Genomic DNA, 72,089 nt, shown 5'->3' on the forward strand with positions numbered 1-72,089 from the left:
AATTGCAAATTCTGGTTCTAAGAAAATTATAATATTGCATAAGACCAATGGGAAAATCCTCTTTATCACTGTGTTACAGCTCACTCATTAGACTGCTGACTTGACAGTTGTCTAGCTGACAGTTATTAACGCCCTCTACAAGACGTTTAAGCCACAAAAAGTCACTGGTAAATAAGCTGGCTTTTCACAGAGTGCTGTAAATAAGCATATCGATGGAAAATTGAGAGGAAGGAAAATCTGTGAAAGTAAAAGGTACACAAGAAACAGGGATAACTGCAGCCTGGAGGGGATTGTGAAGCAAAGCTTCAAAGAAATACATAAGAAGTGGACCGTGGCCAGAGTCAGAGCTTCGAGAGCCATCACACACAAATGTACCCAAGACATGGGATACAACTGAGGTACCAGAGATTTCAGATGTGTTTACCTGGGCTATGTATAAAAATAACTATTGCTAAGTGGTCCAAAGTTCTCTTTTTAAATTTAAGTAAATTTAAGAGTGGAAAGGCAATTTTAATTTCTTGAGCTCCAGTTTTCAAAGTAAGTGATGATTTGTGCCATGTCATCAGCTGGTGTTGGTCTAAAGTGTTTTATCAAGTAAGAAATCACCCCAGGTGTTTACCAGGAAATGTTGGGGCATTTCATGATTCCCTCTACTGACAAGCTTCATGGAGATACTGATTTTATTTTCCAGAAGGTCAAAAGTACCAATACCTAATTTGATGACTATATGGTATCACTGTCCTTGATTGGCAAACTCACCTGTCCTAAACCCCATAGAATCTGGGCAGTATTCTCAAGAGTCAGATGAGTGAACACCAAGCAACAACAATGCAGACAAGGTGAAGGCCACTAATGAAGCCACTTGGCCTTCCTTAACACCCAAGAAGAGCCACAGGCTGATTGGGTCCATGCCATACTGAAGTAATTCATGCAACTCCAAAGTAATAAGTGCATAAACTGTACAAAATCAATTCTGTATTTTGATTGGTTTTATAAAATAATTGTAAAACCTGCAATATTTATTATCTGAGCAACAAAACTTTGAGTTTTATTTTGCTGTAAGCCATAATCATCACAAATAAGACACTGACAGTTGGAATCTATCACTCTGCGTGTAAGTTATATAATATATGGGTTTCACTTTCTGGATTGAAAAACTGGATTAAATAATATTCTAATGTATCAAGACAATTGTGTGTTTTATATATCACATAATGATTGAGTTTTTCCTTCACACTTACTCAAAAGCCAGCAGCTCTCTTTTTTTTCCTGCCTTTCTCATTCACCTACATATTCAAGGACCTTAGTTTCTGCTATTCACTTTGATTCACAATTTTGGCACAATTTTTCTGCCTTTTGGAAAATTTGGACATCTTCTCAAACACAGGCTGACAGAACCAAACAGGAATCAGAGGGTTATGTTTTACCATGAAATAGAGAACTTGTCAGAACACAGCACTGTACAAATATATATAGGTCCTTTACAGAGGCACAAGTGACGACTCCTGTAAAACACAGGATGGAGTAGGCCTATAATGTACATATCACTGACTTCAGTTATCCAGAATAAAGAAGCTGGTCTTGCCATTAAAACTCATTTGATTCTTGACACACATGAAAAAATTGTTGTACTTTCTTGCAAAGTTTCCCAGAAATATACTACCGGTCAAAAGTTTTAAATTTCCTTTCTCATTTACTGGTTTTCTTTATGTTTATGACTAAAAACATTGTACGTGGATTCTCACTGAAGGCATCAAAACTGTGAATAAACACATATGTAATTATGTAGCAAACAAAAAATTGAAATAGAAATTGAAATAGGTTTTATATTTAAGATTCCTTAAAAGTAGCCGCCCATTGCTGTGATGACTGAAATATTAACCTCACCACCTCAGTTAATTCACATTTTTGGTCACTACATAATTCCATGTGTATTCATTCATAGTTGTGTTGCTTTGGAATCTACAATGCAAATAGTCATGAAAATAAAGAGACCCATTAAGAGAGAAAGTGTATCTAAAACCTTTGACCAATACATTTCCTATGTACAAAGTCAAGTTGTTTTGAAGAAGCAAAATTAGACTGTAAAAATGATTTCCTGTCCGTGATCATTAATCCAAGATGTTGAATTTGTGTTTATGAGTCAATGCTACCGCTTCCATGAAGATAGGAGCCAGAGAGGCGATAAAAGAATCCAACAGTAGCGAAAAGATACCACTTTGTTCCCCCATTCTGTTATATACAACCAAACTATTAAGCTGATGTGAATAAAATATACAACACTTGTCATCTCTGGGTGGTGGTTTCAGACTCTTTCAAATGAAAAGCTACAGGAAATTAAAGTTTTTCTCTGCTGTGTTTCCATCTTTTCTGAAGGTGATTTTATAGAGCGAAGATGGTTGTCAATCTAATCCTAAATCCTTGCCAGCCGATGCAGGGCAGTCCAGCTCCTGTATTTCTTTACTCTTTCCACAGTAGTCTATGTGATCCTACCAGTTGACTGGATCATTGATGAGTTAAACTGAAAAGCACAACCAGGAAATATTTGATTTCAACAAAAACAAATCTCTCAGACTTTTGCTCCATTGTAGGGTTAATAAGCTGCAGTTGCCTCATTTACCCAACCGTCAGAATTTTTTTAACTGGAGTCAATGCACTTTCCCTGAACTCTAAAAACCCCTTAAGAAACTGTTTGTTTTTCTGTCAGACTTTGCTCAGGTGTCTTTGCTCATGTGTCCATGAGTAGCAATTGCATCATTTTCATGCCCCCACAATTTAGAACGGGCCATAGTAGCAGTGCAATGGCAGCCCATTACTTTCTTTCCACTTGGGATGATAATGCTGCTCCATTACTTTTCAGATGCTTGTCTGCAGCTCGCCATTGAGCAAGGCAGAATTATGAGTCTCCAGGTTGGCGTTAATGAGCATGGCTTCGTTAACCATCCTGCTCCTGTCCGCCCTGCTGTCGCTGCGTTCTATCTCGTCGAGGCCTGTCACCTTTTTTAGACATAGAACATTCTGAAAGCTCTTCTTGAAGTTGTCTGAGAGGAAGGCGTACAGGATAGGGTTGGCGCAGCTGTTGCCGTAGGCGAGCGCCACCACGAAGTCGAACGAAGTCTTTACCGCCGAGGTGGGTATTATGGAGCTGGTGACGGAGGTGACGTTAAAAATGTAGAACGGCAGCCAGCAGAGGACAAACACAGCCACTACGATGGACACCATCCGTGTCACCTTACGTTCAGAACGCTTTCGCTTCGAGGAACACACACGCATTCCAGATGACTTCACCTGTTGAAGAGAATGGAAAGTTGCTTAAAATGTCCAAAATACAAAGCCAGTGTTTACACAAAAACATTAAAAGGTAGGAGGAGTTATAGGATCTCTAGACTGCCAACAGGCCAGTTTAGTACTCACATGAGATTTGGATAGTTTGGTATCAATTTACCTAAATAAACACGACCTTAAAAAGATGTCATCTGAATGATAGAATACAAATCCCTAAAACCTGTTTACATTATTTAGCATTACTTGTGACTTCAAGAGGCCATTACTATGGGCATTAATGTGCCCTCATACCATTACAAATTCGTTTATCTGATCTCTGCACTGATAACAAAGTAGGATGATCCATCTCCTGCTAAGCCTGAAGGATACAGGGCCAAATATTCTGAACTAAATGCTTTAAATTAGGACGATTAGAACACAGAAAAGGTTTCCATTTCTTCCTCATCCATCATTAAATGATACCTGGAAAAGGAAGCACAGTTTCTGGGGCTTGCTCACTTTTCCTCTTTGCTGTAGAGTTTAAAACTGCATACATTCATCTTAATTTTATTTTTGGTGTATCTCAGGGAAAGTTAAAATCCTGGAACATCCAGTCCAGTATGATCCACCTGAATTCTATCCAACCAGTTCATTTCTTTGAGTCCAATTATAATCCGATACTATATAGTCAGGCTCAGCTAAATTGTCAGTAAAAATCCCAGCTTGTGAGAATGTAATTTAAGAATGCAGCAAAAAAACGATGATAGGTTTTATAGGAATTTCCATGAATCCATTTCACTACATAGCAGTAATTATAGCTAAAGCAGTGTTGTTTAAGGTCCTAATGATCAAAGCTAGTCACGATTGATTTAAGAGTGATTCATGTTTGACCCTACAGGCGTCTATGAAAACTTGTATGTTGACTTGGATCATATAAAGATAACATATGATAAAACAGCCACGTTAGTTGTCGCAATTTTGTACTAAGAAACATAATTAGTAAATGATTAAATTTAATGCGAGTGCAGATTTTCAGAATGGTGAATGTTTAACATTTCAGACTATCATACTTTTAATATAGCATTATGGATAAAATAAACTAGAAAAGATTGATTGCAATGATTATTCTTACGGAAGTAACGGACTGCCCGTGGCTAAAGATTTGGCATGTAAAGCATATAAATAATTAAATATAGGGTGACGTTTTTCTATAAAACACCAGAAATAAACTTTGGGGCTGGTAATCTGCATGTTTGGTAACTACAGTTGAAACAAAGGAAACATTATGAAGGAGTAGTTTTAGCTGGGACTACTGTCCATTTTTTCAGCTTGAATTAAGAAATGAACAAGGAAAATAAGCAGCACATTAATCAGTGTTGCTGAACGCAAACTACATTACAAGCAGTTTAGCTGCCTGTCCAAATAAGGTGCAATAATATTGGTTATGATACAACGTTTTAATTAGTGAACCCTGAACACGTAACTACTGATCAGTAAAGGTCCCTCTTTGAGTGAACGAACAGATAAAAAAGGTCTCCTTACAAATCTCTTTGCAAGACTCAGGGGGCTAATAATTAAACATTGCTCAGAGGTACCAGTAGCAATGTTAAAATTGCTTTTTGACACCACTTAAGCAATAAGAGATTAAAAAAGACCGTATTTACTAACAGCTTTTAAAAAATGTAACGGTTTTTCTCTTTTTAGGACATCTGATACAGCTTTTTTACAATCTCAATCTTATTTCAAGGCTCTTTTGTACAATTACAACATGTATTAACAGAAAGAAACAGCAATATGAAAACAATAATTTCCTCTCTAGATAGATGCTTTTAAGCGAGTTCTCATTTCATTTCAAAGTTACACTTAAATCTGTTTTTTGCATCCAAGCTATTGTAGAGTGATGTTCTGTTCTATAAATAACGTATTTCTATTAGCACTATTAAGAAGCTACCGCTACATTGTGTGGCAGGGACAATAGGTTATACTACCTTCCTTATGTCAATGGACAAGTATCTTTAGATTTAATCTATTGTCTTAACTATGTCAGACTACCCTTCTGTAACTGGCAAAATGGCCCCTTTAGTTCATACCTGTTAGCAATGGACAATCTACCCGGTTTCATAGAAACTGGATGACTGTGCTAGTCTGGATTTCACCATATTTTAGAGACACATTTCGCATCAGGTAGCAGCAAGTTGGTTGTGTATGTGCTGGTTAACTGGATAATTTGGATTTAACCATGTCGTAGTAAGAAATATTCTGTTGGTGAAGTCTTTTTATTCGGTTCCTGGTCCTCTTTGGGCAGAATTGAACTCAAAACATGTAACAATTTAGCTTGCAGCATACAAATAACGGTTCATACAATAAAACTGACTCCCAACCATATAATGCCCCCATTGAGATTGGAATTAGTGAACTATTTCTGGTGATGCCCATAAACAATTCAGCTAACAGATCAGAACAGTTATTTTCATGCTAATGATACTCATGAAAGTTCAGTTTTTGTCTTGTTTGTAAACATTTTGCATTGTTGAAATCTTTTTGCACAGTTACTTGTCAATTTGCAATAGAAGTAAATGTAAAACAACTGACAATTTAGCTAGTAGCTAGTTGATCCGTAAGAACTAGTTCTAGAAATTACTTTTCCATTGTTGAAATCTTTTTGCATTGGTTTTTGTCTAGTTGAGCACAAATTACCTTAAAAACTGACAGTTTAGCTAGGAACTGGATGTATCCGAATAAACCCATGAACTGGGTAGTTTGAATAATCACAATGCTCTAGTTAGAAATTTGTCATTGTGGAAATCTTTTTGCTAGTCCAGTTTGAGTAAAAATGAACATTGTCCATGTATGCAGATAAAAAACAACTTTACTCCTAATTATATAATCCGAAGTGTACGAGTTAAAGTTTAATCAGGACAATTTTAGTCTGACTAAATAATTAAGGAATGGAAAATAAACTGCTGGAAAATACTAAACAGCCAAAACACTTTGTTTTAACAAGTTTTCTCATTTAGAAAACTCAATAGAAAGGACAAATTAAATGCTAAATGAAATGAACAGTTAAAAAGTTGCACACATCCATTGTCAGGTTCTGACCTTGATTATAATGAGCAGGTAGCACAGACATATCACCGCTAGTGGCATGAAAAATCCAATGGAGAAGGTGTAAAAAATGAAGATCTTGTAGTAGAGGTCCTGAGGTTCGGGCCACACTATCCCACACACCGGCACCTTGTTCAGGCCACTGAAGATCATAGTTGGTAGATTGACTATCAGTGACACGCCCCATACTGTGACGTTGATTAGTTTGGCAATACGGGGCTTCCGCCATTTTGTGGACCTAATGGGGTGGACCACGGCCAGGTAACGATCGATGCTCATCACCATGAGACAGAAGATGCTGGTGAACTGATTAAGAGAATCTGGTGGAGGTAAGAAAAGTGGTTCATCAGAGGAATGGAGTAGAAGAAGATACTCATTCTGGGACATATAACTGAAGTGTATTCAAAAATAATGTGTTTAAGATCAAAAATTATATCTATCTGAACAAACCACTACAGTGAAAAAGCAGTTGCTACGACAACGATCCTACATCATTCAAATCTACCCGAAAATGTTTTTCTTTTGTTGTTTTTTTACATGTTCTGATAGCTATAAGGTGTAATGAGATCTTGTGCCATGAAAGTTCAGGTACTGGGTAGAAAACTGAACTTGTGAAAGACAAGACTTGTAAACACTGTAAGAATATGACAACTGGCTTACTGTTAGCCGCTATAGTTAGCATCTGCCTCATAGCTTCCTATTGGTAGCAAACTAAAGGCTTCTTTGAAAATTTTTTTTTGGAAGGCACTTAATCATCTCCATCATACAGCTCCTAACAATTAAAAATCTAACTGGATAATTCTACACAAAACAGAAATTATCTTTGAGGTTTTTTAAACCTGTATTCTATTTGTGGAAAAGCTAAAAGGAAGCATTTTTTGTGTATTTTTTGTATTGGGACCTAAGATTTAGACAAGTAGAATCTAGTCTGCTCAAACCTGGACTAGACTATTGTGGATGTATAATTACACCCCTAATACAGGGGTTGGACAATGAAATTGAAACACCTGGTTTTAGACCACAATAATTTATTAGTATGGTGTAGGGCCTCCTTTTGCAGCCAACACAGCGTCAATTCGTCTTGGGAATGACATATACAAGTCCTGCACAGTGGTCAGAGGGATTTTAAGCCATTCCTCTTGCAGGATAGTGGCCAGGTCACTACGTGATACTGGTGGAAGAAAATGTTTCCTGACTCGCTCCTCCAAAACACCCCAAAGTGGCTCAATAATATTTAGATTTGGTGACTGTGCAGGCCATGGGAGATGTTCAACTTCACTTTCATGTTCATCAAACCAATCTTCACCAGTCTTGCTGTGTGTATTGGTGCATTGTCATCCTGATACACGGCACCGCCTTCAGGATACAATGTTTGAACCATTGGATGCACATGGTCCTCAAGAATGGTTTGGTAGTCCTTGGCAGTGACGCGCCCATCTAGCACAAGTATTGGGCCAAGGGAATGCCATGATATGGCAGCCCAAACCATCACTGATCCACTCCCATGCTTCACTCTGGGCATGCAACAGTCTGGGTGGTACGCTTCTTTGGGGCTTCTACACACCGTAACTCTCCCGGATGTGGGGAAAACAGTAAAGGTGGACTCATCAGAGAACAATACATGTTTCACATTGTCCACAGCCCAAGATTTGCGCTCCTTGCACCATTGATACCGACGTTTGGCATTGGCATGAGTGACCAAAGGTTTGGCTATAGCAGCCTGGCCATGTATATTGACCCTGTGCAGCTCCCAACGGACAGTTCTGGTGGAAACAGGAGAGTTGAGGTGCACATTTAATTCTGATTTGGGCAGCCGTGGTTTTATGTTTTTTGGATACAATCCGGGTTAGCACCCGAACATCCCTTTCAGACAACTTCCTCTTGCGTCCACAGTTAATCCTGTTGGATGTGGTTCGTCCTTCTTGGTGGTATGCTGACATTACCCTGGATACCGTGGCTCTTAATACATCACAAAGACTTGCTGTCTTGGTCACCCATAATTATGTCATCCATATTGTTGTGTGCATTTCAATATTTTGAGCAAACCTGTGCTCTTACCCTGCTAATTGAACTTTCACACTGCTCTTACTGGTGCAATGTGCAATCAATGAAGACTGGCTACCAGGCTGGTCCAATTTAGCCGTGAAACCACCCACACTAAAATGACAGGTGTTTCAGTTTCATTGTCCAACCCCTGTAGTTACTATGTGTTTAGCTGAGCCATTGTATTATCCTCTAAGCCTTTCTACAAATCTCTGAAAGTTCTCTCTTCTCTGTACCTTGCTCATCATAATTCTGTAGTGAATTCTTCATTTTCAATGTTCAGATTTCTAAGAAGAAATCATGAATAGATTTCTACAAATAATACCAAAAACTGAGTTTTCATCCAAATGTCCTCTAAACTTTCATTGACATTAACTCATCAGGAGCACCTTTATAAAATATTTTGCTTTGAAAATAATTAATTAGAAGATATTCAGTGAAAATCTTGTAGGAAAACTATTATTAATCAGGTTTTTTGGAGAAACAGCCAGAAGAACAGTATACAGGTCCTTCTCAAAATATTAGCATATTGTGATAAAGTTCATTATTTTCCATAATGTCATGATGAAAATTTAACATTCATATATTTTAGATACATTGCACACTAACTGAAATATTTCAGGTCTTTTATTGTCTTAATACGGATGATTTTGGCATACAGCTCATGAAAACCCAAAATTCCTTTCTCACAAAATTAGCATATTTCATCTGACCAATAAAAGAAAAGTATTTTTAATACAAAAAACGTCAACCTTCAAATGATCATGTACAGTTATGCACTCAATACTTGGTCAGGAATCCTTTGGCAGAAATGACTGCTTCAATGCGGCGTGGCATGGAGGCAATCAGCTTGTGGCACTGCTGAGGTCTTATGGAGGCCCAGGATGCTTCAATAGTGGCCTTTAGCTCATCCAGAGTGTTGGGTCTTGAGTCTCTCAACGTTCTCTTCACAATATCCCACAGATTCTCTATGGGGTTCAGGTCAGGAGAGTTGGCAGGCAAATTGAGCACAGTGATACCATGGTCAGTAAACCATTTACCAGTGGTTTTGGCACTGTGAGCAGGTGCCAGGTCGTGCTGAAAAATGAAATTTTCATCTCCATAAAGCTTTTCAGCAGATGGAAGCATGAAGTGCTCCAAAATCTCCTGACAGCTAGCTGCATTGACCCTGCCCTTGATAAAACACAGTGGACCAACACCAGCAGCTGACACCGCACCCCAGACCATCACTGACTGTGGGTACTTGACACTGGACTTCTGGCATTTTGGCATTTCCTTCTCCCCAGTCTTCCTCCAGACTCTGGCACCTTGATTTCCGAATGACATGCAGAATTTGCTTTCATCCGAAAAAAGTACTTTGGACCACTGAGCAACAGTCCAGTGCTGCTTCTCTGTAGCCCAAGTCAGGCGCTTCTGCCGCTGTTTCTGGTTCAAAAGTGGCTTGACCTGGGGAATACGGCACCTGTTGCCCATTTCCTGCACACGCCTGTACACGGTGGCTCTGGATGTTTCTACTCTAGACTCAGTCCACTGCTTCCGCAGGTCCCCCAAGGTCTGGAATCGGCCCTTCTCCACAATCTTCCTCAGGGTCCGGTCACCTCTTCTCATTGTGCAGCGTTTTCTGCCACACTTTTTCCTTCCCACAGACTTCCCACTGAGGTGCCTTGATACAGCACTCTGGGAACAGCCTATTCGTTCAGAAATGTCTTTCTGTGTCTTACCCTCTTGCTTGAGGGTGTCAATTGTGGCCTTCTGGACAGCAGTCAGGTCGGCAGTCTTACCCATGATTGGGGTTTTGAGTGATGAACCAGGCTGGGAGTTTTAAAGGTCTCAGGAATCTTTTGCAGGTGTTTAGAGTTAACTTGTTGATTCAGATGATTAGGTTCATAGCTCGTTTAGAGACCCTTTTAATGATATGCTAATTTTGTGAGATAGGAATTTTGGGTTTTCATGAGCTGTATGCCAAAATCATCCGTATTAAGACAATAAAAGACCTGAAATATTTCAGTTAGTGTGCAATGAATCTAAAATATATGAATGTTAAATTTTCATCATGACATTGTGGAAAATAATGAACTTTATCACATTATGCTAATATTTTGAGAAGGACCTGTATGTTGACTACACTGAAGTTGGCTTAGGAATTGCAGGTGTTGCATCAGCAATGAGGTAAGGGCTTTTTAATTGCTTAATTAACTGTAGATCAAAATCTGATAGTCTTATACTTGTTAAACCCAAAGGGGAATATTGAATACTAAATACGATGATATAAATTTTAGTTTGTGATTCATTAATCATGTTTTCTATTAGTGAAAACACACAAAAAACTCACTTTAATATTTGTTTAAGCATTTTTGATCATTTAAATTCAAGTACTGGTATAAATAGGACAGGAAAATTCTATACTGAAAACAGCAAGTTTAAAACACTGTGATCAGTCAAACCATATTTATTTATAAAAGCTCATTTTATGGCATTTGGATCATCTCAATTCACAGTACTTGGAATAATCATATTGCCAGTAAAAGGGTTTTAAGCATGTTCTGCTCTAAATTGTTTTAGACTGCAAAAAACAACAACGAGCCTGTATTCAGTTTAATGCAATCCAGATCAGGTTTGACCCGTATAAGTATTGTAGTTTTTAAGATGGAGGTGATCTAAGGAAGTCTAAATGGTAAAAGAAATGCCAGACAGGAGCTGGTCTATGTTAGTCTAGAAATAATGAAAGCCTTATAACCAGAAGCTGCAAATCAAATGCCAACACCAGTGTTGTCAAAAAAAGTTAACTTTTGCTAAACTAATAGGATACACTCCTACAGACTGCGCATTATAGAGACATCAAATTAACAATTCTTAGCCCTGCCTAAATGGATTGACAAATATTTTTTTTTATAGCAGGTATGCCAGATAATGACTCGAGGATAGTTTCCCAGTTGGGAAACCTAAAAGTCTTTCATTCATTAAAGCTATTGCTACTGTCTACAATGACTCATCAGTCTTCTGCTTACCACCCACCTACGGTCATGATCACCCTGCAGAGAGCCTCTCCAAAGGGCCAGCGGACCAGCGCCAGCTGCAAGGCGATGAATGGCAGGCTCATCATGCACAGAACATCGGCCACTGCCAGGTTCAGGATGTAGATGTTGGTAACCGTCTTCATTTTGGCGTAACGTAAGATTACATAGATCACCAGGGTATTGCCACATAATCCCACGGCACACACCATGAAGTTAATAAAGGTGAGGACAACTGAGCTGGTCTTGTCCTGATGAAGCTCTCTGGGGCCTGAGTAGTTGCCATTCAGGTCCGAATTATTCTCTTGGTTGTACGTGTCATACAGGAGGGGCTCAGGGATTGTGATGTTAGGGGACGTTGGGATAAAGGGCCACAGATCCAAGGCCATGACTTAAAGACTTTTTGATGATCAAAGGGTCTTATGGGTTAAGAAATAAAGATGGTATGAAATATATAATCATAAAAGGAGTATGGTTATGGGTCTTACTTCAGTCTCTCAAAGCAATGATTTTACTGAACAAGAATAAAGAGATAAAGATAATATAAAGAGATAAAGTGGTTAAAATGATTCATTAAGGTTTTAAACTAGTATAAAAACAACAGCCTAGGATAAAGGCAATTGGGAACTTTGAAGTCTAAGGGTCTGCGGATCTAGGGACTGGGATGAATGGAGACTTTTATGTTCACTGAGCCACATAAATCACATTCCAGTGGTAAAGAAGAATTTAAATAGAGCAAAGTGGATCTATGGAGAGAAAAGCAATAGAAAACAGTAAGTTCAGCTAAACAACAAATAATATTTCCTTTGACTAGTATTAATAAGAGTTCTGCAATATCCATGGCAACAGTTACAGGGTGAATTTACATGGCTTTACACCTTCAACCATAGTAACATTTAAAGTGTAATTTCTCAAGATTATGACTCAGTGCGTCGATTTTTTTCCTTCCATCATCCATAATCACAGATTTTGGCTACTTACAGCAAAGGTTTTGACAAACAGATGAGTAAACATAACGATGGGTTGTTTTCATAAGACGTGCAATAAAAATTACTTTTGGCCATTTTCTTCCTTGTTTGAGACACACAGTGGGGGAGTAAAAACACAAGTGGTGGTAACAGAACAGGCACAAGGACACAGAACCATTACTGAATAACTTCCTAAACAAGACCACAGGATTGTTTTTTAAGGCTCTGCAGTTGTACACGTACTCATTTCTGCTCAGTCCCATCGGGGTTTCTATCTTCTTCTCACTATCTAATGCAGACCTCAAATCCACCAAGGCTACCAGTAATCCACCTCATATGTATGTACGTGAGTGTGTGTGTGTTCGGCCTCCTGCATCGATGCATACATTCAAAGGGGTACACCTGAGCAAGAGAATTATGATGGCACTGCGCTGCCAGAGAAAAATGTTTATGCAATTGATCTCTGGGACAAACAGCTCTGACACTGTGGCAGGATCACTCACTCTTCCCCCCTGCGGTGACAGCAACTGTCTCAATGAGGACAGACTTCGTTTCCCATAATTGCATGAGAACAGCTCTCAAAGTTGATTTTGGGGTATTGCTTGTGGCTAAAACCATTTGATTAAAAACAAATTATGAGGATTTTCTTTTGTAAAACTTTTCATTTGAAAGCTCTTTGAAGTCTTAGAAGATACCATTAAGGAAAGTAATTTATCCATCAGTCAAAAATATCTAAGAAGTATAATGCAAAAACTGAAGTGTGTGCAGGAAAATTGTCTCTTTTTTTTCATTTCAGACCTATTAAGACATATAAAGCTAGTCAAGACATTAGAAATTAAACCACTTTCCTTCCAAATTGCTTTGCCCTACTTTGTAAAAGGTATGGCCGCTATAACTTCTGATGTCATCATAACGTAATGTAATTGCTTTAATTTTAAACCGGAAAGCAACATCACAGTCTTCGCTCCCAGGTATTTGCTACATTTTGTGTTCCATCAGTGCCCACTGAGCTTGGCAAAAAAGCAGTGTCTTTATCCATTACCTCCACCTGGAATACACTTGAGCAGGGTCTGAAGCTCTCCAATTTGGTTACAATTGGGGAGTTCAAATTTTGATAAAAGGATTGGGAAATTTTGGGAATTGAAAAAAACTTGCACTTGTTATCAGTAAAATTCCCTCTGCTGATGTTGTATGGTATTTATCTTAAAAGGTGTTTAGTGGATTGTTTTATTACTGTTTTTATATTTGGTGTTGATGTATGTAACAGCTCTCTCTTGTAAATGAGACCATGGGTCTCAAGACACTTTCCTGTATAAATAAATAACATAAAATAAAATAAAAACTAACAATTGTTCCTTCTGCTATTGAAAAATATCAAATGTATTGATTGTTACAATTATGGTAATCCTAACTGCAACATTTCCTTAGTGATATTTTTATTTTTACACTTAAATTTAGGAAAATGTAAAGAGAATAAAAATAAACACCAGCTAAATGTAGTAGTTTTTAGGTGCTTATAGTGAAGCATATTGGTCTTTTTTGCCATTCTGCTTTCATAGAATAATACTGAATGTAACAAGCTAAAATTAGCTTAGTAACTAGCCTGCAGTCGGCTGCTTTACGGATAAGCCGGTCATAGCTTGCCAACAATCGTTTTAAAATAGCCTTGCCTTAATAAGAAGGATGACTGATAATCCTTTATCCTTTTTTGCAAGGTAATTTTTTTTTCCAAATGGACAAATCTTTCTTTTGTGTAAGCTAGGGATAAATGTAGGACTCTTCTTTCAACCAGCTGATTAGCAGTGTGCAGCCACAGGTGAGAGAGGGAAAGTGCTGCACTACTGCAGCCAGTGAAACCTGTGGGTATTCAAATACTTTCTTTGACATTGCATTAGAACTTTTATTTAATTTGATCCTTTAAAAACATAACTTTCTAAACTCTTGGTATACCTTAGTAAAGCATGGGCCGGTAAACGCTGTCATGGTATTTAACAAAAATAAAGTTTCACAGTATTAAAAACAAAAATTTGAATTAAAAATCCATAAAATTACTTTAATTTAAAACAGTAAAGCAACAATTGTTCATACTGCGGCTAAAATAGTTCAACATATTGAATAATACAGTTGTAATAATGCTAACTGTAACATTTGTTTGATATTTTGAATTTCATATATATACTAAAGGACAAATATAGATTACACACATGCTAAATATAGTTTAACATGTTTAAGAAGTCATTATGAAGAACCTTTAGCCTCTTCATAAAATAACAAGTATAACAACCAGATATAGGCTGGTTAATTTGTTGGACTGTCTGCTTGGGTAGCTAACCTGCAGTAGGTTACTTGACAGACATGGTGCTCAGAGCTTGCAAATCATAGTCTTAAAATGTTGTTGTCCTATATAGGAGTGATGGGTGGACTTCTTCATTTTCAACAACATGACAGATTGTTTTTTTGCAACGTGGTTATCTTTTTTGTAAGCAAGGGAGAAGCATAGTAGCATTTTTTCAACTAACTGATCAAAATATCCATCAACAGGTGGGTGGGGCTCTGTGTTTCATACAGCACTAAGTGTGGCATCTCATTAAAAATGACTTTTATTTTTATAAGCTGTATGAAAGTACGGTTTAGCAGGTTTAAAACTAAATTCTTCAATCTTGATATGCTCGTGCATATTCTATACACACCGTTACTTCACATTCAAGCTTGCTGGTATTAGGTTTAGATTCGGCACAAGCCAAAGACTCAGTGCAGAATTTAAAATGGAATTATTAAACAATTGTTTTTATTTGAGGAAATTGTGCAATTTTCAAACAAAAAACAAAAAGGATGAAATTAATGTGAAATTTACTCCAAACATTTCTGTGCTGCTTGTGAATGCTGCTAAAACCCAGTCAGGTTCAGAAATTATTAAACACATCACAGTCGATAAAACAGCTTGAAAGGGGGAGTAGTGTTTTTGTAGTGTCTCTTTTGCTTGATGTCATGAACATCAGAAAGATTTTATTGTAAAGTTTCAAGGAGAAAATTGAATGCACAATGTCAATCAGTGTTTCCATATAGATACTAGAGAGCTCCATGACAGATAAATCTGAAAGGATAACTGAATGAGAATGACAGAGACTGGACACGTTTACATTTTCTGCTGACAACAAAGCAGCAGTAATTACTTGCCTAGGGTTACATTTATATGGCATAATTTTAGTTTCATTATAAATAATCATTTTGTTATTGCTGCAAATAGAAACTCTAATGAGTTCTTTCCAAAGTGCAGTGTCCTTGCAGTTTTCTGTATCTCAGCTCTGCACTCAGTGAAATGATGGAGAGGTGATGCCAAGGGATGCACCATGTACAGCTCAGCTTGTTACAGCACTACAGTTAACCTACAGACTGCATGAAGCAACTGTCCAGCTCAGCGGAATGCTTTCAATGATAATAAACGTGGAAATAAACAAAACGATCAGATCAAATCATGTTTGTCTTTCAATTAAGTAGACACTGACAACACTGCCTTTAATTCAGAAGTGGTATTTTGGTATAAAAAAATCTGCATCTGTTAGTTGTTTTTTTTTCCTTTTTGTGGGATTGCACTTGTTCCCCTTGTTTATGAGCGCAGAAGTCTTGCCCTCTCATTCTAAAAATGCTGAAACAAAACTTATAATAAAATGAACGCATGTAAAACACTTAATGAGTTCACTGTACAGACCAAATTCTACTAGAATCCAAACGGATGAAGAGAGCAACATTTTCGTTTTGTCATCACCAGCCCTATTGACTTACATTTAAACAGAGAGCTCCACCGTCACTGTATCGCGTCCAAGTTGTCCCGTGGTAGAGCACGTCGAGTCCCGCCGCCCCGAAGCGGCTCCGTCCCGCTGAAAAGCCGCATCCCACCAGCCTCTCCATCCACCTGCTGCCCGCACTGTTAACGCGCTGCGCCGAGCGTTCAGCAGCTTTTAATAGAGCTGCCGTTTATACTACATGTGTCAGGTCTTTTTTTTTTCCCATTTATTTTTAAGAAATAGTCCCAATCTTGGTGGCTGAAACTGTGAAAGAGTCCGGAACAACAGGGATTGTGGGGAAGAAAAGTCACCGTGCGCTCAGCGTGCGCGACGATAAGTCTTGGCACCGGAATCTCCGCGACGAGTGAGGCGAGCGACGGGACGTACGGTAGCAGATAAGAGATAGGAGGAGAGGAGGGCGGTTATGGTGGTCGGAGACAGATTAATAGAAACACCGAACGCGTCACGGTTTGTGCGTTGGTGTGCGGTAATTTGCTGATTTGAGTCATGAGTTGGCTTTTTTCCCCCCTTCTGTAAAACTAGAGGTCTTACATGTTTAAACTCGTTTCCTGCACCACTATCCTAAAGACAGATAAAAAGACTGATACAGTTGCATCTCAATAAAGAAGGATATCATCAAAAAGGGAATTTATTTAAGTAACTTTGTGAAAAAAATAGATGCATTACACAGTGATAAATTTAAAGCATTTATTTCGTTTATTTTGACGAATAAGTCACTCATGCTTAACTGAAATATATTGGATGAATAAAAAAAGAATTTTATCACAGAAATGTTAAACTATGGCCACATGGCTTACACCTTCACTAACAGCTGCCATTGACACGAAAGCCACAAAAGGTTAATGCTAAAGAAGTTGTCTGTTGAAAGAGTGATTTATCCAAGAATATTATTTCCCGATCTGAACTTCACAGAGAACATATGGGGTAATGTCAAAAAGAAGATCAGGGACACCAGAGCCAACAATGCAGAGGAGCTGCAATAGGCCATTACAGCTCAGCAGAGCCAAAAGCTGTTGTCTCCATGCAACGCTGCATTGATGTAGAAATAAATACTTAGACTTTACAGCAGGCCCGGATTTCTGTATTAAGACCTATTTTTTGTTGATCTTATGTAATATTCTAATTGTCTGTGCAAGTACATTTGGGTTTTTCATTAGTACTGAAGCCATAATAATCAAAATGAAAACTTTGAAATAAATCACTGTGTAATAAATTCACAATATGTATAAAAATGTCCCTTTCTGTCTGGAATTATTAGAATTAATTCACTTTTCAGTGGTATTCTAATTTATTGAGATATTTCTGTAAAAACATCTTCTGGAATATTTTTCTGTAAACATCTTCTGGAATATTTCATTTAATTCATACTGTACCTGGACTCTAGGGGCCCAAATATTTCTCCAGATTTTTTGAAGATATTTCAATTTGATGATTCTTGCCAAAACAAAAAAGAAAAAAAATCAACCACAGGATTCAGCAACAAAACGATGCTGCAAACAGACAGTATCTTCACATTTATCAGCTTCCCCTGAAATTATCCTAAAGTGCCATCCAGCTCTTGCAGGTGCAAATCGCGATGGTGCACACAGTTGTCAGCCAACAGTGATGGCACTCGGATCTGAAGGATAGAACGGTTTGGAAAGCCTCTTCTCCCCTGTCTTTATATGAAGGAGGCATTTTCAAGAAGAGTGCGGTTGATGGGTTTACATGACCTCTCTCAGAGGAGAACTTCATGGGAAAATGTCCCGCACTCATCTCAGCATAGCAATACAAAAGTGCAGCTATTATTACCACCAGCTGTTGTCTTATCAAAGATTTATAGCCCTATTTATGTCCAAAATGATATGGAGGATTGAAGATACTCAGAGATGGTAAAAGCTAATACAGAGTGGAATTCTGAAGCCCTTGTGTCTTTAGTTAGGTCAAGGATCACAGTCAGTGTGGATTCCACACTGTGGCATAAGTTGAGATCTCAAAGCACAAGGTAGTTCAGATGACTTTTTGTAAATTTAGATAATTCTCTTTGACAGTCTAATTACAGATCTGTGACAGCTGGCATATCCCTTAACAAACATGGCATTTTTACTTTGAGAAAATAGCAATACAAGTTTCTTTCTTTTTTATTTCACCCCTTCTCTACATTCTTGTTTGTTTCTCCTGATCTTCTCCAAGCTGACTGTCTGCCCACCTATTCCTCATCACCTTACTAAAGAATAGTTCATCCTCTTTTCCAGATTGTCCATTTGCAGTCGGTCACCTGAATTAGGTCATTGTTTCCTCATGCTAAGAATGTCAAGTCTTCATGTCTTGGTGGTACAAAATACCTACAGTACCTGAGTTTTCCCCACGGTTCTCCACTGAACTCAAGTCCCCTACCACCAGCTTCCCATTGTAATATACCTTCACCTGGAAATTATTCTTTTGGAAGACTGGTCTGACTGGTCTTCAGCCTTAACCTACAATCCAAGACTTGCCTTGTGATCTGGTATCTCAGTGCCTTTCAAGAGCATCTGAACGATTTCAAATTTAGCCATTTGAACACAACATGTTTCAGTTTATTCTACTGGGATTTTAAGCATACAGCTCGAAAGTAATACGTAATTCTGAAGTGGATGATACATGGCTGTAAAATTTTCCTGTAAATACACATGTCAACTGTGTGGTGTGCATTTTTATTCATCCTCCTTTTCTCTAATATCTCTAAATAAATTCTAGTGCATCTAAATGCTTTTACAAAGAGCCCACCTGTGTGTAGTTTATTCTTAGTGAATTATTCTCAGTATAAATCCAGCTATTATGTGAAGGCGTTTGTTAGAGAACATAGCTGAACAAACAATTCAGTCTGAGCCCAAAAGCTGTTCTTGTTCTTTTCCATTAGTACCTGCTCAGCTCAGATTGACTTGGCTCTACTTGACTCTAAACGGTCCGGGTCGCTTTCCATTACAAGGGAGCACCATCTCAATGTGAGTGGGTTCGTAATAGCAAGGTGGCCCGAAATGTAACATGAGGTGATTTGCATGCAATAAATCACTGTCTAGCTCACTCTCTATTTTCTCATCATACATTAAGCACAAAAATGTCTGCACCCTGTTGTTGGTCCACTGTGTTGAGCTCAGTGTTGCCATTTTTCTTAAGGCTCTGAATACACTCAGCTGCTGTTGCGAGTTTTTCAAAATGGTGGGTTTGGTTTTTGTAAGGGGGTTGCTAACGACATCCCCCAGCCAATCAGTGACAGGCATTGTTCTGACGTCATGTTTTGAGCTCAACTCGGCTTGCTTGATGCCTGGCTGAATGGATCCTAAAAAGGAGCTGGGACTAAGTACCAGTACTTAACTAATGAAAAACCGTAAAAGTTGACATGAGCCCAGTTGGCAATAGTGGAAAAGGGGCTTTTGTGGTTGCAGGACATCCCTACACTTCAGAATTATGCACTAGTTTGGTTAGTTTATCCCATAGAATCATAACATAGCACATTGAAGTTTTAAGTAACATTACAAAGAGTGATAAAGACAAATTGCTCTCTCAGAAGAAGTTAAACTAATCAAATAAGTTTATAAAAATAGCACGAATGTTAGTAAGAATCGTTAAGTATTTCACATTTCAAGTCTGAATTTTATCTGCACCTTCCAAACCCCTTCCTGCAAAGTCAGCTAATTTCTTCATTCACAGATCTCTCTTTTCAAATATGCTAAATTATGCGGAACATTACAAGGAAGAAGTCCACCTCAATGTGTTTTGAAGTTTATATTGAGTTTGGAGAGGAAATGAGACATTGCCTCAGGGTTTGTGATTTCGAGGACAGTCTGTGTCAGGCTGGCTCAGAATGCAGCAAAGCATCGCTCTAGCAGACTCACAGCTAAGTATAAATGTGTGTCTGGATAAACCTCATCCAATGTTCTGAATGAATTACTTCTCATTGCCAGTGTATAACTGAAATGAAGTGGTGTAGTGTAGGGAGCTAAGGTCACCATCTCACCTTCAATTTAGTCTCTTAAAAATGCTTGCATTATAGATGAGTTGCTGGTTTAGCTATGAGAAAAACAAAACACAAACATTTTCCAAAAGCATTCATTTTTTTATGATTTCACATTACACTTCCAAGCACATTTATAAAGCAAAGCATGTCCATAATGACAGCACAGCCAGAGAATTAGGACACATCCAAGATTTTTGCTGCCGAAAGACCTACACAGAGCATTGAGAATGCATTTCTGTCCATGGGGTCAGCTGGAAGCTTTATTCTTGCCATCTATTTCAAACAAGCAACTTAAACTATTGATATGAAGTAAAGTGTGTGCAATATTCTGGGTATTTTCACATCTTGCAGTCAGGTAAACCTTTTCCAGAAGGCAATGAAACAGCCCCCTCGCTTCACAGCATTGACGTAGGTGAAGAGGAACGTAGAACAAACCACAGTAAAAGTTTTCCTTTGACCTTAAATATCAAGCACTATCAGAGTTGGTTTAGAAACCTGTAAAGATGGACTGAACTCAACTTAAGCAATTTTTGATAAAGACACGTAGAACTTCTTTTTTATATTGTGTATGGCCTTGAAGTCTAATTTGTGGACCCTTGTGTGAACCTTGTTTTTTGTGCGACATTTCTGTTGTAGCAGCCAACAAAGACAGAAGCCCACGAATTGTTCTCAAATTTCTTTTGCATGAAATTAGTTTTATTTTTAAGGTTTTTCATGCAGGCCAGGTTTTCCCGCCTGCTGCTGCATTGCTTTAGCAACATACAGGTTTTCTTTACATGCATCCATGCGAGTGTGCTTCCCCTGCTGGTGGTGCACAGGGACGGACAGCGACGAGCGCCAAAAACATTACGTGGGGCAACAGGTTGGCTCCCATCACCCTGCACCTCCATGAATGTTTTACCCCTCATGGCGCAGAATTGACTTCGATTTTTATTTGCAAAACATTGTACTCTACCCAAAGAATTGTAGCACCAAACATGCATGGTGATATTAGTGCTCTTCATAACAAACACGTTATTTTCTCTTTTTGGTTCAATTTCCGACTCCCGTTTGACACGTGTTTCTTGCTTGATGTTTAAAAGAAAGTGAACAATCAAACCCAACGTTTTTTGTTTGCAACCTGATGGACATTAGTGTGACTCCACAGCAGGACAACCACACATGCATCCATACAAAGAATATGAACATATACACATGTCCGAAGCACTTTGCAGACAGGGTTAAGCATCTTCTCAACTGTGGCAGGAGAAAAAGCTTTAAACATTCACCATGGATCTCTAATTAAAATTCCAAAAGCAGCTTGGTCACAACCCTGATCTTATATGAAATGTATTATTTTGAAGTAGATACTTTTGAGCCTCTGAAAAAAATAAGTATTCTGTGCCTGTAATCACCGCAAAGGTACAACTTAAAAAAAAAAAAATCGATTTTACTGCTCATTAACTCAGCTAACGTAGCGCTTTGCAGGTAGAGGTGGTACGAAAGCAAATCTCTATAATAAAAGCTGTGATTTTGGTTTTTTTAAATGTGCCTCCTGGTCTGTGTGTGCTTCAGTGTGTAACCATGTCAGAGTTTTCTGTGTTTCCTTCACAACACAAACCCATCCACACAGCCTCTGGACTTTGATACGTCAACAAATGCCGACTTGGCCTTAAACTCTTACACACAAGTGAGTCAACATGATGCCTGGTTTGAAGTCCATCTATGATAAGACCAGAAGATCAAACGGCGAGATCAGACGCTCTCCCATTCATGCTCTCCTCTCTGACTTGCTACTATGCAGATGGGAGACTCCACCTGTCTCCTCCACACTGCTACAAACAATCTGAAAGGTCAAAGCTGAATTTATTATTTCTTGCACAAAGCCCGGATTGTGTACTTCCTTAAACTTTAAATTTTCTTTTTTCCCTGAGAACACAAGGTCCTCGAACTGCGATAGCTACAAGTACTACTGGTGTTACTTGGGTTGCTTTCAAGGAAATTTTAGTGTTAATTGTTTAGGAGGTAACTGTAAAGCAAATTACTTTTGTTGTAGAGTTTCTAAGCTCAAACAGTCACAAAGATGAGTTCTTCAAGCACTTTGCTTCAAACAGAAACTAACTAAAATTGAAGTATAGCGGGTGATATTTTGAGAACCCCCAGTTTAAACCAAAGAGGACAACATTCAACCAAAAACAAGTACCTTTTTACCTTTCAAATGTTAATTTGGGGTTGACATTAAATACAACTTTTAGTAATTAATGTTCTAATTCCAAGTCGGAAAAGCAGTGTTCTATGGAAGTTGCTGAGTTTAGTTAAATACTCAAATTGACAAAGGAAGCTACCAGCTATTTATTTCTTTGCATTTTATGTGTTCAGACACTAAAAAACCTGTTCACTAACAGCTTGTACTATATTACATCTGTAAAAGATGCATTAAAAATTCCCATGAGGAGCGTTTATTACTGCAGTAAGGTCACCACGTTGAATTTTGAGGTTGGGCCTGATGAAAATCCTCTGACTTTTCTCACTTGGAATTCCAACTTAAGTGGATCTTCTTGTTACTTTTACAAAGGGAAACTTTTGAGTAAAAATAGTGTAGTATAATAATTTTTGACCAAGCATGCAGTGCAGTTAGATACGTTTTTTTTCCTATGACAAAAAAAACGTCCTATTGTGTTTTAAACTAGGTCGGTATGATGGTACTCGGAAACCTCAGTATGAGGTGGTATTAGGTATGGTTTGGTTTTAAACTCTCTCAAAATAATAACCTTGAGTAAAAATAAGATGGTTTGCCATTATTTACAGAAAAATTAAAAACAAAAGGAGAACATGATCTAATTACTGTTTCTTAAAACAACAAAGCAGCAATTATTCCACCGCTGACAAAGTAATACAAAATACTGATTATTAAGGCCTTAATATGGTTAACTATAAGATTAATTTATCAGAATAGACACCTGCTTTATTTAGTAGTAATTTTTTCACGATATTGACCATTTTGGCTGTTCCTCTTTTTATACAAACAACAACTCCAAATTAGTTAATTAGTCAGGCTATCTGCTTGAGTAGCTAGCCTGCAGTCGGCTGCTTAACAGAGATGCCCGTTACATGCTGCAGAATTTTTGAAACACCATTACCTTAATAAAATGTATATGTTGGGCGCATTTAGTTTATACTTGAGAACAAAATCTATTGACCCGCTCTTTAACACCAACAATGGAAAGCGAGTCACAGTTATCCACTGAGTGAGACAAAGAACAGGCATAAGGGACAGGGAACAGCAGAATACATGTGCTGTGCTTATTTAATATGGAAATATCACCTGACATTATCTGAGTTGTGCAAACTACTTTCATCTGCATGTCTAGTACATAGTGGTGTAAGGGGGAATGGGGCAAGCTTTATTTTCTAGATAAATTGATATAACCCTGGCTGGCTTACTAAAAATAAAATTAATGTCAATATAGAAAATACTCTGGCTTTTGACAAGCTCTAAAGAGTCATAAATCCCATATTTAGTTTCAACACCATGGATTTCAGAAATATTTCCAGACATCCAATGTTGCCTATCTTGCAAGTGATAGAAAAGTGAAACTTTAGCATTAGCCTCAGCTCAGCTCACTGCAACTTAACAACAGTCAGTTATGAAATTATAGACAGTTAATATCTGATAATTTAACGCTCTATCACACTGCTATAAACATCTTCAGTTTGAGTTGTTTTAAACTGCTACAGTGAGCTAAAACAGAAGCTCCCCACCTGTCTGATTATTTATTTTAATTTTTCATTCATCAACTTCATGGTGATATAACATCTTTCTACTACAGGTAAGGGAACTGTTAGCCATTGGACCTTCTCTTTAGCCTGCTTCACATATGTTTCATGACTCCCGGCACACTAAGCACACAAACACATTTCCAGAGTGACTGATTGAATCAGCAAGTGCCCAAAAGGCAGAACCTTGACACTGTGCTGGCTGCAGAACTCTGCAGAGGGGAGAGAAGTAGGCATTCCTTGTGACATGATTTATCTGCTTTCAACAGCCTTGACTCTTGGTGACAACGTGTTGCTGTGGCACATAATATCGCACTCTTCATGTGATATAAGCAGTGCCAAGGGCAGGTGCCAAGGTGCTGCGTGTCAACCGGATTGTCCGGCTTGGACAAGCAGAAACACTCTAGACCTCAAAGTCTAATAAATTTAAGAGCAGTTTCTAATGTTTTTCTGTCAGGTTTCTTTCCATCCAATGTGACAGCAGCATAAAAAAAAAAGACTTAAAATGAAAATGTTCCTGCTGCTCGGCTTGAAATCGAACAACAGGGTAGCTTTCAATCATTCATGCGAGGTATGCACTGTGGACAGGTTTTTGGCCCTTTAATAATTGTTTGAATGATTTCAGTATTTTGGTGCTTGACAGGGTGGACTGTAGTTGTCAGAAGTGATCTGGACAGACCAGGCTGACTGACAAACATCCAGACTTGGTCATTTTGTGACTATTTGTCTTTTTTGGGGCGGATTTTCTTTTCATCTCTTACCAGCCGTATTGCATGCCCTTGTCATTTTGCAACTGGGGTTACTTTGCATCTCTTTGTAAGTGGGATGTGTCCTTTTCTTATATTGGTTTGAATTTATTTTCAGTTAGTGGGGTGATAACACTCAGATATGAACTTTTTAACAATTTAGTTACTTCCACTATAGATCCTGTGCAGCAGACATTGATCAGTACTAATTTCAGCTAAAATAATCTTCTATTATGCACATGATGTTCCTGGAAGCCTTTAAAACATGCAAGGTTTGTGGAGTGTTGGGATCAGAACTGTTTGCTTGAATGTCTTTTGAATGCCTGTGAAAACATGTCAAAATAATTCTGAAAGTGAATGATCCTCTTTCGGTAGTTTAGAAATCAGTAAGCTTTGGTAACGATCCATAATTAATTCAAGATTGGTTTTAACCTTTAAACAGAGGGTTAAACTTGAGTGCACACTTCTTTTTTCTTATTAGAGAATGTGGGTAGCCGTGAGCATAAAGCTGCTAACAGCTAGAGAGATATTTAAATCTATTGAATTTAAACTGTCTTATCTCTGGATCTTTAACAATAATGTTTGAAATTCAAATTACGAGTAAGAAAAGATTTAGTTGCAATGTTTTTATTTACTCTATGTTTTGTGTTTCATCCTAATCTTAGAAACAACATCCATCATATTCAGTAAGATTGCTTATTGTACTATTAAGAATTTGGTTCTGAATCCAAGGGGAGGAACTATTAAGTCATTTTAAGCCTGTACCACAGAATAAACAGCCATCCAATTTTAGTGTGACCTCACTTAGCAGACAGAACAGTTGTTGGAGCCAAAGCTTTAAATCTCTCCAGGTGAGAGAGGGACGGAGCTGACGGATCCTGGAGAAAAAACCCAAGCTGGTTCCAACAAAGCAAATATCTGTCTCACTCTCAAATACTCTTGTCCTGTTCTATTACATGGTGGTTCTGAGTGGAACCGTGAAACCCAAAGATCTTCCTCTTTTAAAATTCCTCAATTTTCGTTTAACTAACACTCTTAACATTTAGTGTCAGTTCCCAAATTTGTCTTTAAGTGTTGTTTGTTTGTTTCTTTAACTAGTTTATCAGTAAAATATCTTTGTGTGATTACAAATAGGTTAATTCTTGCTTCTGCTAGTGGCTAGTTAAAAACATATACAATTTTCAATTGTAGTTTCAATGCTGAGATTAAAAAAAAAAAAAAACATTTTTAGAATATAAAAACCACACTTTTTAAAAAATAAGATGGCTTAGGGATAAAGACAATTTATCCTTCCAACAGATTTATGATAATAAAATGAGACTGATAAACTTACATACATACCCATACATATATAAACAGTTATTTAACATATTTGCTACCTTTCCTTGCTGCCATTTTATTATTTGTATCTCAGCATTTGACTTTATTGATTTTGGCCTTCTTTTTCAGACTTCTTAAATCTTTGTTGTTGATTACCTCAACTGCAAACAGTTGTATTTTGGAAAACTTTTTCATTTAAGTAGCAAAACTTCATGGTGTTCCGAACTTAAAGTTTAATTCCCTCATGTAGACGGCAGAAGACAAAAACAGAGGCTGCCTTTTCTCCAAAATATTCTGGCACAGCTGATCCACTGTATGTCAAATGAAGAGATATGACCCAAAGGAGGAAACTGACTCAAAGGTAGCTTGGTTTGCTACAGTCTTGCAGTAAATTATTAAAGGGAGGCATGGCTGGAGGTGGGAGTTAGATGGGTGAGGAGATGTAGAAGCAAGAAGAACAGCAAACTGAGGTTTGCCAAGAGCTTCCCTGAGGTCGAGCCGGTACAAAAGTTAAGAGTCAGAAAGGAGTTATTGCAGGTTGACTATGTGGTGGTCTTGCCATTGAAGACAGGCAGGAGGCAATTAAGAATTTTAAGCTGGTGGTGGTATCTTTTTGACATCACAGGTTGATAGAACAAACTAGCAGATATATTAAACAGTCTGAATCATTGGAAGGCGTCAAATAGTTGCAAAGACAACAAACATCACAGCTTTATTACCAGTCACGTACAAAGACACAGCCAACAGGAAACATGAAAAGGTCAAAGGTTCCAGGGTATACCAAGGTTTTAAAACCAGTTTCATTTTCCCATCATACAGTTTCTATGTTTTAATGTCTTTCTATGAGTTGCCAGATAATGTGTTGGGCTGACCAGAGTTTTCTCATGTGTATGGAGTGACACAGTGCTGCCCCTTCCCTGCATGTTGTAACACACTGCTGGTCAGCTGGCTGCAGGAACACTACTACTCTTTTGCCTCACTTACAAGACGACAAATTAGGCTTGATTATATTAGACTATTAGACTATCGATATATTTCCAGTCACAAAAACATGGACACTGTCCCAACCAAAGGTAAAGTTGTTTTAAAGCTACAGTTAAGCTATGGGCTGCATCTGTTAAGCACCTCTCTCCTGGCTGGCAACCAGAAAAGATAGCCTGCCTAATTAAACAGCTAACATTGTTTGCTGTACTTGTGTTACTGTTACGATCCTGAGGTGTTGGGTTTTGATTTTATTCTATACATGTATTATACCAATTAATTTGATGTTTGTTATGTTCTTTAGATCCTGCTTTTTTAAGTATTTTCCATATGCTTATTCTTGTTACGTGGTTTCATCATCAGTTCATGCTTATTGTTCTTTCTACATTTAGAGTTATTTCTTGTTAGATTCTTCTTTGAGTTTATGCTTCTGCCAGCCTTGCTCCATCTGGTTAAATAGCCTTCTGCTGCTCAGTCTGTCTCTCTGCTTCAGCTGCAACTGCCCGATACATTCTCTGTGCTTCTAGTCCTGTGTCTTCATGTGCAAGACTATTTCACCATTTTGTATGTTCTCTATATTTTTGTTGTTAAAGTATTTTGTCGCACCTCAACTCATCTCTGCAGTTGGGTGCTTCACAAACTGAATTATGACAGATACTCTATAGATATCACTCTAAATTGCCTTTAGGAGTGAGTGTGGGTGGTTGTTTGTTCTGTGTGTCTCTGTGTTGCCCTGTAATGACTGGTGACCTAGTATGTGTGCTCTGCCTCTCGCTCAATGGCAGCTGGAGTTAGGCCTCCTCCACCACCAGCACATTGTAAGTTTAGTTTTCAATCTGCAAATTACTTGCTTTGTCCCATTTAGCAGTATTACATTCTATAAAACCTTCTGCAAAGGTTCATCCTCTGCATAGTGCTTTATGTATCAAAGCACCCCATCTCACCTTACTACTTTTTCCTCCAGTTGTGATTATTAAGACCGGAAAAATTCAATGAAGTATTTCAAATACTAAAAGAGATAACTAAGGTGTAGGAACATAAATGAGGAAGCTTAGATTTGACAAACCACTTAAAACAAAGGAATTAAGATTCTTGCTATAAGACTTCTGATGCTATCATGTTTGTAGGATGACTAGCCCATAAAAGTTTAAAGCAACAGCATATGGCAGTGTCCAAACATGTGACATTTAGGCTATAGATGTTTTGAAGACTCCTTGTGGCAAACCTGGTCACAGGATCCACTAAAAATGCTTTCAAATATTAATGTCTCTGTACCTGCTGTGAGTTGTGTCTTCTGTATTATGAGTTCCTATTGTTGTTTATGTGCAAGAATCCATTTTTTTATGAGTTCACTTTTGACATTGATGCCCTGCGCCTTTCATTTGATGGAGACGTGTTGGCATCAGAGTTGAGATGGAAATTTAAAGGTGTTTGTCATAAGCTTGTCAAACTGTCTCAGTTGTGTTCAATTTGTCCTTTTTTCCCTTGGGGAAAACAGCGATGGCTGAAACTGTAGTAAAGCTGGTAATACACACTACATATTCAGTCAGCAAATGCTGGAAGAGAGCTAATTGGAAATTAGCTTATGTGACTGAGTGTTATGTGGCTTATTAGAGATTATACAATAGAAGCAAAGAACACAGTCCGCTCGGACTCTATGTCTCCAACCTCCCCCAAAATCTGGTCAAAGCTTTCCCGGAGGTGGGAGTTGAATGCATCCCTGGCTGAGGGCTCCGCCAGACGTTCCCAGCAGAGCCTCATTATACGCTTGGGCCTGCCAAGTCTGTCCAGCTTTCTAATATTCCAGATGATCCCACTCACCACCAGGTGGTGATCAATGGACAGCTCAGCCCCTCTCTTCACCCGAGTGTGCAAAACATGTGACTGAAGGTCTGAAGACACGACAACCAAGTCAATCATTGACCTCCTGCCTAGGTTGTGCGGGTGCCAAGTGCACTGATGAACACCCTTATGCTTGAACATGGTGTTCATTATGGATAATCTGTGACTAGCACAGAAGTCCAATAATGAAACACCACTCGCACTCAGATTGGGGAGGCCATTCCTCCCAATCACACCTCTCCAGGTGTCACTGCCGTTTCCCACATGGACGTTGGAATCCCCCAGAAGAATAACAGAGTCCCCGGGAAGGGCATTATGCAGCACCCCCGACAGGGACGCCAAGAATGCGGTCTACTCCTCACTGCCGCTCGGCTCGTAGGCCGAAACGACAGAGACCTGTCCCCAACCCGAAGTCGCAGGGATGCGACCCTCTCATCCACTGGGGTAAACCCCAACAAGAGACGGCTGAGCTGGGGGGCAACAAGCAAACCCACCCCAGCTCGTCGCCTCTCCCCGCGAGCCACTCTAGACTAGAAGAGAGTGCAACCTTTCTCAAGGAGCTGGAATCCAGAGGTCATGCACAGCGTGGAGGTGAGCCTGACTATTTCTAGTCAATATGTCTTGACCTCCCGCACAAGCTTAGACTCCTTCCCCCCCAGCGAGGTGACATTCCACGTCCCTAGAGCCAGCCTAAACATCTGGAGATCGGGTCATCGAGGTCTCCACCTTCGTCTGCTGCCTGATCCTCTTTGATGTCTACATTTCACACCAAAATGCATTCATCTCTGTGTGTCTCCTTTCTGAATGGCATGATGGCTGGACATCATACCATTCCCATGGTGTTGATACATCCACATTTTGCACCTTCAGGCATCTGGAAAACCCAAAGATGAAGTAGATTGGTCGAGAGCCACAATTCTCTTCTCAAAGCATATTCCTGTGTCAGAATGGCCCAGTCAAAGGCCAGACTCAAAAATCTTTGGCAAGACTTGAACATTGATCCAATCTAACTGAGCTTGAGCTATTTTGCTAATTTTAGGCTAGGAATTCATTCCGTCTGCAAAGCAGTGAGAAACAGGATATATCGTAAGTGCTGCAAAGTGTTGATCTTAAATCAATTGTCTGCCACACCTTTCAGATTTTTATATGCAAAAACAATGTACCCTTCCACTTTACAAGTGTGTGCTACTTTGTATTGGCCTATGAATTACTAATAAAATATTTATTCAGTGTTTGTGTTTGTATCATCAGAAATTGTGACAAAGTTCAGGAGGTATAACCAATTACCTTTTATCTGTAAGGCAAATAATCCCTGGTAATAAAATCATTTTTTTATTTTTTATCATGTCCTGTCTGGCAGAGAAACATTCAGAATTGTTGTCTGAGTGTCAAGAAAAAGCCCAACAGATTTACTTTCACAAGTGGAGCATTACAGCTAATGCTTTAAAGCTCTGCTTGATATTTATAAAAATAAACTTTATTAGAAACTGCTTTGGTATTATTTCAATTGTTACAGACACAGAAATGGAAAGGAAAAAAAATAAGCACAAAAGAGAAAAAGGGAGGCAAAAAGGAAAAGGGGAAAGAAGGAGAATAGAATGGAGGAAAGAAAGAAGGATGAAGAGAATACAAGGTAACACCCTGCTTGCTTCTTCACCTGCAGAAATGTTCGTATTACCAGCCTTTTTACCGAAAGGTGCACAGTACTTATGAATGCAAGATGTATTTAGTGCTAAATGCGGCTTAATATAGAACATTTGTGTATCTGTTAACACCTGAATCTAAACACCTGTGGTTCTGAGTGTGAGCGCGCATGTGCATTTAAGGTTTCTCCATAAAAATATGCAATAGTGAGTGTGAGAAGCCACAGACCCGCCCCCCTGGACCGGGGACAGATACGGAGGAGATCCAAGCCACAGACATCCAAAGGCCCCCCAGAGCACAGGAACCACCGCCGGGACTACCATAACCCCCCCCCCCAGAGAGGAGTAGGGGAGAATCCCAGAGGAACCACCCAGCAGCCACAGTGCAGAAGCCCCATGGAGGGGGCTGCAGCGATGACCCCACAGGCCCCGCCGGCAGCCGACTACGCCTGAGCAGATCCAGCCATGAACCCAGAGATCCAAGACCCCGGGACATATCACTAACCAGGCAGAGGCCCGAACAAGCCCAGGGGTCCAGGCCCCGGCAAGCAGCCACCAGGAGTGAGCCAGCACACACCAAAGCACCCAGCCCCGGTTACCAAGAACCACAAGTACACTGGCGGGCAGAGATACCAACCACCGGCAGGTAGTGTGGTGGGGAGAAGATGGGGGCCTAAACTGATCCAGGAGAGGGAGCAGCCCAATACCCAACCTGACACAAAAAACAGGCACACACAGTCACAATCACACATTCCCACCCTCATGCGTACACATAAAAACACTCGCACCCAACGTAAAGACAAACAACAATGGACGTCCTACACTCACTCACACTCTCCATACATACTCTATACTCCCCAGGTGCGGATACCCCATGGGACAACCAGCCCCCGGACCCAGGAGGTGGGCCCCTTTCCCTCTGGGGGTGGAAAAAGGCAGACCGCCCCAGCACCTGAACCTGGTCTGGGCTAGCCCGGGCTCGTGCCTGAACCTGAGTGACCCCAGCCCGGACCCGGACCCCCCGCCCCCATCCCAGTCCCCAACCACCCCCATCCTCATCCGGGGAGGGGGCCATGCACAAAAGAGGGGTCTACATGGTCCAAACAAGCCTGCCAACCAGAGCCACCACAGATTAAAATAGCCCCAACCCCCAATGAGTTCCGATCCCAACTCCATGAGCCCTCCACCCCAATGAACCTGACATGAATCTCCCCACTGGGTCACCCCCAACCAGGACACAGATATCTAACACATGCCCCCGAACCCAACGCCATGAATCACCCCACCACAGCACATAGGCACACTCCCACAGGAGAGCTTCATCCCCGAAAGGCCGACGAAGCAACACCCATACAGCGCAAGCTCCACACACAGCCCCCGCTCCAAGCACCCCCGCTGTGTCACACCCCCACCACACAGCACGCCGTGGCAGTAAGGGAAGGGCCCTGCGCAATGCCTTCCCAGCAGCCACCGCAGCACCCCAACCCCACACCCTAACCCGGAGTAGCCCCATGATGCAAAAAAATCAATTTTTGAAAGCTGTACTGGGCTAGACAGGGTCACACATAAAAAATGAAATAAATTACAGTCTATCAGCATATCCACCAATACGTCCATCAAGACCAACCCACTCAGTTTAGCTTTTTCTTTTTAATAGCTTTCACTTGTCTGTGGTTGATGAACAAATGGGTAATTTGATTTAATTGGCCTTAAAGTTCAGAAACCATGGAACATTTCTTACAATTACTTATGGATTGAAAATAATTATGAAAATCTATCATTCACTGGGTAGCAATGTTTCTCCACCCACCTCAGAATGGACTCATAACAGGGACTGAATAAAACTGTAGACTTGATGAATTGTGTTTGGATTCCTGATCTAGTTTAAGTGACAAGGAATTATATAAACACAATTATAATGTTCAATTCTATATTTAGTGTGTTTGTTTCGACAGCGTTCCAGCAGTATACTGTAAGTCAAGGCAGCAAGTCTATTTTTTACAAGTGTTGGCAAGACAACATGCAAAAAGGAACATAAGGTTCTTGATTAAATTTAAATGCAATCTCCCTAAAAAAACAGCAACAATGTTATCATAAACAAGCTGTGTCTGATACAGTTGTAAATTTCACCAGAACAGTAAAAAAATTAAATGCATGACAGTGGAACAATAAAACAGAATACTTTGCAATGCAAAAGTATTTATACGCCTTGAGCTTTTTGTCAAAAGTTGAAAATTTGAAAACCCATCTGTCATTTTCTTTCCTCTTCACAATTACGAATTACTTTTTTGCTGAGCTATAACATAAAATCACAATGACATATATACAGTTTTGTGGTTGTAATGTGAAAAAGTTCAAAACATATTTTCACAGGGCATTGTACAGTCCAATCAATTTTGATTTAGCTAAAACTGTAATATTTTAAGCGTTACTGTCAGGAAGGTGGTTGCTTTTATAGTATGACCCAAGTACAGGCACACAGGAAACAGCAGAAGATGGTGAGTGGAGAAGATTTAATAAATAAAATGCAAAAACTTACAGGCAGGCATGAGGAAAATGAAGCATTGGCAAAAAACACGGCCATGAACATGGGTCGATTAAGCAGGAACAGAGACAGACATGGCATAAAAAGCCGTCATAGACAACAGAATAAACGAGCGAGGAGCAAACAGAACAGAGGAGTATATATAGTGTCACACGCAGGTGAGACAGGGGCGACTGATTGATATGAAGCAGGTGGAGGGAATGAAGCTGATTACTATGGCAGAGAGTGAAATCAAAACATGACTGGAACTAAACAGAAATACACAATCCAACCTAAGGAAATGTCATACAAACAAGACAGTGTTGTGATTATGAATCTGACTATATTATTTAATATTTAAATATTAATATTTTATCAAATAATTATTACGGCCTGTTAAGGGTTGTCCTGTGAATACCAGCCCAGTAAGTCGATGGTATTAGGACAAAATAGAAAGGTGTGAGACGAGCTCTGACATTATTGAACAGCAAAACTCTGCACACACATGGAATGAGTTCACACAATTTCTTAAAATACAAGAATTTATTAACAAAAACAAGTCAACGCAAAGTCAAACATATTTCAATCAACAAACTCTTTACTATGCTAAAACAATCCAACTAAACTACCAAGTAGAATTAAAGAATAGGGAAGACTAATGGGCTATGTACAATATAAACAAGTTGATGAAAGATGATTGAAAATCATGACCAAAAGAGTGATGCAACATTACCATGCAATGTTTATGTTTGAGAACCAAGGATTATCTTGAAGAATCTGGAAATGGAGATAAGTTAGCCTTGGAACTAACTTAGGCAATAATTGGTACAGCTTTAGACAACCATTCACAATGCAAGATCAGATAAAATATTATTTTAATAAAATAATGTTAAAAAAATGATCTGCTGAATAAAACCAACCTTCTGGATGACTAATTCTCAACGGTGTCTCATTAGCTGCCTTTATTTATTAAAATAATATTTAAAGAAATATTATTAAGGGAATATTTTGTAAAAGAGCCAAATCTTTCTGGAGAAATGGGGCTTGATGGTGTTTACTTAGTTATCAGATTTAGTAAAATAATGTTTAGGAACTATTATTTACTAGCTTGAAAACTAACAACCTTTCTGTTAAATGTTCCCTAGCAGGCAAGCACATGTTCTTAGCTTGTTAGCAGTGAAAGCTAACAAAGAAGCGTATAGCTTAGTAGCAGAACCAAACAAACACCTTTAAAAATACCGTCAACAAAAGGGTTAAAATACATAAACACAGACGGTGCGTTATGGCCGATCTTCTGTGTTTAAAATCACCCTTTAAATAAAATTTGTCTTAACTTTAAAAACCCACAAACACAGAACACAACCTGAACACGTGTGCTGCAGATATTCTGCTAGCACCAAGATAGCTGAGTTCAACACAAACAAAACCGAACTTCATAAAATGAAATTCGTTCAGACCATTTCAATCTCAATCCTTCTCTATTATTCTGCCCAAATCTAACCTCGTATGAACCATGCTGAGGAGGGGTTTCCGGGCGACAACGAAGTTGAAGAAAGCTCCGTGAACAAAGGGTTAGCTTCCAGCTAACCTCCGTAGCTGTGGATGAAAAACAGCTCGTTCTGTCTGCCAACCAACTGCACGTTACCGTAACCACGATGATGCAGTCCTTCCAATCGAGAAACTGCTCCAGTCAGCTTCGTAGAGACAGCGTCTCTACAGGGGATTCTCTGGGACACAATTTGTTTCTGCAGGCCTCAGAGAGAAAGTCAAGCCAGGCTTATGCCTTAATTCCCGTTCATGAATGAATCTACCTGATACACAGACAATGATTCATTTGTACTTATCATGTGACCGATGATCGTATGACATCCTTGGATCCAGTTTGAAGAGTTTATGTCTTTTTGCCAGCAAAGAGACATTAGCGCACTGTCTCACCGGCCAGCCTCGCACAGAGTCCAGATGGTAGAGGCAGGATGTAGCAAGTGATGTCACAGGAAGTCCACAGTTACCCTGTTTCCTGGCTGTGCCAGAAGTAGGTTAATGCAATTTATTTTGAAAGCTCCAGGAAAGTCTGTACTGGCCTTTCACGTTGTAACCATGGCTGTGGTCCCAACAACAGAAACTCAAATATACCATAAACAAAATACAAGAATAAGTAAGGAACTACAGTGCCACCTGGAAAACATAAACAATGACCAGAAGCAAGACCCGAAACAAAACTCAAACACCTTCAAATCATGACATTTACAAATATTTTAAAGGAATAATTGGAAACTGGAATTATTTACAATTTGATACCAAAATTATGCTTTATTCTGTCCTTTTTATAGTGTGGAATTCAAAGATCTGGAGGCAATTGACTGCCCAAATTAAACATCACATCTTCTCTCAGAACTCCAAGGGTAATTTATAATAGCTACCAATTGTCAGAGTGTTTGGAATGAAATATAAAAGGTTGGTTGGAGTGTGACCTCGACATGGAGTCCCACTTTTAATGTACAGGCCAAAGCATCTAAAGGATCCAAAAGTAGAAAGAACAGCCTTGATCTGCTGTAAATATAGGGAATCCAAGGTGAATGTAAAAATTGCCGTTTGATAGCTGCTATATTTTAATATTGCTTAATTGTAGCTCCATTTTGCCTTTCAGCATTTTTAAATCTCCTTGATATTTTTTTATTTTTCATTTTCAGGTGAGCTGTGTGTATCAGGTTGGCACTGTACCCCGAGGCAAATTCCCTAGTGATTCTCTCTCCAGGAAATATAATATGAAGTGAACAGTTTGTAAATATCAATCTCTTTCCCACTTCATCCTGAACCTCTGACTGAGCTGAATTTGACTTCAGTCTAAATGGGGTAAGTTATTATGTCTATCAATTAGGATTGGAACCCCAAGATTCTGAAACTAGTAAGAGCAATCAACCCAGTGACCACACAAGCACTAGGTGGCGCTGTAAAGAGGTTCATAAACAATATGTGTCATTGACAGCATGGTTCCCGGAACATGACAGGAACTTAAATTTACATCCACACCCTTTCAGTTTCAGGAGATGAGCAAATGACTGTTTAAGCTAAGTGGTGTAAGATCTTACAGACTTTGAACTTTATTGAGGTTCAAGTTTGATCCCTACTCACCATTGATCGTATATTCTGGTTAAAAACTGTAGCACTTTTAAATCTTATCCGGGTTCCATAAAGTTCTTTAAAATTCAGCTATTCAGACACACACTCGAGTAGGGCTTCTTATTCTGTATGCAGTGCTTTTCATTCTCACATTTACACATCGATTGGCACTTCAAAAGCAACGTGTGATGGAGAGTCTGATGGACATTTCACACCTGGAGGGGCTTGAGAAGATGTAATACACCCAGGGGAGAAGGTAAGCAGGTACGGACTGGTACTGCGTACCACTAAAAGATTCACCGGCGGTACCCAGTACCAGGAAGAGACGAGAGTGGCTGCCTTCTATAAAGGTCTCATTCAGAACCAGTCACAGCTGCACTTTGAGTCAGAAAATAAGGTGGTGTAGCAAGCTTTTCAAAGGTTTGTTTGTCTGTAAGTGGCATTGGCTATGAATTGACATTCTTAATCCTACATTTATTTAATTGCTTGCCTCTTAACCTTCATGTGCTCGTTCTGAAACGGATGCCTCCTGCAATTGCCTATCCTAAACCAGAAGGGTGCAGTGGTACAGATTGGGCTCCGAATAATTCAAATACGTTATGACTCAGGTAACCCAAAAAAACGTTTAATCAAAAATATATATATATTCAAAACATTTTCTGAGGTGGAGTTAGATAAGAGATAATTCTACACCATAATTTGAGTGTCTGTTCTGTATACTGACCTCCTCTGTTTGTTATGTGCTAAAAATGAATAAAACTAGTTTTTAGCAGCTTTACCTTGAGCAGTAGCTGAAGTGCTGAGCTAAGTTGTGGTTTCACTCAGTCTCTCCCCCATGGTTTGCCACAATATGCTAGCACGTCCAGAGAAACAATATGTTAAAAATTGGCAAAACAAGCTGAATGTAAGACAAATTCAAGTTAGGTGGCACTTAACACGGGAAAGCCAATCAGCAGCCAGTGTCAGGTTTCAAGGAGCAACAGGAGAGGGAGGAGCAGATGTGGCAAAAACAGCGAGCATAGTATGGAGGAAACTGACTGGAAGTGCTGTGGGAAAAGTGAGGGTGTTCAACCATCTCTCAAGGAAAAGTGTGGGTGTTAAAATGTCTCGCTATCCTGAACCATTACAAGATCCTTTCACTTGAACAAAGAGGCCGAATCCACCTTGTGAGAAACAGCCTCACACCATAATCCCCTTTGCTCCAAACTTTACACCTGAAGCAGTCCAGTCAGGCAAGTGTCATTCTCCTGGTAAATGCTAAACCCACACCCGTCACTCCAGAGAAGATGTCTCCATGGCTTTAGGCCCTGAATCCTGAAGTGGGTTATGAAGTTTGGATGTCTGTAGCTACTGACTCTGATGAAAGTTGCAGAAACTCAGAAATTTTATTTGTGAGTTTTTCTTGTCCCCAGTAGTCTTCTACTTTGTTATAAGGACCCTGACAGCTCGCTGTTGAATATTTAATAGTTAGAAAATGTCACAACTGGAATTCACTGAGCTCCTGAGAGACATTTTCTTTCACAAATCAGTGTGGAAGCAGTATATGTATGGCTATGTGCTGGATTTTATATAGCTATGGCTGTGTCAGAGTCTGGTTGTCTCCATGCCTGCTGCTTCCTTTTTCCACCTCTAGGGGCCGCAGAGCTGGAGGACCGAAGGTGTGACAGGTGTTCTTCATTGACTCATCAGTTCAGAGGACTATATGAGGGCGGCTCACCTGCACTTCTGTGCCTGAGTGTTTTTGCCCTTTGTGGTAGTACTCCCTGGCCATATACCTTGTATCTTGTGATTGTTTTATGAGGATTTTTACTAACAGTCTGTTTACCTTGTATTAGGCACCTTGCTCCTTGTTGGAGATCTCAAGAAAACCTCTGATCACGGTCTGGACTCTGGATTAATTCGATGCAGTGGGCCGCCCTGGAAACCGCTCTGTCTGGTTAAGCGAACCCTGTCCACCCTCCTACGGTTCCTCCTGGATCATCAAGAAGCCCCAATGGAATCAGCACTACCTCACTGTCCCAGACTCGCAACCATCTCCCCCTTGGTGGATCGCCACACCCAAATAGTAAGCCTAACCACAGAATTAGCAAGTCTGCATCCCGATCTGAACTCACCTTGTTGTTTTCCCTTCCAGTCAGACGGCCTTCCTGGAAACTTCGCTCCTTGTACATTTCACAAATTGTTAATAAATTCTTTAAACGTTTCTCTGTTTGAGTGTTCTCTGCATGTGGATCAAATCAGCCTTAAAAACGATGACTGGAACACTTCAATTAATTTGTATGGGAATATACTGTGTTTGAAAGTATGAAAAAGAACTTTGGACAGCATTAGCTAGTAAATGTAAATGGATTTCATTTAAGCTAGGAGTTTATAAATGTGTGTCATTTGGATTTTATGTGACTGACCAACTCAAACAAGTGCAGAAATTTAAAAGGTGTGGCATTTGTTTGTATTCAGCCACTATGTGAATGCATTACCATATTTCACTATAAATAGTTGCAAGTGTTTTGGGGGTACATTTAGAGGCAAAAAAATTCTAAACATCAGTTTTCAAGTCTTGCTACATATTCTCAATTGGATTTAGCTGTGAACATTGATGTTTTCACAGAATTTTCCTCTAAATTAGGTCCATTCATCTTGCTATCCACTCTCATCAACTGCCATTCACAAAGCATGATGGCGCTACCACCATTTAACTAATCTGTGTCTTTTAATGTCTGTTAGCTGATAAACCTAAAAATTTTCACTCTGAAATTATGAATAAAGTTTACCCAAAAAATGTTGATTAAATTCCAAGTCTTTTTTTTTTTTTTATCAGTGTAGACTATAAAAGCGGATTTTACCAAGTGTTAAAAGGTATTTGCAACTAGAGAAGGTTAATGAAAGACCTTAAATGGAATCCACAGTGATCAGCTGTAGGTCAGGAATCCACCTGATAATACTGGCCTCAAAAGCTGAGAAAATCATTGACAGCATACAGACTGAGTGGACTCTAGCTGGCAGAGAAAGAGGTCAGGTTGTGTTTACTTTCTAAAACACATAAAGTAAAAGTTAAGGGGAGGGATATTTGATCAATTTACCCTGACAAACCTATTGTCCTTGATGTCAAAAAGTTCCTTCAGAGAACATCAGCTACAAAAGTGTCTGAACTCGGTCACACTGACAAATTACTCCCAATTTTCCTTTTTTTTTTTTGATTGACTTAACTTTTTTTTTTCTTTTTGTATAATCATAGGTTTGTCATTGACATCAAAACACAGGAGCTCCCCGTTTGGACTGACTTAAAAGAGGGGACAGGTGGTTATGGTGGTCTATGTCAAACCTGCCCTAAACATGACAGGACATTGTTGTTTTTATAATCTTTAACAGTTTAATTGACATTTTAAAAACTTTCACATACCTTCTTAATGTGCCCAATAAATATGTAGATGTTACTTTAAGAGCTGCAATCATCTACACGTGCAAATCAGGTGCCAGCTCTGTGTCTTCTTGTGGACATGTTTTTCAGATTTTTTTTTCTCTGAGTTCTTGTTTCAGGGCCACTTTAAAATGGCATACCTTATTTCCAAAAAGAGGGAGTGTTCTTTTATGCATGCGAAGCTGACATCCTTGTATTGTCCCTAAAGCCACATTGTGTCATTGATGAGAACAAGAAGCTAAAGCCAAATGAAAGAATATCAGGGAATGCGAGTAATACTCAATAGAAATATAGGTCTGTTACTTTCTTTTGTTGGTTAATGGTGTTTTCAAGCCTAAACCTTGATTGGAATAAGATTACAAGTGTAAAACATCTCATTTGCAAAAGTAAATACTAAAAACCAGGTTAATACAAAATTTACCAATCTGGATAAGTTTATATTTTTTATATGTATAACAGAGAAAAAGCTTTTCATGATTTTGGGAATACAGACTAAATCCAAGGTGAAATCCTAGGTCTATCTTTACAAATCTGCTTCCCAAGACAACAGAACATCTAGTAACGTACAACTGAGCTGTTGTTGATATACAACATTTAATAGTATAATATTGTTCAAAAATTGATCCACACAAAAGGTGTTGCTGGTAAAAATGCCGTTTTAATGATTTAACATTTTTCTCTCTGTATTCAGGAGCCAACAGACTACCAGCAGCATGCCATGAAAGAAGGGAGGGTCAAGGCAAGCATGAGTTAGCCAAAAACCCCATGGTAAGTCTGGAGGAGCTGCAAAAATGCACAGCTCAATCTGAATCGGAGCATTTGACATGGCAACTTTTAGTCATGCAGTCCACAATTCTGGCCTTTATGGAACAGTTGCAAGAGGAAAGCCATTGCTGAAAAAAGCGGCTAAGCAAATATGTGGAAGGAGGTGCTCTTTTGAGATCGGAAGCTGGCCAAAGTAGATTGGTGGGGCTAAATAGAGGACTGTCAATCCTTGAATGTTCGGTTTGCAAAGGGTGGACAAAGTTTTCAGCATCGAGATGTGCAAAGCAGGATATATATAAGGTTTTTCCAGGTATATACAGTACAGACCAAAAGTTTGGACACACCTTCTCATTCAAAGAGTTTTCTTTGTTTTCATGACTATGAATATTGTAGCTTCACACTGAGGCATCAAAACTATGAATTAAAACATGTGGAATTATATACTGAACAAAAAAGTGTGAAACAACTGAAAATATGTCTTATATTCTAGGTTCTTCAAAGTAGCCACCTTTTGCTTTGATTACTGCTCCGTACATTCTTGGCATTCTGTTGATGAGCTTCAAGAGGTAGTCACCTGAAATGGTTTTCCAACAGTCTTGAAGGAGTTCCCAGAGATGCTTAGCACTTGTTGGCCCTTTTGCCTTCACTCTGCGGTCCAGCTCAACCCAAACCATCTCGATTGGGTTCAGGTCCGGTGATTGTGGATGCCAGGTCATCTGGCGCAGCACCCCATCACTCTCCTTCTTGGTCAAATAGCCCTTACACAGCCTGGAGGTGTGTTTGGGGTCATTGTCCTGTTGAAAAATAAATGATGGTCCAACTAAAAGCAAACCGGATGGAATAGCACGCCGCTGCAAGATGCTGTGGTAGCCATGCTGGTTCAGTATGCCTTCAATTTTGAATAAATCCCCAACAGTGTCACCAGCAAAGCACCCCCACACCATCACGCCTCCTCCTCCATGCTTCACGGTGGGAACCGGGCACGTAGAGTCCATCCGTTCACCTCTTCTGCGCCACACAAAGACACGGTGGTTGGAACCAAAGATCTCAAACTTGGACTCATCAGACCAAAGCACAGATTTCCACTGGTCTAATGTCCATTCCTTGTGTTCTTTAGCCCAAACAAGTCTCTTCTGTTTGTTGCCTGTCCTCAGCAGTGGTTTCCTAGCAGCTATTTTACCATGAAGGCCTGATTCACACAGTCTCCTCTTAACAGTTGTTCTAGAGATGTGTCTGCTGCTAGAACTCTGTGTGGCATTGGCCTGTTCTCTAATCTGAGCTGCTATTAACCTGCGATTTCTGAGGCTGGTGACTCGGATGAACTTATCGTCCGCAGCAGAGGTGACTCTTGGTATTCTTTTCCTGGGGCAGTCCTCATGTGAGCCAGTTTCTTTGTAGCGCTTGATGGTTTTTGCGACTGCACTTGGGGACACTTTCAAAGATTTCCCAATTGTTCGGACTGACTGAGCTTCATTTCTTAAAGTAATGATGGCGACTCGTTTTTCTTTACTTAGCTGCTTTTTTCTTGCCATAATACAAATTCTAACAGTCTATTCAGTAGGACTATCAGCTGTGTATTGTATCCACCTCCTGCACAACACAACTGATGGTCCCAACCCCATTTATAAGGCTTGAAATCTCACTTATTATACCTGACAGGGCACACCTGTGAAGTGAAAACTATTTCAGGTGACTACCTCTTGAAGCTCATCAACAGAATGCCAAGAGTTTGCGGAGCAGTAATCAAAGGGAAAGGTGGCTACTTTGAAGAACCTAGAATATAAGACATATTTTCAGTTGTTTAACACTTTTTTGTTCAGTATATAATTCCACATGTGTTAATTCATTGTTTTGATGCCTTCAGTGTGAAGCTACAATATTCATTGTCATGAAAATAAAGAAAACTCTTTGAATGAGAAGGTGTGTCCAAACGTTTGGTCTGTACTGTATAAGGATATATACTCTTTAAAACTTGTAGCGGTCATTGCATCAAAAACTGGTGCTACAATGTATTAACTTAATTTAGATGAAGATAATGCAGCTATATATTTTTTATTTAACAGAAGGGAATAAATAAAAACAATGTGTCATTTTCCTTCCACTTCACAACTCTATAATGTGTGTTGCTCTGTTACATAAAATGAAAATACTGCACATTGAAGTTTGTTGTTGTGAGAGGATAAAAATGTAAAACAATTAGGGGAATAAACACTTGCCAGTTTTGGTACCCTGGGCTATATACCAGGTCATTCTGCAGCACCATAAAAAAATAATAAAACAACCTTAAAATTTGTTTTGCGAGTCAAACATCTCTGTTGCTTTCTTTGCCTACCAGGCACACACTATTTGGCAAATGAGACCTGTTGCTCTCATTTGCCGTCACTTGACTTTTACTACACCAAAATGATTTCGTAGTGAAACACGCTAGCAGAAATGATAATGAAATCTGACCCTCTGCATTCATTTGGCTCTAAACTTTAAACAAAGGATGCCTTATTTAACCAGGATTTAGCTAAAGGTTAGCTTAGGTCTGAAATTCATGACAGTCTTCACTGCATACTGCACAGGCTTGTATTATTTTATGTATTCTGTTCTTTTTGAAACATATGCAAAACTTCCTTTCGTTTATCTTTTATGTGTCTAATAAAAATACATTGCATTTGAATCAACTTTAGGTGAGAAATGAATATTTGTAGCTTTTTATCTGCCTTTTTTACTGGAACTGCCCCTGATTGGACTCGCCTCATAATACTTTCCTTAAAATCCTTAAATTACCAATCAGCTGCTCAAGATGCATCTACTTCTGATAATTAATCTTACAAGTGACGTGATTATAATACGAGGCAATTTTTGCTCAGAGGGTTGATTAGAATAAAAAAATAAAGATCCATTGAGAATATAAAACACTAAGCCCAAATCCTGCTAGGAAAGTTCCCCAAACACATCTATATTTATCAGCTACATTTGATTATACTGATAAGAAGATAAAGCTATTATTGCACTTACTGAGAAAAAAAATATGCATATGAAATGTACAATGATTTATGAAAAGATAGGATAATATGTCTTTAAAAACTAATAGTAAAGTAATATAAATCAAGAATAAGAAAATTCTTTACTGTAAAATGTATTAAAATACATTCCAGTAAGGAATTCACACACCCAAACATTTATTCCTATTTAAAAAGGCTAAAATTGGGTTCGGCGGTAAAGCGTGTGACACATATGTGGAGGCAACGGTCCTCGACGCATCTGTCACTGGTTTGAGTCCTGGCCCATTGACCTTTGCTGCAGGTCTTCCCCTCTCCCTCTTCACTCCTTTTTCTGTCAGTCAACTTACAATATAAAGGCCACTAGTGCCACAAAAACTAATAATATAATAAATAATAATAATAATAAAAAAGGTTAAATCATCATATCAGGTACCCATGATAAGAACATTAGCCCTTTTCACAAAACACATCAAGGCAAGACTAAGGCGCCTTGTTGTCTTCTCCATTAGTTTTGCGAAAGGACCAATGTGGCGAAGGGGGTAGAAGTCAGCCCACCTGACTCACCAAACCAGGCAGTCACAGCCCCATATCAGATGAGATGTATAAGGGTAAGCTGGCTTTGCAGGTCGAGGGAGTAATTTAATTTTGATGATGGTTTGTGTGATTAGCCAGCCTCAGGCTTTTCAAAGTGTAAACAAGTTACAGAAATAATTTTTGATGAGAAGAGTAAGAGAGTGAGATATATGATTTATGTTCGAAACAGTAGCTCAGCCAACAACAAGATGACTGCACTGAGCTTTCCACCATCATTGTTTTACGAAGAAGGGAGACTTCCAGCTGAGTTTTTCTTGGTAGGACTTACATCGCCGGTGCATGGCACCTTTTGGCACTGCCGCTTTTGTTTTTGAAAAGTCACAGCTGTGTGAAAAATCACCGTTTTCTCTTGTGAGTTCTGCAATGGAGCTCAGCGATGGCTTGTCTCTGCAGGTTTTTGATGGAAATGTTTTATAAAAGAAGCTATTGTTACTTAGTTTTTGTAGAGACCTGTTTAAACCTCAGATTTTATAGTTTGGTGATCTCTTTAACAATAAAGTCCCAAAAGAACTTGAAACTGTTGCATGGATAATTGTCTACAAGTGGAGATCATACAAAACGATGGCCAACATGCCCAAGTCTGGCCGTCCAAGAAACTTAACCTCGACAGTAGATGCGAAAAGAAGTCTACAAAAACCCTAACATGTCACTACAGGACCCACAGCAGACTCTTGCTACTGTTGATGAAAGTGCATTTCTGTAAAATCTGAAAGAGGGTGAAGATTATCTTTCATGGAAGGGCTGCAAGGAGCAAACATTCACTGTTTTCCCCTTGGAAACAATGGCAAAACTAAAGCTTGCCAAAGAGAACACAGGTGACGACCAGGACTTCTGGAATAACAGATGAGCTCAAAATTAGAGCAAAATAGAACAGATGTCATGTATGGGATAAAACAAATACATAATTTCAGAAAAAGAACCTCCCACTAACTGTGAAGCATAGAGATGGACATGTCATGTTATGAGAATGCTTTGCTGCAGCAGGACCAAGCCAGCTAACCATCATATAATCTATTTTGAGCTCCACCATCTACCAGAGTGAAATGTAACACCATTTGTAAAGAAAATATAGCTGAAGTAAACACATACCTGTAAGTCCACCAAGGACTGGCTACAAGTAAAGAAATGGAGGTGCTTCTAAGATCTTGATCTAATGGATCGTCAGAGGGTATTTCAACACGATAATGATCCATTACATCGACCGAAACCAACAAAGAAATGCTTCCCCAGACGCAAATTCAGCCATCTTCCATGGGCATCTTAGTCTCTGGATCTATGTCCTATACAAAACAAGTGGGGTGACCTGAAGAGAGACAGCTTCAGAGAGCACTCAGAACTCTATGATCGAGATAGATTGTGTAAAAAGGAATGATCAAATATCCCTCCGTTTTTATGTTCCAACCCAGTGAAAATTATAGAAGACAAAACAATTGGTTTGTCAAAAGGGGATTGTATGACGTTTATCAGGAAGGGTGCCAATATTTGTGACATTGGTGATTGCAGAATAAAAGGGGATGTCATTTAGTGTAGAGCCTATGACATTCGATGGGTTTCAGAAACAACAGACATATCGCTCCTATGTGTTGGTCAACAGCTGACATATTTTGTATTTAATTTTCCAAAGAATACAACTAACATTTCAATTTGGTTTAATCAAAAATGATGAAACTCAGAAACAGGGATGGATAAGTGAAATCAAAGTAATCTATTTTTAACACCACTCCTGCTGCCAGAGGGTAATGACATGGATGTTGCTCCTGGAAACACAGTCAGATTAGGTTATTTATGTAATGCTAAAAACAAATTGGCCTCTAACCCTGCATGCTTCACAGTGGGGTATACCTAATTCCCTTCTGTTTGATCACCTTAATTGCTCATGCAGCCACACTTCCAATACCTGCCCATGTTTGCCCCTTCAAACCAATTAAATTAAGCTGCTCATGTTGTAATTAGTGGTAACTCCCTGTATATTTCTATCTGTCTCTTCATATATACAAGTTTGTCTTTTCATGTACACAAGTTCATCACAAAATCAATTCAAAAAGCAACCTTGTGTGTTTCATAGATTGATTGCACACAGAGTGATATATTTCAAGCATTTAGTGTATATCAGATTATATTAATTATTAATACAGCTAATGGAAAATATTGTGACACTCTGTGCTTCTGTTATGTCCACTGTTCTCCTGCTTCAAGAAGTTAATATTTACAATGCACAGTGTCATAATCATGCCCCTTGTACACAGAGATCAATATGTGTTGTGCCCCTCTAGAAACAAAGGAAGTTAACAGATCTAGAAGGGAGATCTAGAAGGAGCAACATCTGTTTGTATGAAGCCCCAGAAGTGGTTCAGAAGTGCAGAGAGTACATGTAATGTTTGATTATGGTTGGCCATTTGTTCAGACCTCAATTTTTTGTCTGGAAAGTTTTAATATACATCTTAACTACATATATTCCATTTTAATATTAAGTTTCTGTCACTGAATGTAAATGGGTTAAATAATCTGGTCAAAAGAAGTAAGGTTTTGACTAAGCTTAGAAAAGAAAAAGCTCAGGTTGTCATAATCCTCCTGTGTTAGGTTTTGATTTTTAGTTCCCTGTTTGTGTTCTTTAGTTTTTGTTATTTTAATTCATTCATATTAGACCAGGTTTATGACTTATTCTTGTGTTTAGATAATTATGTTCTTTAGCTCATTGTTTTCTACTTATATTCCTGTATAGTGAGTTGTTCTAATCCCCTCTTTTCTGCGTTAATCAGCCTCCCTCCTTCAGTTGCTCACATTGGTTCTTTCAACTCCCAGCCAAACATAACACAAATAGTTTTTTTTTACAGGAAACCCACCTGACCCCACAAGAATATGAGAAGCCTAAAAAAAATGTGCTATAAAAGCACATATACTTACAGACCAAACCAGATAAGGGGAGTAGCTATTCTGATTGCAAATTTGGTACAATTTGAATTTATACAGAGATGACAGATAAAGAGGGAAGGTATGTGTTACAGGAAAGTTGGAAAATAATCTTGTTACTTTGGTTAATGTCTATGCCCCACCAGAAAATAAGAAACAATTCTTTAAAGAGGTCTTTAACACAATGGTTCAGGAATCTGAAGGCCTTTTGATGTGTGGCGGAGATTTTAATGTAGTCTTGAATCGTAACATGGATACAACTAGTGTCAAAAACAATAAAAGCTGTATGACTAAAATATTTTTTATTTTTTTTTACAATGTCTTGTCTGACAGAGTAGCGCTCAGAATTGCTGTCTGAGTGCCAAGAAAAAGCCCAACAGATTTACTTGGAGCATTACAGCTAACACTTTAAAGCTCTGCTTGATATTTACAAAGGAAACTTTATGAGAAACTGCTTTGGGATTATTTCAATTGTTACGGACACGGAGACAGAAACGAAAAGGAAAAAATAAGAAGCATGAAAAAAAGAGGTGGGGAAAAAAGGAAAAAAGAGAGAGAAGGAGAAAAGAAAGAAGAGAAAGAAGGATGAAGAGATTACAAGATAACACCCTGCCTACTTCTACACCTGCAGATTCATATTAACAGCTTTTTATCAAAAGGTGCACGGTACTTATGAATGCAAGATGTATTTAGTGGTAAATGTGGCTCAATATAGAACATTTGTGTATTTGTTACACCTGAATCTAAACATAAGTGTCTGAGTGTGAGCGCGCTTGTGTATACAAGGTATCTCTATAAAAATATGCAACAGCGAGGGTGAGGTGCCACAGACCTGCCCCCCTAGACCTGGGACAGATACGGAGGAGATCCGAGCCATTGACATCTAAAGGCCCCCTAGAGCACAGGAACCCCAGGAGAACCATCCCCGGGACTACTGCAACCCCCCCAGAGAAGAACAGGGGAGAGTGCCAGGGGAACCACCCAGCAGCCACAGTGCAGAAGCCCCAGGGAGCTGCAGCGATGAGCCCATAGGTTCCGCCGGCAGCCGTTTACACCTGAGCAGATCCAGCCATGGACCCAGAGACCCCGGGACATATCACTCCCCAAGTACAGGCGCGACAGAGACCAGGGGTGACCCCTGCAAGCAGCCACTGGGAGTGAGCCGGCACACACCAAAGCAACCACCCCCAAACACCGAGAACCACAAGTACACCAGCGGGCAGAGACACCAACCACCGGCAGGTAGTGTGACGGGGAGGAAATAGGCCCCACATTTGATGGGGGGCCTAAACTGTTCCAGGAGAGGGAGCAGTCCAAGACCTAACCGGACATAAAAGACAGGAACACACAGTCACGATCACCCACGCACGCAACGTAAAGACAAACAATTGATGTCGTACACTCACACCATACTCTCAGGTCCAGGTGCCAATACCCCCTAGGGGCAACAAGCCTCCCTCTGGGGGTGGAGACAGGCAGACCACCAAGCCCTTGCTAGAGCCGGCACCGCCCTAACCTTAGCGACCCCAGCCCGGAAGAGGGGGCCGTGTGCAAAAGACTAAGCTATTGAAAACAGTGATACAGAAAATATGGCTGGTACTCCAACCCCAAGTGAAAGATTACACACACTCTTGTTTTGCTATATGTAGTGAGGACCATGTGTTGACTCCCATTGATTTTCAGTCATTTTCAACCCTTTCCATGCCCTAACCCTGACAATAACCCTAAACCAAACCATTACCAGTGCATGCCTAACCCTGACCTTAACCTAAACTCAATTCACACCTTAGTCCTAAACCAAACCGTTAGCAAAATAGGTCGTGAGGACCAGCAAAATGTCCTGACATGGTACAAATGGTCCTCAATTTGATGGTGAAATCTGTTCTCACTGTGATGCCAAAACAGGAACACACACCCCATTGAAGTGTATAATGTCAGCTTGCCAGATTGATGCTGCAGTTGTTTCAGGCCATAGGACTAGTCTAGAAATTACTGTTGACAAGAGGAAAATACAAACAGCATGGAGACTTAAGCTGAGCATTTTGAATAAGACAATAGAAAAAAATGGGGAAATCAAATGATACATAAAAGAAAATGATGCAGGTGATGTGAACCCGACCATATGTTGGGACACACTGAAAGTAATTTTGAGAGGAAAATTAATCACTCTCACAGAGGTGCAATAATGTTTTCGAATGACCATATATAACATAGAAAAAAGTCAATGCACGGAGATCAAACTAGAAATCAGCAAATCGTTGAAAAATAAGAAATCAGAAATTGAGATTCTAAGGGAAGAAATTGAGAAGAAAGCAAGATTTACAAAAGTCAGTACAAATCAGGTCCAAAAGCTACAAAAAATGTGGCAAGGTGGCTACGTAAACAAGAAGCAAGGACGATAAGTAAAATTAGAGAAGTGGACTGTCATAATGGCAAACCAGGTGACTCTAGTGCGAGCAACAATTACGGAGGCAGAGTTCAAGTTAAACTGTTTTATTGATGAACAGAAAAATGCAACAGGGTCGTCCCGGAATCCGGGTTCTGCTGGTCGGTGCCCAAAAGAAAGGAGGTAAGCGAGGACAGGCGGAGGTAATATGCGAGCAAAAATGTTTGAGGACAAGTCTGACTGTTAGGAAGAAGTGGAGTTTCCAGGGGAAGGTGAGTAACACCAAGCAGACTGAGTTTGACAGGTGAGATGTGAGATGTTTGACTGGTAAGGTGGTGATTGTTTCTTTGGGTTTCCTTCCAGGTGGTGTATGTGAAGTTGGAGGGTGGACAGGCAGGTGATCCAGAGGAAAGATTAGTGCTTTCTTTGGCTTTGCAGGTTCCAGGAAGCTGAAGGAGACTTTTGATTGGGGAAGCACATTGAAGTGCCCTCACCCAATGCGAACTCTGGCTCTGAACATGGACGGAGAGACACCAGGTCTGGGTCTTCAGAGTCCCTTTCCACTCTACAGACGGGAGAGTAAAAAACAAGGTCAAGGAGAACAAGAGACATAGCTTAGTCTGCTGGTCTGATTACCACTCGGGTGAGTTAACAATCTGACCCCTCCTTCAGGGTTCCTGCTGCTTAGAAGCTCCTCTTGAGTAGCCCTGATGGTTCCTGCCTGTTGCACCCTGCAGGAGGAGATGAGAGAGAAACCACACATACACACACACACACAAAACCCTATTGTTCAGCTCCGTGGCATGACATAGACTGCAACCAGGTGTACTACAAACTAAATGAAATCGAGAATGACTTTGAAAAAAAAAAAAAAAAAAAGAATTATATTATATATATATATATATATATATATATATATATATATATATATATATATATATATATATAATTTTGTATTTTCAACCCTTAAGATAAGGAAAAAATCTGACAATTTCTTACCTATCATTGGGTAGGCCCAAAATAAGCCAATTATGTCATAAATTACAGATTAAAAAAAAAATAGAAGCTACAATGGGTAAACAAAAAAAACAAATCAATGGGCAGTGATGGATTTCAATCCAAATTCTATAAAGTTTTCAGAGAAGAACTCAAACCTTTACTTCGGACATGTTTTAACTGGTTGCTTATACAAGGAATGGCCCCACCATCGTGGAGGGAGTCAATCATTACACTTCTACCCTAAGAATGCAGAGAAAGCAGAGAACAATGTAAAAACTACAGACCTATGTTGATTATAAAATGTATACCTCAATTATCTGTAAAAGATTTGAGACCTTTTTGCAGGATTTGATTAATTTAAATGAAACAGGTTTCATTGGAGGACATACAGGTCCTTCTCAAAATATTAGCATATTGTGATAAAGTTCATTTTTTTCCATAATGTCATGATGAAAATTTAACATTCATATATTTTAGATTCATTGCACACTAACTGAAATATTTCAGGTCTTTTATTGTCTTAATACGGATGATTTTGGCATACAGCTCATGAAAACCCAAAATTCCTATCTCACAAAATTAGCATATTTCATCTGACCAATAAAAGAAAAGTGTTTTTAATACAAAAAACGTCAACCTTCAAATAATCATGTACAGTTATGCACTCAATACTTGGTCGGGAATCCTTTTGCAGAAATGACTGCTTCAATGCGGCGTGGCATGGAGGCAATCAACCTGTGGCACTGCTGAGGTCTTATGGAGGCCCAGGATGCTTCGATAGCGGCCTTTAGCTCATCCAGAGTGTTGGGTCTTGAGTCTCTCAACGTTCTCTTCACAATATCCCACAGATTCTCTATGGGCTTCAAGTCAGGAGAGTTGGCAGGCCAATTGAGCACAGTGATACCATGGTCAGTAAACCATTTACCAGTGGTTTTGGCACTGTGTGCAGGTGCCAGGTTGTGCTGAAAAATGAAATTTCTTCTGCATTAAGCTTTTCAGCAGATGGAAGCATGAAGTGCTCCAAAATATCCTGATAGCTAGCTGCATTGACCCTGCCCTTGATAAAACACAGTGGACCAACACCAGCAGCTGACACGGCACCCCAGACCATCACTGACTGTGGGTACTTGACACTGGACTTCTGGCATTTTGGCATTTCCTTCTCCCCAGTCTTCCTCTAGACTCTGGCACCTTGATTTCCGAATGACATGCAGAATTTGCTTTCATCCGAAAAAAGTACTTTGGACCACTGAGCAACAGTCCAGTGCTGCTTCTCTGTAGCCCAGGTCAGGCGCTTCTGCCGCTGTTTCTGGTTTAAAAGTGGCTTGACCTGGGGAATGCGGCACCTGTAGCCCATTTCCTGCACACGCCTGTGCACGGTGGCTCTGGGTGTTTCTACTCCAGACTCAGTCCACTGCTTCCGCAGGTCCCCCAAGGTCTGGAATCGGCCCTTCTCCACAATCTTCCTCAGGGTCCGGTCACCTCTTCTCGTTTTCTGCCACACTTTTTCCTTCCCACAGACTTCCCACTGAGGTGCCTTGATACAGCACTCTGGGAACAGCCTATTTGTTCAGAAATGTCTTTCTGTGTCTTACCCTCTTGCTTGAGGGTGTCAATAGTGGCCTTCTGGACAGCAGTCAGGTCGGCAGTCTTACCCATGATTGGGGTTTTGAGTGATGAACCAGGCTGGGAGTTTTAAAGGCCTCAGGAATCTTTTGCAGGTGTTTAGAGTTAACTCGTTGATTCAGATGATTAGGTTCATAGCTCGTTTAGAGACCCTTTTAATGATATGCTAATTTTGTGAGATAGGAATTTTGGGTTTTCATGAGCTGTATGCCAAAATCATCTGTATTAAGACAATAAAAGACCTGAAATATTTCAGTTAGTGTGCAATGAATCTAAAATATATGAATGTTAAATTTTCATCATGACATTATGGAAAAAAATGAACTTTATCACAATATGCTAATTTTTTGAGAAGGACCTGTAGTGTTCTTTATAGATTTGACCCACATGCAGAATGACACTCAGGAGGCAGGAGAAAAGTTTAACAAGTTTAAGGATTATGTAAGTTGGACTGGAACCGGGACTGGAGGCACAGCACTGTATGGAAAGGAGGACTGGTAAGTTCTCTGGAGATCAACGGTGCACTGGGAATTAAAGATTAAAGCTTACTGTCTTGATGAACAGAGGTTGGCATGGAGGAATGATGCAGAGCCTGGGAGGACTGAATAGACGCTGCTGCAGAACAGGAAAATTGTCCAGGATGACGGTGAATACTTCTGCAGAGGCTCTGGTGAGTATAGACAATGTGATTTCCTTATCAATAATTTTGAGATGAGTTTTACCTGGTGAGTCTTTGATGGAAAACTGGTGGAGGGTGAGCAGGGTTCGCTTGTCTGGAGGAATTGGTATTGAGCTGTCAGCTGGAGATTGAACCAAACTAGGTTTCTGCTGAGGCTTGAGTACTTTTGAGTACTTAGGCTGAGGCAGGATCCAAAACTGAGGACTTTAAGCCAGAGCTGAAGGTCGCAAGAGCATGAAACCAGGACTTGAGGATTCCTGAGGAAGGAGCACAAAAAGGTAAGAGACTTTGAATATAAACTCTGGACTGAGAATACAAGGCTTGGTTATTAGGAGCTAACACAGAGGTTAACACTCAGGCACTGGACTGCTGACAGCTCCACCTACTTATACTCCAGCAGGTGATGGAAATGCGGCCCACCTGTTACCCTCCACACCAGGGGATCTTGGCGGCATCTAGTGGTGAGTAAGTCTTAGCAGCAGGTAAAAACAATACATGAAACTCCCAGGCTCCGACACCAAACGTAAGAGCGCTCCATATTATCAAAGGTGACTCGATTCAGTATGTTAAAACCCTGCATTATAAATCTACAGCCAGAATCAAAATAAATGGCACCTTATCAACATAATACAGCTTAAATTGGGAAATATGCAGGACTGTGGTTTGTCTCCCTTACTTTTTGCCTTATATGCTGAGCCCCATCCACAAGCAGTAAGACAAACTCCAAACCTACAAGATGTTACACTAGCAGGAGAAGAGCATCATATAAGACCTTTCGCTGATGATAGTATTATCTTCCTCCAGAATTCAGAATCCTGTTCCACAAATCTAATGGACTTATTTCAAACACATGAGCGCTATACTATATAACCCTAACCCAGTTACAGAAAAAAATATCTAAAACACAAATCTTATCATTCAATTATTTGCCCTCTCAGAAAATTAGAGCCAAATATAAACTGATGAACGCTGAACCTCTTAAATACTTAGGTGTGATCTTGACGAGGTCATTTTTCACAATGTTTGATATTAATTACAGCAAAATTGAAGGTTATAAAAAGGGATTTAGACAGGTGGTCTACCTTGCCAACAGATTTTAGTTTCCGAATACAGATTATAAAAATGAATGTTCTTCCCAGGCTGTTGTATCTATTCCAGTCGATCCCATTTCCTGTCTCTCAAAGCAAATTTAGAACGTGGGATAAAATGATGTCAAGATTTTCATGGAATGGGAAAATGCCACGAATAAAGTACACAACTTTGCATCTCCCATTATACAGAGGAGTGATGGCCCTGCCCAATTTGAAAGAGTACTTCCTTACAGCTCAATTAAGACCCCTTGCTTGCTGTTGTAGACCAGAACATGAATCTCTCTGGAGAGAAATCTAAAGCTTGGTTACAAAATTTCAAATTTTTGTATCTGATAAACTTCTGACAACATCTTTCAAGAATGAAGTGAATCAAATTGTGGAATTCATACTGCAAAAATAGTACTCTGTAACAGAAAAATATATTTTAAAAGAAAAGGCTCTTTTACTGAAATGGTGCAGCCATGATGCACTGACCAAGCATTTAAACTGACCAAGCATTTAAACATTAGGAAAGAAGAGGAATCACTGCAATTTCTATTCTTTTGAAAAACTGACAATTAATGAGTTTTCAAGAATTAAAATCAAAGTATAATTTAGAGGACAGAGATTTCATTAGGTATTTACAAATAAGAGATTACCACACAAAGCAAGTTAAACCAAAATTACTCGACACAAGTTATGGTGCCATTGAAGTAGTGAAAGATTCAGGTTTACAAAAAAGAGTAAAAACTATCTGCCTTTTTCAACTCTCTGTGGGAGTGCAGAGAGGAAATAACATTGTATCCAAAAAAGAAATGGGAAACAGAACTGAAAGTCAAAATAACAGACGACGAATGGTTCCAATTGTGTGAAATACAGCAAAGCACAACAAATTCATTACCACACGATTTTTCAAAACACCTAAAATCAAATGCAACAAGTTCCAAATTACAAGAATGTTGGAGAATATGTGGAGAATTAGACACTAAATGTTCACATATTTTTTAGAGCTGCACAAAAAACAACAATGACCAAAATTCTGGGCAATACAATTCCAAACATCTGCCTAGTGATGTGCCTGGGGAATTTAACACATGTGGCAAGGAAACAAGATATGTTTCTGACTAAAGTAACTCTGGCCACAAGTAAAAAGGCAACAACAAAAGGGTGGCTAAAGCCAGATCTGCCTAATCAAGAGGACTGGATCAGGATTGTTGAGGAAATCTCAAAAATCGAAAAAATTACAAATAATCTTAGATTGTAAGGATTTAAGTACAACAAAAAGTGGGTAAAATTTGTGGGGTAAGAACGCTGTCAAAAACAATGTGTATGTAAAGATGGAAATGTGTGCATATCAGTCAATAGTTGTGCATAAGTAAAATCCAAAAGAGGTATTGTATATTTTCTCTATAAGAATACAAAATAAAATGTGCTCCAATAACCAGCCTGAGATCACGTGACGTCAAGTCATTGATGTAAATTCGTATTCTCATAGAAAATGAATGGTATTCACAAACTGTTATAGCATATTGTATTCATAAAGAATAAACCACAACTGTAAACTTGAACTTTGTGTTTGTAATTTCTTTAAGCTGTAACATTTTATTTTGTATTCTTACAGTGAAAATATACAATACCTCTTTTAGATTTGACTTATGCACAACTATTGACTAATATGCACACATTTCCGTCTTTACATACACATTGTTTTAGACAGCGTTCCTACCCCATAAAAATTGATCTCATTCCACATAATACTGTAAATACAGTTTAATGGTAAAAACAAAATCTACACATCATCAAATCCAGAAACCCAGAGGAGCCTAAAATACATGCCTTGTTTTCGATTGAAGTAAATCCTGAGAAAGGCAACCTATGGAGGATCTCATAAGCAGTTAAATTACTTACTGTATTATCTCTTCTTCTATTACTGCACCATATCACTGTGGGAGTCAGACTCTAATCAGATCTTCAAGACCTAAAAACAGCACATTGATAAACCTCATTTAGAATTTTGTAGTGACTTTTTCATGATCCCAGGATACTTTCCAGTGGGAATCTAGATGTTGGCTCCCTTCTGACAAGAACAGAAGCCTAATTGAGATGGATGCTTTCTGTTGCAGAGACGAGAAGAGAAACATGTTTTTAGATGATGGAAATGGAAACGAAAAAACATCCACTCCAAGATGGAGGTGGCTTTTCACACAGATGCAACAAAAGAAACAGGATTCAAAAGGAATCCATATTTACTTGATCGAAGGTGATAACAACTTTGTGAACAAGTTTTTATTTTGTCAGTATAACAATAGTTTGTATGGATCTCTTCTGTATTCAACACAATGTATGTCATCTTTATCCTTGCAGCTAAGTCCGAAAATAAGTTTTTTAACAAACTGTACTGGGTAAGATTCATGTCTCACACCCATACAAGAAGGTTTCACAAAAGAGAGTTGTTTCTGACAAAAATACATAATGAATGATAGTCAGAACAAAATGTATTGAGGTGGTGTCTCACTCGGGGATCAATAAAGTATCTTTGAATTGAATTGAATTGAATTATTGTCCCCTCTACTGTTAAAAAATAAGCGGTCAGGGCTGTCCGCTTTAACAGCGGCCCTCATTACTAATAGCAACGCCTAGTGATGATGTGTTAAAAGGTTTAAATGAAATCCTCTTTATAAACAATTGTACTCTAAAGTTGTGCTGTATTTCTGAATTTTTTTAATTTCCTTCTCTATCCTTCTCACTCTGTGTGGTGCCCAGATAATCTTGGGTTTTCCTCCAGCCTTGTTTGTCACAGCTCCAGTTGTTTTAAATGTTTTATTTATTGCACTGTGTATTTCACGTCATATTTATAGTTCAGGAAACATGAAGTCTTCGACTACTAAGGGAAGGTCACCAGACACTTCAGCGTACAAAAAAAAACAAAAAAAAACGACCGGCATGTTCTCATATGTTGCTGTTTTAAAGTTGTTCTCTGTGTTATATCATATGTACTCCCTAGGGAAACAGGAAAACTTACATTACAAAATATAAATAAACATTATTACAAACATCTGCTAAGCTTAAAAAAATAAAGCATTGAATTACATTTATTTTGTAGGAGTTGTAAGGGATGCTTATAATTGTGGCAATAATCATTTTTGGAAACAGTTACTGTAATAGAGGATACATAAGGGAAATATGGCCATTCCTTTTCAAATGCATTTATTTTAAAGCTATGTGTCCTCAGATCTGTACAACTCGTACTCGTACTCGTCGTCTTCCGCTTCATCCGGGAGCGGGTCGCGGGGGCAGCAGGCTCAGCAGAGACACCCAGACGTCCCTCTCCCAGACACCTCTTCCAGCTCCTCTGGGGGTACCCCAAGGCGTTCCCAGGCCAGCCGAGAGACATAGTCTCTCCAGCGTGTCCTGGGCCGTCCCCTGGGCCTCCTCCCAGTGGGACGTGCCTGTACACCTCCCGAGGAAGGCAACTCAACTGGCTCAACTGGCTCCTCTCGATGTGGAGGAGCAGCGACTCTACTCCGAGCCCCTCCCGGATGGCCGAGCTCCTCACCCTATCTCTAAGGGAGTGCCCGGCCACCCTACGGAGGAAGCTTATTTCAGCCGCTTGTATCCGGGATCTCGTTCTTTCGGTCATGACCCAAACTTCATGGCCATAGGTGAGGGTAGGAACGTAGACCGACCAATAAATTGAGGGCTTTGCTTTTCGGCTCAGCTCTCTCTTCACCACAACGGATTGGCACGGTGCCCGCATTACTGCGGCAGCCGCACCAATCCGTCTGTCGATCTCCCACTCCATTCTTCCCTCACTCGTGAACAAGACCCCGAGATACTTAAACTCCTCCACTTGAGGCAGGAACTCCCCTCTAACCTGAAGAGGACAAGCCACCCTTTTCCGGTCGAGAACCATGGACTCGGACTTGGAGGAGCAGATCCTCATCCCAGCCGCTTCACACTGGGCTGCGAACCGCCCCGGCGCATGCTGTAGGTCTTGGCTAGAGGGGGCCAGCAGGACCACGTCATCTGCAAAAAGAAGAGACGAAATCCTCTGGTCCCCAAACCAGACCCCCTCCGGCCCTTGGCTGCGCCTAGAAATCCTGTCCATAAAAGTCCAACATGCACCGGGAACAGGTACGACTTAGTGCCGGCAATGCGGACCAGACTCCTGCTCCGCTTGTACAGAGACCGGATGGCCCCTAATAAAGGGCCCCCGACTCCATACTCCTGGAGCACCCCCACAGGGCATCATGAGGGACACAGTCGAATGCTTTCTCCAGGTCCACACAACACATGTAGACCGGTTGGGCAAACTCCCATGAACCCTCGAGCACCCTGTAGAGGGTATAGAGCTGGTCCAGTGTTCCACAGCCGGGACGAAAACCACACTGCTCCTCCTGAAGCCGAGGTTCGACTATCGGTCGGACTCTCCTCTCCAATACCCTGGCGTAGGCCTTACCAGGGAGGCTGAGGAGTGTGATCCCCCTGTAGTTGGAACACACCCTCCGGTCACCCTTCTTCGGAAGGGGGACCACCACCCCAGTCTGCCTGTTCAAAGGCACTGTCCCCGACCGCCACGCAATGTTGAAGAAGCGTGTCAACCATGACAGCCCCACAACATCCAGAGACTTGAGGTACTCAGGGCGGATCTCATCCACCCCCGAAGCCCTGCCACCGCGGAGCTTTTTAACCACCTCGGTGACTTCCGCCTTGGTGATGAAAGAGTCCAACCCTGAGTCCCCAGCCTCTGTTTCCACCAGGAAATGCGTGATGGCAGGATTGAGGAGATCCTCGAAGTACTCCTTCCACCGCACAATAATGTCCCCAGTTGAGGTCAGCAGCCTCCCACCCCCACTGTAGACAGAGTTGGCGAAGCACTGCTTCCCCCTCCTGAGGCGGCAGACGGTTTGCCAGAATTGCTTCGAGGCCAAGCGGTAGTCCTTCTCCATGGCCTCACCGAACTCCTCCCAGGCCCAGGTTTTTGCCTCTGCCACTACACCGGATCGCGGCACGCTTGGCCTGACGGTACCCGTCAGCCGCCTCAGGAGTCCCACAAGCCAACCATAGGACTCCTTCTTCAGCTTGACAGCGTCCCTTACTGCCAGTGTCCACCACCGGGTTCGGGGATTGCCGTCGCGACAGGCACCGCAGACCTTACGGCCGCAGCTACGGGCAGCAGCATTGACAATAGATGCGGAGAACATGGTCCACTCGGACTCTGTTCAGTATATTTTATTTTAGTGTGCACTTCATGTAAAACCCAAGACAGTTATCTTTATCTTACAATCTTACCAAACAATGTGACTGTATATATTCTTTGGCTGATTGTAATCTACAAAATATCATTGCTAAAGAAATTGGCTACTCAGAGTGCTGTATAGAAGCAAATTTATGGAATGTTGAGTGAGAGGAAAAAGGGAGTGTAAGTTGAGTGTAAGTAAAATGAAGCATTTTAATACTTTAGCATTAGAATGCTAACTTTAGCGTTAACATGCTAAAGCACTGCAATTTACCAAAAGGATGGCTTTATGAAGATACTAGTTTCATCATCCAGCAGGACTAGGCACCACACTGGCAAAAGTACCAATACCAATACCATGTATCAATACCAAGTATTGATACATGGACATACAGTCCACAGGCATTTACCTGTTAAAATCCCTTTTTATTGGCCTCATTTAGTATTAAAATTTTCTGAGTGCCAGTAATATGGTTTTTAATTACTAGTAAACAATAATCATCAAAATTAACAGCTGAAATATATCACTGATATCAGTGCTGCCCAAGCCATGACAATATGATGACATTAATTACAGCTAAAAATAGTTAGTCGTGTACTTGTTTATTGTTTACTCTATAAGACTTGAGTCCTCCCTCATTTCTTTATCATTATTTTTTTTGCTTCTAATGAGAAACACAAATAACTTTTGATTATCTGAAAATCCTCTTGATCATTTTTCTCCAGAATTTCAGTCCAGTACCTGGTCATTCAGGTATAGAAAATCTTATAAACCGAAGGGATGAACCAGTGCCATATCTAAAAAAAAGGACTGTTTTTCTAACGTATTTATATGTAGTTTGTTACTGATAGCCTGTCACAAAGACACAGTAGGCAAATGCCAAAGCTTCTGATGACCCACTATGGAAGAAGCGGTATAGAAAATTACTGACAGACTGACAAAGAAAGCCTGAATAAGTACAACTTAAGACCACTTGAAAACATTACAAGGAAGTCCAGCTCTTTGGAAACAAAGTCTAGAGGAAATTGCAGGAGTTTATTATACATGTACAGTGCTGTGTGTTCATTTTCTCGGCACCATGTAACCTGTTTTTTTATGACAGTATTATCAGAGTACAGAGATAAACACTTGCAGCTAATGCCTGAAAATTACTGAACCATTACTGAAACTTAATGACCAAAAAAGAAATTAATTTGTAAACCAAAGCAAGTTGGATTTAATAAAAAAATTGGAAATGAAACCTACAGATGGTTTAAATACTGTTCCACAATTTTCCATATCTCGTTTCATTCATTTCCACAAGAATGAACTATAAAAATTAACTCCTGGTCTAGAAAATCAACCAGCAGATTGGTTTTCAGTTTGGAGACACTCATGAATTTTCATGAGACCATGTTGTGTCCAAGCATGAAAAGTAGGAATTACAATAATCCAGGTGGGAGAAGAAGAAAAACTAGATGGTTTACTTAAAGATATTTTAAAAATGTGAAGTTTGGATTTTCTAAAATTGGGTTTTGTGAAGTAGGTTTCAATAGTTAGTAAATAACTTGTAGCAGCTGTCTGATATAGTTTTCTTTTTTAAATGTCTCTCTGAGGGCCCCTCAGCTTTGGAAAGACTCATTGTTCCTGTCCCAAAAAAGTAAGGCAGCCAAATCGCTGAATGCCTTCAGGCTAGTTGCTCTTACTTGTTTAGTAATGAAGTCTATTTTGCAATAATATGTTTAAGTTATTTAAAATTCAATTAAAAAACTTTAGGTCTGTCAAGTATTGTCAGGTAAATGCCAGCTCAGTGTGGCAGTGGTATTAGTATAATAAATGAAAGAGTAATTCAGGCACAGGCATACTCAAAACAACAAACTTTGCACACATTTGGAATAACATAGAGAAACAATTAAACTCCAAGTTAAACATATTTGGGTAAATAAATCTCTAAATAGGCTAAACATGAACTAAAATTACCCAGCAAACATGAAAGAATAAAATAAATAATGAACTATATACAAATGAAGAAAAAAGGGAACAAATAAAGTGGTTAGAGAACATAACCAATAAAATTATGCAATGATGTGGAAATTTAGGTTTAACAACCAAAGTTACTTTTGGAGAAATTTGGCAATGAGGTTAAATTAGTTTTAAAACTAATTAGGGAATGATTTGTATTTTCAAACAAACAGTCACAATGCAAATCAGAAGAGTAAGTAAATAATTTAAAGTAAGTAAATATATAAAAAAATATATATATTTAAAAAAGTTATTTGCTAAATTAGAAATCGATAACCTTTTGGGACAATTGATTCTTAATGTTGTTTACTAATACTCACACGGAGGAATGGACTACTAAAATGGAGGAACATCTATGGACTCTCACAAGATGGCATCGAACCAGATATAAATATTTCAGCTTCCTGTCACTAGCATTAGCAGTTAGCCGTTTCAGCTAACAAAATAAGCTTGTAGCTTATTTAGCAACCCTAAAAGTCAGACATGTACCTTAAACTACCATTAATATAACTATTAACCTGCATATGAATGCTGTGCCGTGTTACGGACAATCTGTGTTTAAACCACTTATTGAAATAAAATTTGTCTTAACTAAAACCCAGCTCAGAACAAACAAACTAGCGTCAAGGCTTAGAGGTCTGTTCGCATTAGCACTCAAATAGTTTTTAGCACCACAAACAAAGCAAAACACCATACAAAAAACAATATTTAGATTGTTTCATCCTAAACTAATTTTCTCTCCCCAAACACTACCTCTTGTGTGAACCATTCTAATAACATGTAGTGAAGAAGGTCCGATGGTCGCGTGGCGAAGGTGAACAGAGAAGACTGTTAGCTTAGGGGAAGCTTCTGCTCCCCCGGGCCCACACACAGGAAGGCATGCGTTGCTGTGGTTCCTATGCTGTCTCCTCTTAGGCAGGTCAAATGAAACTCGCTTCACTCAACTTGATTTGAGGTATCGTGTCTTCTACGGCTCAGATTCCTATTCTGCAGATGAAGAAAGGTTTAATACAACACTTGATCTGCACACACAACAAATCTTAACTTAACTATTGGTTGTTTTTTTCCGACTGAGGAATACACTAACATTAGATCGCAGACAACTTTGGACCCAAGGATTCCACGAAGTAAGGTCTTACTTGACAGCAAGTTTCAAAGACCTTCAAACGCCTCCCCGATGTGATCAGCTGCTCAGCTGTGGGTAATGAGAAAAAGGCATGGCTGGGACAAGTGTTTTGTTAGTGGCTCCATGGCATCATGAGGATTCCAGCTTGAACTCTTCCTGGGCTGTACCAAAGTAGATTAATGTGTTGCTTTTAGGGATTCAGAGTTTTACCAGTGTCCTTGTTTATGTAGAGTAAGAGTCCAGGTTTCATCCCATGGCTAGGGCACAACAAGTCATTTGAAAAGAAATGTAAGGGAGTTTTCTAGACCCACTTCAGTTTGCTAATATATGTGGTAGAGAGGTGGATAATCCAACAGGAACTCTTTTAAGGCATCTAGACGATTTTAAGGCATCTAGAGGACTCGAAAACCTTTGCAAGACAGCTTTTTATTGATTTCTCGTCAGCTTTTAATGGTATTGAACTCCATATTTCAGCTGACCAGCTGCAGTAGTTTTGTTATATTTGCTTTGGCTTCATACGCTGGTTGATTAACTTTTTAACTGAACAGTCTTTGAGAGCTAACAGGGTTAAACTGATGTTCCCTGATGTTCACCCCCTCAGAGGTGTGTCCTCTCGCTCTTTTTGTTTATTTTGACATACCAAAGATTGTTGCGGTCAGCATTCACACCATCTCATTTTGAACTTCACTCGTGATTCTGTCATCCTGTATCTCCTCTGCAGCGATGACACTGATCACAGGACAGAAGTAAGAGTTTTCACTGTCTGGTGTGGGTCCTCCTGTGTTTCACAGACACATTTTCTTAGATTTTTTTTTTTAAAAGATGGCACTGTCGCCATACCTGTGAACATCTCTGGTAAAAATGTTGAGATTGTTAACCAGTATAAATACATCCTTGATGACCGGCTGTCCATGTGGACTCACTCTGCAAGAAGGCTCATCTGTGAATATAATTTTATCGGAAGTTTCGTGGTTTTAATGTGAATTCTATTTTTATGTGAACGTTAACCCTTACCCTAAACCCTAACTCAAACCTTTACTGTTTCATTCAGCCTGTAATAACTTTTAACTTCATCTGCTGGTTTGAGCTTTCAGCTTGTAAGAACAACAGAAGACTGCTGGGAATTGCGTAAGTGTGCGGCAAAATTGCCGGTGCAGCCTTTAATAATTTGACTGAATTGTACAAGGTGAGGTCAGTCAAAAAAGCCAGAATGATCCTTATCGGATCCAGGTCACAGTGCAGCAGATGACCTGGATCCTTATCGGATCCAAGTCATCTGCTGTACTGTGACTTCAAGCCGTTTCCATCCAGCCACAGATATCTGCTTCCAATAGACTGAAAAACAAATGTATTCTCACGGTTCTTAGATTCTTAAATGAGTTGTTGTGATTCTTAGAAAATAGTTATCACGTGTTGTAATTGTTTTTAAGCTGTTGCCCTTAGGAGATAATAAAGATTGTTTAACTTGATTTTGCAGAAAAAGAGAGAAACTTATACAAGATGAAAGATAACTTAGTCAGTCAGTCAGAATACATAATAAGAGCTGCTGAATATACGAGGGCAGAGAGAGTCAGAGGCAATGCGAGTGTGGTAACACGGAGATAGGCCACAGTTAACTTGGTGGGATAAATATCTGGCTCCAAGCAACGTTTCAGGCCGTGTTGTTCTCAGGACTCACAACCGTCAGGCCATTTCCACCTCAGACATTCAAGAAATTATTCATTCTCAAATCATGAATAACCCCAACCTTACACATGGGTTAGTTTTATACAGTGGAACTAATGCTGATCAGTTTCCATTGCATATATTTGGGCTCTGCAGCTATGTCCTATTAGTAGCCTGTTATGCTGCACTACAAGAATGAGTAAGGTTAAAATAATAGATCCATTGCAGGAGTGATAGGACAGACAAAAAAGGGGGAAGGGGAGTAACGATGAACAATCCTGCAGGAAATATAAAATTGAATGTCCCCACACATTAAATGTAAGGAAATGCCCAGGTATTCAAACTGCCAAACTGACCTTTATTGATCAGAAACTCTAATCATGTCATGGACAAACACACACGCACACACACGCACACACACACACACACACACACACACACACACACACACACACACACACACACTCTTGTTTTGCTATATGTAGTGAGGACCATATGTTGACTCCCATTGACTTCCATTGATTTTCAGTCATTTTCAACCCTTTCTATGCCCTAACCCTGACAATAACCCTAAACCTAACCATTACCAGTGCTTACCTAACCCTAACCTTAACCTAAAGTCAACTCACACCTTAGTCCTAAACCTAACCGTTAGCAAAACAGGTCGTGAGGACCAGCAAAATGTCCTCACTTTGGTACAAACGGTCCTCAATTTGATGGTGAAATCGGGAAAATGGTTCTCACTGTGATGCCAAGACAGGAACACACACACACACACACACACACACACACACACACACACACACACATCCCCTATTGGGGGTCCCATCAATATTCTTTATCCTCTGCCAGTTTGCATCTGGTCTTAATTACACATAGAGGTTGGAGGCTGGATCAGTCAGAGTAAAAGGGGGCCCAATGAAAATAAGTGCCGTCTGCTTGTGTTTTAATTAGGACCAACACACATTTTTCATCCAAACACCCTTCCAAGCCTGCCACTTAATGTGACCTTCAATTGTAAAACGAAGATAGAATGTGGGTCAATGTAAATTATGATTCACAAGTCTCAACGTGCTTAGCTGAAAGAGATAAGTTGTTCTTCCCTTTTGGTTTTGGCAGCATTTCCAGTCTTTAAACGTCAAAGAGTTTAAGATAAAAAAACACATTATTTTACCTTTTGTTGGTATACTGAAACTGAGACATTTCTTTCACCAAAACCTATGAAATTGGCCTTAAATCCATTTTCTTTAAAGCCCAGTATTCCACCCATGCTCCAGAAGGCTGTCTGAGAATCTCTTTGCATCAGATCTAAATTATTCATGACAAACCATCCCTGACAGAGAGTGGCAGAGTGTCACAATGTTCTCTCTCAGACAATCAGAAAACACCATAAAGGATGTTTCAAGTTTCCTCACGGTGCATCTTTAATTTTACTAATGGCTTTGTCTGAATGGGCTTTGGCCTAAACTAGAATGTGGAAGAAGATCCTGTACCAAATAACAATCATCTAGCAACACAGCTGTAGTTTTATCACAATAGAAAGCTGTGTGATGACTCACACACGAAAAACCAGCTTCATTAAAACATACCTTTTAAACCTTATAAGGAGCAGCCAGCCTGCCAATGTTACTCCAAGGTAGCATCGATAATTCATTCAGGATTTCACAAAAAAGCCTGAACATCTAAAGCATTGCAGAACTCAGTGAGGGTCAGTGTCTATAAATTAGAAAAAGACTGGACTAAAATGGGACTCTAGGGGAAGTTCCAAGGCCAAGACCATTGCTGACCAAAAAGAACACAATTGCCCATCTCATATTCACAACAAACATCTTCAGGATCCATGAAACATTTGGATAGATATAAGTTGGTGAGACAAAAGTGAAATGTTTTTGAAGGTGTATATCTCATTGTTGTGCCCTCAGCCATGGATTAAAAACATAGACTAAATTGTACACAAAGGCTGATAAGAACCTCTGTGCATCTTTAAAAACAACACTAACAGGTTTTAGCTCATCCCAGGAATGAGCAGTCACAGCTGCAACCTCCATGACATCATTCAGTGTCTAAAAAAACCCCACTTTGTTCCAAGATGTCTCTCTCTTCCACACAACTGTCAACTGAGGTCTGGATCCAAACTTGGATCCAAAGTGACTACAATCTGACGGTAGAATAGCAACTAATCAAAAGCAACCAAAAAGGCCAACTTTAAGGTGTCTGATCAGTGAATGGCATAACTATAGCAGAATAGGTCTATTCTTAAATACAACTTTTATGGTTAAATATAGACCGTTTCTCTATTGGTCTCTGCCAGGATCAGCTGTTCTTAAGTTACAAAGTTACATTCAGAACTTTGAGTTCTTCTTGCTATTCTATACCTGAGACCACCAAACAGAATAATTCCTTCTACATTAAAGTGTTTTAGTTTCACCAGCATTAAACTGTACCTATTCTCTATTGTGGTTTCATTTCCACTTTATGTTGTTTTAGCCAAAATGTATTTTTGTATAGAAATTATGAATTAAGAGAAGCATCTACATCAATTTGTGGTCAAAGTTGGTTGTGGACATCTAGCTAATCTATCACGACCAGAGACGGAGAACCCAAATTCAGCCAAACACGAAGTGATAAGTTAAAAGGTCTATTCAGAAACTCAGGATCAGAGAGCAGGAGAACAGCAGTCAGCTTCCAGGAACCAGTGAGAACAGAGGGGTTCTAGCAAATCCCAGAAACCTTTGAAGCTGTTTGTGGTCGGTAGGAGAAGGCCATTCCAAGACCACCTTGACTTTGGAGGGGTCCACTATGACTTGGTCTGGACAAATGATGAATCCAAGGAATTAAGTGGTAGTGGTGTGAAACTCACAATAAAACAAAACAAAAAAACTCTCGAACAATCCATCTTAATTGCAGAATGTGAGACAACAAAACAATAAAACTGCCAAGGGAGGTAAATACGTTTGTAAGGCACTGTACAATTTTACTTGTAAATATACAGAGTTGCCTTGATCTAGCCCTATTTAACTCCTCCATGACACTGGTTCGGGATAGATAGAACTTTACAAGTGGGCTACTGAGAACACAATGAAAGGGACTTAAAACAGGGCTTATTTTTAGTGCAAGGGTTTCAATATGATAAACCTTTTAGTACCACTTAATGAGGCTTTTTTGTGGCAACATGGACATATTTGCCTTCATTTAAATGAGGTATCATTCAGATTGCTTAGTAAACCTTTTCAACCAAATTATCTGGTGACTGAAGGAAACAAAATCTTTAAAAATGAACATCTTTATATCCCGCAGATTTATCTTTTTCGGAAGATAAAACATCCAAGGTAACATTGTTTTTTGTAGATAACAGGACACACAGACATAAATTCTGTGTAAGTAATTTAGCTACACATTACAATAACCCCAATCCTAACACACGATTCTCAACTGTTGACAGCTTTTTACTGACATTGTCTCATCTGAATGAGAAACACATTCCTTCATATATTATGCAACATTTATGTTGAAAAACATCTTGAAACAAGTGCAAAAAGTAATTAATTATCAGTATTAAATGGCCAGTATAAAAGCAGCAACTAACAGTTCAGCTTCAGAGACTCTCTAGAGACATATCCTTTTTCTCTTATTGTTACCTGCTCTAACCTCTTACACCTCAGCCAGCCTCCCACTCGGAGACAGATGACACGCAGTAGCAGTCAATGAACTCCTGCCTCCTCCTGAGCCATCAACTGCAGGTTCAATAACACCAACTAAAACCAATAATTGTGATTTATGTTGCACTTATGTTGCTTTATTTATCAGCAGCGAGGAGCAAAATCTGACAGTAAAATTATTTTTTTCAGGACAAATGCAGTTACAATGTGGATGCTCATTTGCAATGAAGCTTTTGTGTAAATTAGACCTGTCTCAATTCAGTTGTTTTATAAATACATAAACTCCACCAGTCTGTTTAGTATTTTGCTCTGTGCTACCATTTAAAATGGCTACCTCCTGTACATTACGAGCTGTCATTTCTCCATTTATATTCTTCTAGTCTTTAAATTTTGGCAGGGGTCTATAAGCTTTCTTTACACCAAGGCTCAAACACCCAGTGGATCCCAGCCAGGCTTGACATTTAAAGTCTTTCCAGTTCACAGGATGCCCTCTGGGGGAAATATCAGAGCAGACAGCCATGACGAGACACTTAGTTTGCTTCATCTCACCAAGGGAACCCATAGTGTCTCAGAGATTTATGATTTTGAGTGTAAATTACTTTTTAAATCAAAATCCCAGGGGGGGCTGAATAGAAACCTCCCAAAGCAGAACTTTCCTGTTTCGCATGTGAAAATTCCACTAAGGTAAGTGTAAACACACCTACCCCAGTAATATCAGGCCTGTTTATCATGATTCAGACTGGTGACACTACAGCACTCTGGGAAAAAAACAAGATTAAACGCAATGTTCAGATACAGAGCCTTCCAAAATTATTCATGCCCTGAGAACTTTTTCACATTTTGTCAGAGCCACAACATTTGACCTATCCAACCTTTGTCTGGACCCGCTTAACCTTGCAGGGTCACTGAGGAGCTGGTGCAGCAGTCATTGGGCGAGAGGCAGGGTTCATCCTGGACAGAATACCATTCCATCACAGTCCTGACTCTATCACAGGCCACAAATTTCAATGTGTTATTTGGATTTCATGTTATAGACCATAACAACAAAGAGAAATTGTAAAGTAAAAGAAAAAGGACACATGGTTTTTAAACTGTTTCATGAATAAAAACACATTAAAAAGTCTAGCCTGCATTTATATTCAGGTGAGTCAATACTGAATCAATATAATCCCCTTTTAATGCAGTTAAAGCTGCAAGCCTTTTCTCCCCATTGTGCAAAACAAAGTAGCTCAAGCTCAGTCCGATTGAATTGAGCATGTGAACAAATACATTTTGTCACAAATTCCTTCTTGCACGTAGGTCTGGGCTTTAAATGGGTCATTCTAAAAAGCATGAAGATGCTTTAAACCATTCTGTTGTAGCTCTGGGTATATGCTTGGTCTCTTCATGCTAGTAGGTCAACAAACCTGCTCCCCAGGTTCAGACTTTTTTGCAGTCTCTAAAATGTCCCTTTCCAGGATTACCCAGTATCAGCGTCATCCATCTTCCCATCAACTTTGAATAGCTTCCCTATTTCCTGAGTCAATACTTTGTAGAACCATATAGTTTGTTGCAAATATAGCTGCATAGATGTGTCTCTACCAGCTTTGCATATCTATTGACTGTCCCTGGTGAAGGAAATCATCCCCACTTCATTCTACTGTTTGGTCATTATTGTTATGTGACAGACCTCTGAGGCTTTCACAGATAAGCTGAATTTACATGTACACTAAGATAAATTGCACACAAGTGGACTAATTAGGCAACTCCTAGAGGTGATTGCATACAAATGCACATCACACTTTTCTGGTTTATATTTGTAAAGATGTTTACAAAGCCATTTTCTATATCCAATTCACAACACACTTCTTTGCGTTGTCCTTTCACATAAAATGGTGATAAAATACATTGGAGTTTCTGGTAATAATGTCACAACATGTGCAAAACTAAAGGGTGTGTGAATATTTTTGCAGGGTGATGTTTTATGGCAAACATTCTAAACACAAACATTTTTCATTAAAAAATCTTTATGTCACTTTAAATTTTAATACATTTTTAACATGATATTTCTTTAGTATTGCATAGTAATATTCTAATAAATTGTGTGCACATTACATCATCAGTAACTCCATTATGTAATTCTACTGTACCCCCACCCTTTCATTCTATATTTCTATAAAGAAATCAAAAAGCATAAATCAAGCAAACAAAACAGCAGTTAAGAATCATATGGCATATTATAGTTGTAATAGATACTGTATGCTGCATTGAGCTGGTTAGACATCAATTTGTTGTATCCACTGTATATTTTTGGATAGATTTCTACATGTATTATGAATCTAGAGATCACAAACACATTCATTGAAGCAGTCCATGTCACACAGTTAAATAAAGATTGTACTTAAGCAGACATTGAAGTTGCTTGCTTTCCAGCACTGAAATCTAGTTATGCAGTACAAAAAAAAGGAGAACATAATGAACAGATGTTCTCACTTTTACTCCCGATCTTTAAGTATATCTCTAAGTATATCATACAGAATAGTCCGGCAATTTGGGAGGTTTCAGTGTGCAGCAGTTTGTAAATTAAATACTGGAGCAAACACACTTTGCCACAAAAGAGCAAACACACTCATCTGTTGCCCTCCTACTGTACACTCTTGACCACTGGGACATAATCCAGCTGAGGGAGTCGTGTCGATGCTGTTGACTCTGTTTGGATTTGTTTATGTGTGGCCGTACTCATGCTAACCCAAAGGTTGCTGACCCCTTTTTATTCTGTTTACATTCAACCTATTTTCACTTTTATTGTGCCACATTTTGTCAGTCCTGCTGAAGAGGCAAACCCCAAACACAGGGAAGCGCATCCTGAATAAAAAAAACTGACACAGTTCTGAGGCCAAAAAAGTGGTACATTTTTACTTTACAAAGACATGGTATTCAAATGCAAAGAATGGTGAGTAAAACGATTAAACATTACTGACTTTGGTTGTTTGGCAAGCATTTTTACATTTGTTTACTGTAGCAAAAAAAAACAATCATTAAAATACATTGGCTCATTTTAACAACTCATAAAATCAGAATGCTCTTTAGCTAAGCAGCAATATTCACAAATTGACACAAAGTGCAGAAGAGTGATTAACAGACTCTTGATCAAACATTTTTCTTTCAGATGGAGATAAAAAGAATTCATTTCTTATGAAAATGCATTTAATGAGAACAGTCAACAACGAACTCAGAAAATATTTACAACCTCATTCTAGGGCAAAACTTATATGCCTTTCATGTATTGAACAAAAACAATCTAAATTTGTCAAGATTCTCAACTCATTGTATCAAAAGCAATCATACAACTGGATTTATGTACAGATGTTCAAAAGTATCATGCAGTGCTTATGAAATGAAGTATCAGTACTTGGTTATCAGTATTTCAGACCAGAAGAGTGACATCCTGTACACCGGTGTCATTTAGGTCATATCGTTCCATACTGCACTGCGTGCCAGGACAGAATTTGGCTCTAGGACAGAGCAAGGTACAGAAGTGCTTCCTAAAGGTGTCGGAGAGACAGGCGTAAAGAATGGGGTTGGCACAGCTCCATGAATAGGACAACAAGACTACAAATTCAAAAGCCCTGCCAAAAGTCAAGAAGAGGCCATCTTGATACAAGGAGAGAAAGTTGAATGTGTAAAATGGAAGCCAGCACATGCCAAACACTACCACCACCGCCACAACCATTTTGGTCATCTGCTGCTCGGGTCTGCGACCTTCGTGGTTTGTCACTGAAGAGTGGTGCTGCTGGGATCGTACAGAGATCAACAAAGCTGTGTAGGAGATTGTCATCAACATAAAGGGTATGGCGAAACCTATGACAAAGGTGTAAGACAGGACACCAAGCCACCAGGCATCCGTAGCGAAGTCTGGAAAACACAAGCCATGATCAGCAGAGAAATGAAAAGCCATCGGGAGAATGGTGAGGAGTGAGAAGAACCACAAGGACATTGAAACGACCTTGGCACAGCGCGGAGTTCTCCAACGGGCAAACCGAAATGGTTCGGCAAGTGCCATGTAGCGGTCGATGCTCATAGCCGTGAGGCAGAAGACACTTGTGAACTGATTAATGCCATCCAGGACCATAACGACTTTGCACACTGTGTTCCCAAAAACCCACTGGTTCTGAAAGTTCTGGCTTGCAATAAAGGGGAGACCAACCATGAATAGTCCATCAGCCAAAGCCAGATTGAAAACATACACAGTTGTGGAGGTTGACATTTTGTCAAGTTTCAAAATGGCAATTATAACAAGACAGTTCCCAGCCAGTCCCACAATGCAGACCAGGAGGTAAAGAAAAGCCATGGTGATGCCAAAACCGTCAATGTTTTCTTCAAAGTAAAAATGTTCCTCCAAATATGAATGATTGTTGTCCACATAAAAAGGAAAATATGCTTCCATTCTGATGCAACTCCTTGTCTAGATATTGGCAAAATAAAGAATATAAATAAGAGATGAAAACTCAGTGACAGTTGCACTTCAGGAGGAAAGGCAACACAAAAGTTCTCTTCAAGCGGATTTTCCTCTTGAAGGGAAAATGTTCTCTGAGGGAAATAAGCAATTCACGTGAAAAATCTGAAAATCAAACAGGGTTTCTGGGTTTAGGTTCCTTAACTTATCTTTTCTTCGTATCCAGCCTGTCACACTTCCTTTGATTTTCTGACAAGAAAAAAGTTTTCTATCTGATAGAAACAGAAACACTCTCAGAAGCAGGGTGGAGGAGACTCGGACGCTTGCCTGAACGCTCGTTTTCCTTCAGAGCCTCTTTATATCTCTTTCCCCCCTCACTGTGTAAGGAGTGTGTCTGCTGTTACATGTGTTGGAA

The 72,089-nt window shown here is 39.5% G+C and overlaps 2 protein-coding genes and 1 long non-coding RNA gene across 4 annotated transcripts; 1 reads left to right on the top strand and 2 right to left on the bottom strand.

Moving 5' to 3' along the window:
- Window positions 1–1,408: 1,408 nt before the first annotated feature.
- sstr2a (somatostatin receptor 2a) lies at window positions 1,409–33,103 on the bottom strand. 2 transcript variants are annotated; one of them, XM_047376361.1, is made up of 4 exons: window positions 33,004–33,103; window positions 11,428–12,172; window positions 6,364–6,689; window positions 1,409–3,288 (listed from the first exon to the last, which is right to left on the bottom strand). In XM_047376361.1, exons 2-4 carry the CDS (start codon window positions 11,813–11,815, stop codon window positions 2,857–2,859), a joined length of 1,146 nt encoding a protein of 381 aa, XP_047232317.1. In that variant the 5' UTR covers window positions 11,816–12,172; window positions 33,004–33,103; the 3' UTR covers window positions 1,409–2,856. The 2 variants fall into 2 exon arrangements, with proteins under 2 accessions (XP_047232317.1, XP_047232316.1); XM_047376360.1 differs by lacking the exon at window positions 33,004–33,103 and adding an exon at window positions 16,178–16,549.
- Window positions 33,104–37,725: 4,622 nt separating this feature from the next.
- Window positions 37,726–38,311, top strand: LOC124874642. The gene is made up of 2 exons (XR_007039860.1): window positions 37,726–38,173; window positions 38,243–38,311. It is a non-coding gene; the product is annotated as an uncharacterized LOC124874642 (long non-coding RNA).
- A 31,798-nt stretch (window positions 38,312–70,109) lies between these two features.
- On the bottom strand, window positions 70,110–72,012 carry LOC124875317 (somatostatin receptor type 2). Its single transcript, XM_047377409.1, has one exon. The coding sequence runs from the start codon at window positions 71,663–71,665 to the stop codon at window positions 70,646–70,648; it is 1,020 nt and encodes a 339-aa protein (XP_047233365.1). The 5' UTR covers window positions 71,666–72,012; the 3' UTR covers window positions 70,110–70,645.
- Window positions 72,013–72,089: the final 77 nt, after the last annotated feature.

The sequence above is a fragment of the Girardinichthys multiradiatus genome, chromosome 10, assembly GCF_021462225.1.
Source record: "Girardinichthys multiradiatus isolate DD_20200921_A chromosome 10, DD_fGirMul_XY1, whole genome shotgun sequence".
Classification (NCBI taxonomy): Eukaryota; Metazoa; Chordata; class Actinopteri; order Cyprinodontiformes; family Goodeidae; genus Girardinichthys; species Girardinichthys multiradiatus.

What these genes read in the sequence shown, in the direction of transcription:
- LOC124875317 (XM_047377409.1), bottom strand. Translation starts at nt 71,665, where the DNA reads ATGGAAGCATATTTTCCTTTTTATGTGGACAACAATCATTCATATTTG.
- sstr2a (XM_047376361.1), bottom strand. Translation starts at nt 11,815, where the DNA reads ATGGCCTTGGATCTGTGGCCCTTTATCCCAACGTCCCCTAACATCACA. An exon ending in CAGGGTGATCATGACCGTAG is followed by an intron (nt 6,690 to 11,427) that starts GTGGGTGGTAAG and finishes TACCTCCACCAG; the next exon opens with ATTCTCTTAATCAGTTCACC. An exon ending in ACCTGCTCATTATAATCAAG is followed by an intron (nt 3,289 to 6,363) that starts GTCAGAACCTGA and finishes TCTCTTCAACAG; the next exon opens with GTGAAGTCATCTGGAATGCG.